Below are 67,674 nucleotides of genomic sequence, written 5' to 3'. Positions count from 1 at the left end.
ATCGCTCACACATTAACTTTTCAAAGCAGCTGCTTATCTTCATCCGCTCTGACGTTCTTTTTGCTTAGAAACATTAAATATGGCAATAAATAAGAAAATATTAATATTCATGGTTATGAAATATGCTAATAAGTAATGTAACCCCCGTGTATAGATTCAGGAGGGTTTTTCATCTTGGATGTGTTATACTCCTTTTCAGAGCCACATACCAGTTGTCTCATATCATTCTCCCTTCATGCTCACATTCTGTCATATTATTGTACATCTCCCTCTATTCATAATCACCAAGTAAAAGAACTATCATCATAAATAGGCCGCAGACCTACTCACTCAATTCCCCATTGCCTGCAACCCCATCTTTCACCCTCTCCTGGCACAGTGCCTCTCCTGGGAGATTTTGTCACGAATCTTCACACTCAGGGCCCACCTCCTCTCATGTTCAATATACACTAAGCATTCTACCACTTAAGTACAAACAAAATACACTGTGTTTATGTAAAATAAGGAAAGGCACAAGGAAGGTAAATTATCTGCAGAAAACCACGTAGTAAATTAATGTAAGAACAACAGTGAAAGTAGGCAGTCTTGGCACTGTGAGGAAGTCTTCTAAGAGTTCCAAGGAAGAAGTGGCACAGTGTGTGTTTGCTAAAGCAGAATGGGAATGTATTTGCACTCAGAGACAAGCACAGCTAGGAAATCAGAAATAACTATGCATAAATGCATTATGTTAGCTACATTTTTGACAAAAACCATGATGAAAAGGAACAAACATGTACTTTGAAAAGGAGAACATTGTATTTAACCATACTGTCCTTTACCTTATGAAATGCTAACCAGAGAGTGTTCATTTCCATGGTGCCATGACTCAAGGTTGGGAATTGGGACAATATTCCGTTTTTATGACCCTGGGACCAGACTTGCTTTCCCACAGGTATGTAAAAATCATTGTGTTGAATGACTTTTCAAGGGAGTTTCTTATTTTCTCCTTCCCCTTGTTTGTAACAGTGGTTTGAAATTACTCTTAATCCTGCACAGGTTCTCTTCGATATGAGGTGCAGGTGACATGCTACAGGCCCTGTAACTCTCTCTTCACATCATGCGCCACTTGCACATCAGTCAGGAATGACTTTCATGTCTAAATTCATGTACAAGAGCTTCAAATGTCTCTCCATCAAGTCTCTCCTCCCCAAAATTGGCCACATACCTAGTGGACAGCCTTTCTCTCTCCTGGCCCAAAGGTGGTCCAGGGCTGTGCCTGGGGCAGGGGCATGCAGGATGAGGTGTGTGCATTATAAGCAGGGGCCTCTCTATTGTACTGAAAGAGCTTGGGATGAGAAGAAGAGGACCTAGGATCAAAGGCCAGCAAGGAATTCTGATCAGGTGTCCTTATGGAGTCACATTCTGTATGGGTTCAAGAACACTGTAGATAAGAAGATCAAAAGTGAGGACCCAAGTCTTCAATATATTTATCACTTTTTTTTTTTGTTTGGTTGGTTTTTTTGAGGTAGGGCCTCACTGTAGCCCAGGCTGACCTGGAATTCACTATAGAGTCTCAGGGTGGCCTCAAACTCACGGCAATCCTCCTACCTCTGCTTCCCAAGTGGTGGGATTAAAGGTGTGTGCCACCACACCCGGCTATTTATCACTTTCTTTATTCATCTATAATGCTTTTTAATATTCAGAAATGGGCCATGGAGTCTTCCTCTGATGTCTATCAGCTCTGCAGATTAGATAGTGACCTGCTATCTCCTTGGGGAATACAGACAGGCATCATAAAGACAAATTCAGGCAATTAAGTCAATGCAGTCAAGTAAAGACAAAAATGTTTTCCAAAATAATTATTGTTTAAGAACATTGAACACATAAGTAGGCAAAATTCAAGTGTATGATTACAGAGTTTTAAGTCCCATTTGCTTTTCCAATTTGGCTGTCAATGTTCTTCCATTTGTTGGTACCATATCAAATCTCTATTCTACATATCCAATCTAGATTCAAAAAGACCAGTGTTTAGTTTCTTTCCACTGTGTCCATTCCAAATGCTGAGCAAATTTAGCCTACCTCCCTGTTTCTCTTTATAGAGCAATGGTATTTTTATTGAAATGAGGATTTTTCATGCCCATTTCAAAGTGCTAATTCTTGCTCAAAATAAATTTGGCATAGTATGATGCAATATTTCTCCCTAAATCAGGAATTGCTGAATTAACACATCCAGTGTGGGAAAGTTAGAGGTTGTACCCAGTAACTTCACTTCATCTGGGAGTGAAGTATGTCAACATTTGAGAGCAATTTCAACTTGCATTTGAGCAGATCTTTTGTAACTTAATGGGTTATAATTTCCTCCTCTCAGATATTTCATGTTCTGTATGCCCCTTATTTGGCCTGTGTCACATAAAGAGAAGGGAATATAATTTTCCATTCACCTGTATAAAAGAGCAAGGTTTTATCTCCTATATTATTCCTAATACCCTGCACCATGAAAGAAATCAATTAGCCACACATGAAGTAATTACTCTCAAGCACAGTGCAGATGAAGCACATAAGCATGAGGTCTAACAGGCCTCAACTCGAACTCACGGTGATCCTCCTACCTCTGCTTCCCAAGTAGTACTGGGATTAAAGGTGAGTGCCACCACCCCTGGCTGGGCATGCTTTTTACTAAGTAATCCAACCAGTATAGTTGGTTTTCAAGACTGTCTGATATTTATCATGGCATTATTTTTCACCTTGTGTGATCTTGTATCACACAAGTGGGAATATATTGCCTTTTCTGCTCTCCTCTCTTGTTATGGATTGACACCCACCCCTTCCCATTCCTAGGTTGATGATCTCAATTTTGGTATCCCTGGATGTACTTATAGTGAGGTAGGATCTTCACAGATCCAACCAAGTCAGAATGAAGCAGTTAGAGTGGTTTATAATCTAATATAAGAGGTGTCTTTATCCAAAGTGGAGATTAGTGGCAGGTACTCATTCCAGAGAGCATCATATGAGGATAAAGCTCTCCAGAGATGGCTATGAAACTACAAGATGTACGAGGGTGTGCATAAGGAAGACACTTCATAATCTTTCTTCTTTCCTTCCTTCCTTCTTTTTCCGTCCTTCATAACATTGGTTCCCCTTTCCCCTCTTTCTCTGTTTCTCTCTCTTTCTTTGTTTCTTTCTTTGTTTCTTTCTTTGTTTCTTTCTTTGTTTGTTTCTTCCTTCCTTCCTTCCTTCCTTCCTTCTTTCCTTCCTTCCTTCCTTCCTTCCTTCCTCCCTCTCTCTCTCTCTCTCTTTCTCTCTTTCTCTCTTTCTCTCTTTCTCTCTTTCTCTCTTTCTCTTTCTCTCTTTCTTTCTTTCTCCCTTTCTTTCTTTCTTTCTTTCTTTCTTTCTTTCTTTCTTTCTTTCTTTCTTTCTTTCTTTCTTTCTTTCTTTCTTTCTTTCTTTCTTTCTGAGCTATTGTCTCATACTATAGCCCTGGCTAGCCTGGAACTTGTAGCAATCTTCCTGTCTCAGCCTCCTGAGTACTAGAATGACAAGTGTGATCCACCACACTTGGCCTCTCAAACTTTAGAAGGAACCAGACCAATGTAAACCTCCATCTTTGACTTCTAAGCACCACAACTATGAGAACGTAAATTTCTGTTGTTTGAACAACTTGGTCTGCTACAATTTGTTATGCTGACCCTGGTAAACTCTGCACTCCATGCAATGCTTACAGCTACCTGGTGCCACCACATCACTTGGGCGGTCTGGTGACAATGGGGCCATTATGAAGAAGTCAGGGAAGAGCATACAGGCTAAGAGCAGGTTCTCAAGTGTAACTTCAACTGGTTCCTGACAGCTGGGCCACTATTGTAACATTTAGACGTAGAGGTTGATACTACTTTTCCTATGTTCTCCCTCTGATTAAAAAAAATCCAGGGATGGGAAATGGCTGAGTGATAAAAACACTTGCTTGAAAAGCTCAATGGCCTTCAATTCCCCAGTACCCACATAAGGCCAGATGCACAAAGTGGTGCATGCATCTAGATTCATTTGCAATGCTGGAAACCTTGGCATGGCCATTATCTCTCTTGTCTTTCTCTCTCCTGCTTTCACTGTTCTCAAATAAATAAAAATAAATAAATTTTCTTTTATTTTTAACACAAATATTACCACAGCTGGGCACGATAGTGCATGCCTCTAGTCCCAGCACTTGGGAGGCAGAAATAGGAGGACCACCATAAGTTCAAGGCCAGCCTGAACCTACACAGTGAATTCCAGGTCAACCAGTGCTAGAGTAATACTCTACCTTGAAGGCAAAAACAAATAAAAACAAACAAAAAAAGGATTGCACTAATTGTAAGGAATCACTTATGAATGGTCAACCCATTTCTTAATAATATTTGTTTTCTATTCACCAGTGATTCATATTCTTTATGGTAAAAGGCTGTCAGCATAAAAAAATAAAGGTCTTCTAGGTAGGTTTTTGTTACCATTTTATTTACTTTAAAAATATTTTCATTATGATACAAATAATTTGGCTTCATTCTACTGTTTTTTGGACAAACTTTGCTTTCCATTTCTCTTGCCCTTTCTGCTCTCCTCCCTCCTGCTTTAACACCCCCCCACACACACAGCCTTTTTCTGCTCTCATATTGGATGATTCCCTTTTTTCCCTGCCCCCTTCTCATCACCTCTTTTTCCTCTCTCATGCTTTCCTGTCTTGAGTCATAACCTATACTTAGCTTCACTCAGCCTTATTTACTTACATGCATCCACAGTTAGGATTCACACATGAGAATATACAACTTTTGTCTTTCTGTCCACATTACCTAATCCACTTCCCTGCAAATTTTATAAATTCATTTTTCTCTTTTCAAAATATTTTTTGTATTTATTTTGAGAGAGAAAGAGGCAGATAGAGAATGGGTGTGCAAGGGCCTCCAGCCACTGCAAACTAACTACAGATGTATGTGCCACCTTGTGCATCTGGCTTTACATGGGATATTTACTTAGGAAATGAACCTAGGTCCTTTGGCTTTACAAGCAGGGGTTCTAACCTCTAAACCATCTCTCCAGCCTCTGTCATTGTGTTTTTGATGGCAATTTGCTTTCTAAGAAGGGGATTGGTGCAGCTGATGTTGAGTCATCTCTTTCTAAAGTTCTTAATTGTGAAAGGATGCCTGGAACTTTCACCACTTATGGGAAAAAATAGGCAGCATGCTGAAGGAAGACTATAAGTTTAGCATCCCTTGATGGCATCATTGACAGCCAAAATAATCCCAGAGAATATGTCTCTAATACTTCTTGGAAGAGATTTCCTGGATTAGGCCACTTTGGTGAGAACATGACTGCTGAGTCTATACCAAAAGAGTTTACTTTACATGGAGTGTTTCATATGTCTTGCCCAAGCCAGGAGTCTGGGACTTGTTTCTCCTGGTACATAGCTAGTGCCCCGTAGGTAAATGTTAATGTTCTCCCTTATCTCACATTGGTAACTTCAAGAAGGATCAGCATCCATGCAAAGCAGGCTTTATTATTTTGTAAAACCCAAGTAAGCATGGATAGTCAGTTTGTGTTCTTAGCCATGATAGGTAGAAGTAGTCTCTAAAATGTCCAAGCTGCTCTGTCCAGGAACAATGAGAGAGAATTATACTGTTTACCCCACTTAAACATGACAAGAGGACTTGGAAATATAAGTGGAAGGCATGGGCATTACTTTCAGGTATGGGCTTTGAGATTGAGCACAGGACTCATGGACATTTCTTTCTCTTCCTGTCCTGGCCAAATACCTACATGTAAGAGCATTTGAGTTACTTTTCTCACTGCTGTGACCAAATACCTGGCAGGAAGCAGCTTAAGGAAGAAAAGGGATTATCTGGCTTGCAGTTCCAAGAAGATACTTTCCACCATGGCAGGGAAGAAATGGCAAAAGGAGGAAGAGAATCACTGGTCACATTATATCCCGACTCATGAAACAAATCACTAGCTGGAAATGGTACCAGGCCATAAGCTTCAAGGCCTCTCCCCACTGACACACCTCCTACAGCAGGGAACCACTTTGTAAAGGTCCTACAGTCTTCCCAGTCAGCACCATCAATTGGTGAAAAAGTTTTCTAGCACATGAGCCTATGTAGGACATTTTATACTCAAACCCCAAGTGCACTCAGTGTAAGTATAAAGAGGAGACTGGTTGAAAGCAGGGAGGGGGGTATGATGGAGAGTGGAGTTTGAAAGGGGAAAGTGAAGTGGTTGGAAGGAATTACCATGATTTGTTGTCTATAATTATGGAAGTTGTCAATAAAAACACACACAAAAAAAATAAAGTTTATACTCATTTTACACCAGATACATTTTTTTTTAAATTTCCTACAGAAAAATCTAGTCCAACTAGTATATAAAACGATCTTCTCCTTTGAAATAGTGAGGTGGTTGACTTGAACAATAAAAACTCCTATGGCCACCATTTTGCTTCAGTGATCTGTGATTTAGCTCTCTTTCTATGTCTTTTATTAACATTCATATAGTTTTGTAATACTATATGGCTCTCACCCAGAGTGGTTATGAATAATTTTATGACTTTATTAGCCCAGGTCCTGCCCTCGAGGCACCTACAAGATCTATGGTGTATTGAGTTTCTCCATAAATATTCAGCACATGCACAAACCACAGGCAACATGCAATGCCATAGCAGCATCAAAGAAAGAAAAATTACCAAACGCATTTGGAAACTGAAGACTTAAAGAAGGATGAAAGGGGAAAACAATTTATTTTTCAACACTTTCAGCCTTTATTTCCATAAACCCTTCCTTTTTATGTGTTACAATGAGTATTATTAATGTTCCTATCTTTAGTTTAGCGTGTCTGACGGCAGCAGTGCTGGGGGAGCGAGGGGTGTGGTAGCCTCCAGCCTTGCACAGCACTGCCTCTCTGTCTCCTGGGCCCGATTCCTCCAGCCTGCACCCCTCATCTGCAGGGCCTCTTTCTTCTCACATCTTCAATTCTCGCTTTAACAAAATAAAACCCAGGAAAAAATAACCATCATCCATTGCTAGAATATATTTTAATGATATTTAATTTATATTCTGCATCTGACATTCATAACCTGATGGGCTGTTCCCACCTCAGTGATCTAAATGGCAGTTAGCTGATAGAGATGAAATCTTCAATGCTGCTGGGGGAAAACTTGCATTTAATCTCTGACAATACTTGCCATTTCTTTACTCAACATACAGTTTTTTCTTTTCTGAAGTTTAGTGTACCTGCAGTTTCAACTATCCATAGTCAATGTAGGTTGATACTTTTAATGGAAAATTTTAGAAATAAACAATTGATATGCTTTAAATTAATCATATTATATTGTTATACTTGTATCAGTTTATTATTATTTACTGTTAGTTTCTAAATGGATCTACTTTAGAAATTAAACATTATAGGTATAGGGAAATACATAGGTAGGGGCTGGAAAAATGGCTAAATGGGTAATGTTCTTATCACATAAGCATGAGGACCTGAGTTCAGATCTTCAGCAACTATGTAAAAGTCAAGCATGCAAGAGCTTTCCTGTAAGCCCAGCTCTAAGGAAGTGGAGACAGGAGGATAAATACCTCTTGCTGGGTTATTCATTCAGCTAATTGATTATCTCCAGGCTTAGTTACCCTGTCTCAAAACATGAGGTGGGAAATATTGAGAAAGACACCCTACAAGGACCTCTAGCTACCACATGCATGCATGTACCCACAGGCATACACACATTTATGCACAACACACACACAAACAAATATGGTTAACGTAGGTTCAATACTACCCATGGCATGATTCATCCACTGGGGATTGTGACATGTATCTATAGTAAATAAAGTAAATAGCAGTTAGTAATTAAGATTTATCACACTTCATGGATGGAGGACCTCAAGCAAGTAACAATACCCGCAGCCTCAATGCTTATGATTCCAGGCATTTGTTAGGGCACAGGCCATGAATTCAGCCATTGGTGGTCACTAACTCTCTTCTGGGAAAAAACACATTTTTTTTTCCTTTTAGAAATCAGTTAAATGCATGTTTCATGGGCCCACAATTAGTATCAATCCAGGGTTCAAATTTGGGAAGTCTTGCTCCAGCACCCACCTACCAAACTTCGATTGTATTCTCTCTCATGCTATTTTAAACATGAGCCTAATGGGAGCCTGCAAACCAGGCATGGGGACTTAGATTAGCATATCAGGGAGAAAGGCAAGAGGAGAGCTCTGCTCCCTGCTCTCCTTGCTATTTTCTTCTCCTACACTGCCCAGATCAGAACAAGTGAGACAGTGTTCACTGACCTTACCTTAGGCCACCAAGTGCTTTCTTGATTCCCACACATTGTGCTCACCTCAAGTTTAGGGTTTTGCTCACTAGCCACTTTCTACACAGTACCACTTCCTCAAGGAAGCCTCTTCTCCTCCTTCCTCAGCCAACCAGTGAAAATCCCAGGAGTACATCAGAATATTACAATTTAGGGATAATGCCTTACAGCTGGGATTGGGATCCCAGGTCACAGCCTTGTGTTCAGAGCCACACTTATAAAATCCTGAAAATGCAGAATCTATGGTGATAGAGAAACCTGCAAGTCACATTTGTCCAGCCATAATGGCCCTTAGATGGAAGACTGCCATCTTCTGTTCTTCTTGTGACCCTAATGATGTCATAACAGGTGACAGCAGTCACTCAAAAGTCTGTGTTATTTACTGACTTCTAAATTATTTGCATGATTTCTCCAACTTTTTAAGTCCTCACAACACAAGTGATTTTATTAAATTAGTTGTTTTATAAAACACTGCAGATGTCATAATTGTTAACATAACAATTTACCAAACTGTAGTTAACTGGTGAGGTTTGCTGAGGATGTTTTATAAAATAAAGGAAACACCAAAACCAGTTACAAGGTTTTCTATTGAAGCCTAGAACAAAAGAGATTTGTTTTTCAAGACACTGGGGTGTGTCAAGCAAATGAAAACAGGTAGCATGTTCCCTCCCCCGTCAGAAGCACCCATCAGGAGAAACAGGATGATTGATACAAACAAGATGGCCAGTGCATGTACGGGAGAGGACCTGCTTCAGCCTCAGAGTGGGATGGTTTTGGTCATTCAATTGTTAAGTACCAAGCTAGTACTTTTCAGCTGCATTGCCTTCACTTGGATAGTAGCAGGCTTCTTCAGAATGTATTTTTAATATTCTCAGGTTCAATTTTAAGACAAAGCAATTGCAATACTGGATGCACACCACATGCCCTTGCTGCAAACTGCAAGCTATGAAGTAGTTCAAGGAGCCATGGTTAAGGGTGGATTACTGAATGGTGCTTGAAAAAGACTACACAATTTTCTTTTGTCATGTTTCCAATTTAGTGACTGTTGCTATGGAATCAGATAGCAGGGATGACAACATTCTTAGGTTTGTTTTGTTTTTACCTATGATTTAGTAACAACTGATGTTCCCAGTTTTAACCCCTTGACAGCAAAATACAAGTTCCCTCATTTTCACATTAGCATTAAAGTATCAGGAGATTAAATAACCAGCACAAAAGGTACTGCACCTTTGATTGTAGCATATGGAAAGCTGAAAGGAAAGGAAGTCTTGCTACATGTTGAAGGGATTGTGGGCAACAGAAAAAAGACACCAGAAGATCAAATGTCACACGAAGTTTTCATAATCTTGTACATATCATACATCATAGTCTCCATAATCTGCCAGATCACCTCTCATGGTGACCTTTAATCCCCTCCAGCAGTAACACTATTCTTCTTGGCTTTGCTTTACTTTTCTTGCTTCAGTTTTTCACTAAAAAGCAGAGCTAATGATTTGGTAAATCTTTTTTTCAAGTCATCAATTTCCAATGAAATACACACATCTTTAAATAAGACTTCCAAAAAAGTGATATATAAAGTGACTTTTTATATTGTGTAATTTATCTTTTAATAACTTCCCAAACTCCACAAAGTCATCTCTGGACAATGGGTTCATAGCATCTAATCATACACTGCATTGTTTACACCAAAAGTTTCTTTTGCTGATTCAAAGTCTGGCTCCTCCTGTAATGTCATTAGCCATCTGCTGATTGCTCTTCTGGAGTTAGCACTTCAGGTTCCTCAGACTCTTCTAACCTCTTTTTAAAATTCGTCTTGCCTTTTCTTCTGTTGTAATTCTTTCTTTCATCATGTCTGCTGTCTTTCTTTTCTGGTTTTACTTCTGTTGCACCTTTTTTGTCTTCATAATTGTCATCCCATTTATCCTTGACTTTCCTCATCCTCCTCCTTGCCTTCCCAGCAGTCCCTGCCCCCCACCTTCGTACTTGCTCTTCCACAGTGAATAGGGTCTGGGTCCCAAGAGTCAGATCCCCTGCTGCCACCGTCACCTCCACCTCAAACCAGGCATGAGAGTTCGCTCAGCAGAGGTGAATCATTGGGCTTGCTCTCCTTCAATATTTCTTCTTAAACTTTAATTTTGGGGTTCATTTATTTCTGGGGGAGTTATTTATGCATTAGTTTGGCTCATTCGCAATTTTTTAAAGAAATCATTTGATGTTTAAAGACCTTAAAGAAATTCTTTCCTCTTTGAACAATGAAATCACATTTCAACAGCATAATTGGACTGGAACATGGATGAGCTCCTGTTTTGTTCTCAACTCAGAAGCCTTGAAAGTTGACTGAAAAAACAGTCACCATTGCAGTCTGAAGTGGCACACTTTTTTTTTCAAAGTGTGTTGCAAACATGCATACAAGACAAGAGCTAAATGTTACTAATTATAAAGCCTGCCAGCCTCCCAAGTGCTGGGATTAGAGGCATGCGCCATCACGCCGTGCTAAAACAGCTGTCTTTTAAAGTCTTGTCTATTCTCATAACTGCCCAATGAATCAACAGCAATAGAAGTTTGTTCCCATGACACTAATGCACCATTATGCCACACTCTCTTGGCAGTGTCTCTTACGTCCACATCTACCTCTCTTCTCTTGTCTATAGTCCATCCTTGCTCCCTTCCTGCAGCACATTCAGCTGAGCATGGCTTTTCCTATTTATGCATGTGAGGAACATCCCAATATCCACACTTGCCTATATCTGACTTTTCTTTAGCACCCCAAAAGCTCTTTCTGTCACCTAACATAAGGTGATGTTGCTAGGCCAAATATGAGAGCAATTTATATGACATGATGAAGAAGAGATCAGGGAGTTCTCAAGGCAGTGACAACCACCCAGGGGTGAGTATGAATGATTTCAGGGTTGATGAGGCTTTCAGTGTTGCAGTTGAGCTATACTGAAAACTCTCTCTCTCTCTCTCTCTCTCTCTCTCTCTCTCTCTCTCTCTCTCTCTCCCTCTCTCTCTCTCTCTCTCTCCCTCTCTCTCTCCCTCTCCCCCTCTCCCTCTCTCTCTCTCTCTCTTCCCTCCTCTCCCTCTCTACTTACCTCTTTCTTTCTCTTTTTATCCTTTCTCTCCTATGTCTCTCTTCTCTTTCTTTTCTATTCTTTCCTCCCCTATCTCCTGTTTCTCCCTATCTTTGCTTTCTGTTCTTGCTCTTCTATCTCTTTCCTTGTTCTACCATCTTTGCTCACGCAAGGAAGCTTCTTGTCTTACTTTTATCTCATAGAAATCCTCCAAAACTTTCTTTCAAACTCATCTTACTTTTTTTTCTCCATTCTTTTCCTTCTCAGCTTCACCATATATATATAAAATCTCTCTCTCTCTCTCAAATAAATAAATAAATAAAGTATTTTTAAAAATCTAAAGATAGGCCTACTATTCAACCTGCTATATCACTACAAGACTTACACCCTAAAAACTACTCTTCAGTAGAGATATGTGTGCAGCCATGTTTGTTGATGCTCTATTTGCAATAGCTAGGCAACAGAATCAGCCCAGATACACATCACTTTGTGAAAGGATAAGGGAAATGTGGTATATATACACAACAGAATTTTGCTTGGTGGTAAGAAAAAAATGAAATAATGAAATTTTCAAGGAAATAGATGGACTTGGATAAATCATACTAAGAGGAGTTATACAAGCTCATAAAGACAAATGCTACATTTTCTCTCTCATCAGTGATTCCTAACCTGGAATACTTTGATTTCTTTATAAGATAAAGAAAATATCAGCAGTTTTATTAAGAATCTAGAATGAGGCTAGAAGAGAGGGGAAGCAGGGAGAGATTAGAGGAGGGGATACTTGACATGCAAGTGAAAGGACAAAATGAAGAGGTTGGAAAGGTCTTGGGGAAGGACTACAGTAAGAGAGGGTGGGTGGGAGAAATACTCAAAGCTAATGAGGGCATGAATCAGTGCTGTAGAAACCTCGCTCTTGGTGAACTAATTAAAATAAATAACTTTGAGCTGGCGGGATAGCTCAAAAGTTAGGATTTGTGCCTGTAAAGCCTAATAACCAGGGTTTGATTTTCCAGTGTCCATGTAGAGCCAGATGCAAAAAGGGTGCACATGCATATGGAGTTTGTTTGCAGTGTCTGGAGGCCTTTGTGCTCCTCTCTCTCTCTCTCTGTCTTTCCTCTACTCTCTCTCAGCTTACAAGTAGATAAAAATATTAAAATACAAGAAATAGGGCTGGAAAGATGGTAGTCATTAAGGCACTTGCCTTCTAAGTCCAAGGACCCAGGTTGAATTCCCCAAAACCCATGTAAGCCAGATGCACAATGTGGCACAAGTGTCCGGAGTTTGTTTGTAGTTGCTAGAGTCCCTGTCACACCCATTCTCTCTCTCCCTCTCTCTCTCTTTCTCTCTTTACCTCTCTACATCAAATTAATTAATTAAATAAATTTTTAAAAATATATTTAAAACATAAAAGAAAGAACTCTTAATAAGAGACAGGTGTGGGAATAGTCTGGGCATAAGTACCCCAATGAGGAGTAGGTAAAGCTTAAACCTAAAACCATGGGCTCTCGCTGATAATTCCCAATGTTAGAATTGAGTTACCTCCCACAGTGAGCTGTTGGTCAGGTAGGCATATGAGGCCCCAAAACAATTTAGGCCATTGCCAAAGCACTTGTTTACCCACCAGGTCTAAATAGTCAGACCCTGTTGCTGAAGACACCAGAGGCTATGGTCACAGGATGTAGAGTGATCATTCTGGAATTAAGAAAGAAGCCAGTTCCCTGTTGCCTAGCTCCCATAGTGCTGGAAAGTGCTATGTGAGCTGCAAAGTAATATTGGTCACCGAAACCATGAACATGCGATGGATCCTGCAAGCTATAATATCAACTACCCAGGCAAAGTGTGCCCTTTGGAGCAATAGTGGCACACAGGCTATGGGAGTAATCAACTGTTCTCTCTGTGAATAAGAGGCTTGCTCAGAAGGAATTCTTATGTGGTATTTAGAACCAAGTCAGAAGCCCATGGCTTGGAAGATCACTCTAAAGAGAAGCTCTCACTGTTCTTTGACTAAAATGAGAAGGTATGCCCATTGGAAAGTCTTCTAAATGTCTATGTGTATTCCTTTTTTATTATACTGCTCTCATTCTTGGTTAAAGTATCACCTTTTTACAGATGGCAGTGAATACTTGGTAGACACAAGATCCATCATTTCAGTAAGAAAAGAAAACCAATTACCTAACACAAGATTATTCATCTCTATCATATCTGTTAGACTACAGAAGACATTACAGAGGAAGAGTTGAATTAAATATGAGTGCTCCTCTAATGGCTAGCCTCAGAATCTCCTCCAGGGAGATGGCAGTATCAAATCTCATCAAAGCAGAAAATCAGAGGTTTCAGATAGCTCAACACTAAAGAAGACTCAGAGCATAACCCAAGACTCAGGGAACACTGTGAAGGAAGAAGTAGAAAGATAAGATAGGTAAGAGCCACTGGGGTTTAAGAAATATCATGAGGCATTGCCCCCACCAGGTACTGATCCCAAAGTGAATATTGCTAACCCCACTGAGTAAGGCTTTCAATGGAATGGGAACAGGAAAGTAGAACCTGATTGGAATATGACCATTACGCAATATGTTCCTCCAGTCAAATTCACAACTAATTTTAAAAACACAAAAAAGTACCAAATAGTCAAGAAAACATATTTTCATTCTGTATGTGCTTGAAATATTCATCTCTTTGCTATTTGGAACATTCCAGAAAACTTAACAGCTGTTCCTCATGGGCCATTGTAGGAGCCGTAATAAATGAGAGCTGAAAGTTCTACTTTTGGGATCGCTTGACAAATTTTATTTTGCATGTTATGGGTATGCATGCACACACATGCTCATGTGCACACACTATATCCACAGCTTTGATATGAACACTAAATATTGAACTGGAATGCAATTCCTGGCACTTTGTTCTAACTTGTAATGTTGAAAGAACACATTATTTAAGAAAATATTGTATTCTTATTTATTTATTTATTTGAAAAAGAGAAAGGGAGAAAGATTGGGTCTGCCAGGACATCCACCTGCTACAAACAAACTCCAAATGCATGTGCAACCTGTGCATCTGGCTTGTGTGTATTCTGAGGAATCAGACCTGGATCTTTTGGCTTTGGAGGCAAGTACCTCAACCACTAAGCCATCTCTCCAGCTCCACACTGCTTTTGTTAATGTGAATATCCTTACCTGTCTAGCCAGAGTAATGAAAACAAGATGTGTGTACTCCTTTCCAGTTGTTAGATCCTTGGATTATATGCAAATGTAGAACATTTAATAATTGACCTTACAAAGGCATTTAAAGATATTCTTTCTGAAAGTATACCTAATCAACCCTGTGGCAAGATCTGAAGTTCCTTGGATGGCTCATATCTATGATGCTTTCAAGCAAATGGGGGTGTGCATGATAGTGTAAGGAATGTGTATAACCCATGTAAGCATACAAAGGAAGTGATTTTCAGACCTCTAAATAATCAGAGTCCATTGCTCTAGACCATGAATTTAGGAGGAAGAAGGTTTTAACTGAAACAGTGCTCAGATTCTTTCACATATCAATTCTTGCAATCCAATCTTATTTTGTCTTCTTAGTTTGGTTTCTCCTATGACAAAGAAAGCCCTTGCAAAATGTGTGCAAATTGTTAAATGTCAGCTGAATGTCATTCTCCAAGTCTGGCACTCAAATAGGGCTCTCTGCAAATTGGTTGTCAGCCACTGGGAGTTGAAGGAAAGATTGTTGAAAAGGTCCTGAGAGGCTTCATTTCCCAAGGTTCCCAAGGTCCCAGTGAGATGGCCGCTTCTCCAAACAACCATTTCCCTCCTGTTCTTCAAGCTGTGGTCTCACCAGTCTCTGTGCCTCTATGTGCCATTCCTTACCCAACCTCTTCCTTGGTCTCTGTCCAAATGTGCCCATCCTCCAAAGACAGCAGCATGACAAGTCCTGGGTGATGTCCTCTTCAGTCCCTCAGTCACTCCTTCCCACGAACTGCCACCTCTGTGTACCTGGACCTTATAACTCTTGGGGTTTAGCCTAGTTTTTGTTGTTCATTCATGAAGTATTTTAGGGGCTGGGGAGATGGCTTAGCAGTTAAAGCCCTTGCCTGTGAAGCCTAAGGGCCCAGGTTTAATTTGCCAGTACTAATCTATGCTAGATGCATAGGTGGCACATGATCTGGAGTTCATTTGCAGTGGTCAGAGACCCTGTTGTGCCCATTCTCTCACTCTCTCTCTTTCTCACTTTCTCTCTTTCTTTCTCTCTATGCCACTTTCTCTCTCAAATAAATAAATAACATATTAAAAAAATAGAGCTGGAGTGATGACTTAGCAATTAAAGTGCTTGCCTGCAAAGTCTAAGGACACAAGTTAAATTCCCCAGTACCCACATAAGCCAGGTGTACAAGGTTGCACATGCATCTGGAGTTCATCTGCAGTGGCTGGAGGCCCTAGTATGCCTATTCTCTGTCTGCCTCTCTGTCCCTCTTCTCTCTCTCCCATAAATAAATAAAATATAAAATATAAACAAAGAAGTATTTCAGGGCTGAGAAGATTGATTAGTGTTTACATCACAAATGCCTGAAGTACCATTAGGGAAAGAGGTGTGACATGGCCAGCAACAGTTATGTTTTGGTATCATAACCTCTCATAAACCTGGACATTTGTCTTACAGCATTGGCTACTTTGGTCTCCTGAGAAATACAGATGTTTTTCTCTCACTCAGATGGCCTAATCAGAATGTTTGTTCTTGTTTTCCTACCTGGTAAATGATGCAGAGGCAGAGGAAGATAAGTACAGAAAGAGCTATGCCATGTTTCATTGCAGATATAAACTGATATCATTTCTTACCAGAAGTAGAACACTTTGCAAGAAGCAGGGTCCAGTATGAGGGAGGGTCTTGGTGTTGGGAGCCAAATTGGGCACACACCCACTCTGCAAACAGACATCATCACATAGGAAAACCCAATAACATCAAATAGGGTGTAATATTTCCATTAAAGTGAGAAAAGACTGTTGCCTCCCTAAGAAAAATGTCTTTACTAAAAAATAGATTTTTCAAAGAGCACAGGCAGCAGCAAGGTAAAATGTGTCTGATTTATGGCAGGTTGAAAAGGTCTTCTTCCCGAATGCGAGTCTGTGGCCACAGTGGATCCACTACGGGATGATAAATGAAGAAATAACTCAACCCAGAGCAGTGAGGCAGTGGGCTCTGAGGTGGTGACATCAGGGCCAAGCAGCCTCAGGGTGGAATCCAGATGTTGTGGGTGAGCAAATGTGTTATGGGATGGACGAGACAGACAGAGAGAAGTGAGCAGGAGGGAGGCACTGTGAAGCCGAGAAATAGAATCTTACTGCAGGCCCAGCATGAGTGTGCAAAGCTTCCCTAAGTCACCTTTCCCTGCTTCCTCCTCTGCATTGTCAAATTAAAAAAAAAAAAAAAAAAAAAAAAAAAACTGTTCTACCTATTTGTTGGGTTGTGACAAAAAATAAAACATAAGATGATAATAGAGGGAACAGTGCTTTGAAAAGCTCTAAGCACCTTACAAATGCAAGGTATGAATTATGCTCTAAATGTATCATTTGAATGAGAGAAATAAAAAAGGAACAGGTTATTAAATTACATATAGGAAAAGCTAAGAGATACAGTGGGAGGGCTGCTTTCAAGAACTATTATAAAAGCTGACGTTCTATCTTCTAGATGCAAGTCAGTCCTCAATCAAAAACAGGAATCTGAAATGAGAAAGAAGTAGATGGTGGTGTGTATGAGGAGGACTGTGTATCTAGAAAGCTGCAGAAATTGCTGACAAAATAAAATGCAGATGCTCAGGATTGGAATTCAGGTCCTCACGTTTGCTTGGTAAGCCTTTTACTGACAGACACTTCCCCAGATCCACAGATGAGTTTGAAAAGATAATTATTATTAAATATTTCAGACCCAGAATAGAGGAACTCTGGGGATGCTAGGTATTGAAGAGCCAGACCTTTGCACAGATCCATGGCGCTGATAATAGGAACAATTATTAGAAAAAATAGGAAACTTCATAAGTAAGCCAAAATGATCATCTGAATGGTTCCTGGTGTATTTAGTATCAATTTGGATTTGTGCATTATACCATTAAGAAGGAGAAGACACTGGAAATTCTGCTCTTGTAGACAAGCAAGAAAGGATAGGGCTGGCAGAAGCAAAAAAGTGAAGGTTGAACACAAAGCACAGACTATGGTGAATTTCTCAGTGGCCTAGAAAAAGATAATGAAAAGGATTCCTCCATTGTATATTCAAGCCAGTCTGGACTTAAAACTCTAAAATTCGAATACCATTTTCTATGCTAGAAATAATGTTCAGAGATGCTTTCCTCTACCTCTTAACTGTGGAGAAATAGAAGCTGTTTTCTTTGCATGCAGGATTTCTTAACCCAGCTGAGAATTGTCAGTTCATACTGAAAACATGAAAAGTGGATGTAATCTATACACTAAAACCCAAGAACCCCTTGCCAGCCTCCAAAGTACTAATTCCAGGTTCACAGTCCTCACTTCCTCCAGGGAAAGACTCTGGAAGATTCTCTTTGTGGAAATTCTCCAACGTAGCAAATCCCAGCTCCACGCAAACTTTCAGAGCTCCAGCATATGAACAAGTATGTGGGCACCTCAGACAGAAGAGTAGAGCCTCACATAAAGAATGAAGATAAAAACACTCAAATAGAAAAAAACATAAGTAGCACTAGAAAAAAATGCAGAAAGTTTTCAAAAGAAGTTTTTGAAATAATTGGTATCCTCCTTCCAATTAGTATCCACAGAGGTTATTTAGAAATTTAAAAAAAGAAACTCCTCTTTAAAAGGAAAACAAATGTTTTCAAGACTAGAGGCAAATGTCAAGGTAGAGGCAATAGTATAGTGAACTTCATGTGCCCAATACTGACCTTATTTAAAATTACCAATTTATGGCCGGGCATGGTGGCACACGCCTTTAATCCCAGCACTTGGAAGGCAGAGGTAGGAGGATTGCTGTGAGTTCAAGGCCACCCTGAGACTACATAGTGAATTCCAAGTCAGCCTGGGCCAAAGTAAGACCATACCTTGAAAAACCAAAAAAAAAAATAAATAAATAAAATAAAATTACCAATTTAAAGAGACTTAAGAGAGTGCTCATTGGTTACAGTTGCTTGCTCATAAAGCATGATAGCTGGGGTTTGATTCCCCAGTACCCACATAAAGCCAGAAGCACCAAGTGGTGCATACATCTCGAGTTCATTTGCAATAGAAGAGGCCCTGGCATGCCCATACTCATCCTCTCTCTCTTTCTCTCTCTCTCTTGAAAATAAATACATAAAAAATATTTTAAAAAAAAATCAACATTTTAAGAGCAGTTACTTTCCCCTAAACTATCGCTCACTCTGGATCTCAGATGGTTTCTAAATAAGTCCTGAACAAATGGCCTGTCATCTATGAGAATTATACACACACTTCTAAAAGATATTATTTTAAAATATAACTATAGTACAATCATCACATCAAAAATAATTACCTTAGGGCTGGAGAGATGGCTTAGAGGTTAAGGCACTTTCCAGCAAACCAAAGGACCTCGGTTCAATTCCCCAGTTCCCATGTAAGCCAGATGCACAAGGTGGCCCATGCATCTGGAGTTGGTTTGCAGTGGCTGGAAGCCCCAGCATGTGCAATCTCTCTCTCTCTCTCACTCAGCCTCTTTTCCTCTCTCAAAGAAATAAATAAAAATATAATATTAAAAAAATAATTACTGTGTATCACTAGACACCATCCTGCATCTTGAGTAATCCCTACAAACTACAAATTAGATCTTGAGGCTCATCCAACTTAGTTTCAATATTTAACATCTTTAATAGCTTTTTTCTAGTTGATGATATGTGCTCCTCCTAGGAGTATGCACTTTGCAATTCAGTATCTTTCCTTAGCATTTTAAGCCTTGATAATAGTTATCACTTACAAAAACTTAGGCATATTATGTCCTTGAAATTTACAAGTATTCTAATTCTATAATTTTCCATCCTTTATTAGCTTGAATACTTTGATAAGGAAAACTTTTCAGAAAATATTTGATTTCCTTAACATATATTTGCATAAGAAGGCCTGATAAATGCATAACTTTTACCATTATTATTGTCACTATAATGAGTTGTTTATCTAGCATTGTCCAAAGATAATCAATGGCATCCCTCCCCAAAGTAATTATAAACTCATGGATTTTCATGTGATTGGTTTGCTAAAATGTATTCCAGTCGTCATTTTCATTGTGTTCAAACCCTGTCAAGTTGGTTGTCATCAGAATCCCTCGGACACACCTGAGATGGTTTGGCTGTGTCTTTGCTCTGATGATGAGGAACGTGGCTGAGGCTTCTCTGTCCCATCTCCATCCTTTACCTGGATCCTGTCAACTCTCCAAAGCCTTCTGGTTCTTTTGTGAGTTGGAAATGGTACTTTAAGCTGTAATTCCTTTCCCTAATGTTTATTGCATTTCAAAAATAGTTAAATTATATTTGTCCAGAATGTTTGTTAGATTGGGAGAGTTGATACAAGTAGCCTAGCCCTCCTTTACACACTCTCCTCTGGATAATGTGTGTTTCCTTCCTCTGTTGGCTCACATACCTAATTCTTTGAAGGATTTGTTTAAAATTCAGCTTCTCTATCAAGGAGTTCCTCTCTACACAGGATGAAAAAAATGGTGTTGGGTATTTAGCTCAGTGATAGAACTCTTGCCAACCAAACACAAGGCCCTGGGTCCAATCTCCAAGAAAGAGGGAGAAAAGAGAATGCAAAGAAATGTAAGTGTGAATGAACGAATACTGTATATGAAACACAAATAGAAGTGTATGAAAAGGAATGCAGCATGATTACTGAAAAATCTTAAAGGTCTTGAGAGATGGCTCAGTGTCAAGGTGCTTTTGTGCAAAGCCTAATGACCCAGGTTGAATTCTCCAGTACCTTGGTAAAGCCAGACACATAGTGGCACATGCATCTGGAGTTCTTTTGCAGCAGCTAGAGGCTGTGGTATCCCTAGCCTCTTTCTCTTTCTCCTTCTCTATTCTCTCTGTCTCTCTTTGCTTGCAAAAAAAAAATATTTTTAAAGAACATTTAAAACAATATCTTAAAATTTGAAGTATCATTGTATTATAGTATTCTGTTTTGGAAAATCTGTACATATTTAACTATTTCATTTGTGTTTTTATTTTGATACCTTTTACTTGTCATTAGTTCTGTTTAAATTTGAATTATTTAATTAAATTAAAAAAATCAAGTAAATATTTTAAAAATCATCATATATTGAAACCATCTCATAATACTAGGGCTCTTTCATGAAACTTGATTTAATATTTTATTTTATTTTGAGAAAAATAGAGAGAGGGAGAGAGAGAGAGAGAAGCAGGTAGAAATAAAGATAGAAACTGGGCATGCCAGTACCTTAGTCACTACAAACATACTCCATATGTATGAGCCACCTTGTCCATCTGCCATATGTAGGTACTGGGGAATAAAACATGGGTCCTTTGGCTTTAGAGGTGAGTGTCTTAGCCACTGTGGTGGTTTGATGCAGGTGTCCCCCATAAACTTAGGTGTTCTGAATGCTAGGTTCCCAGCTGATGGATTTGGGAATTAATGCCTCCTGGAGGGAGTGGATTGTTGGGGGTGGGCTTAAGGCCTTTATAGCCAGTTTCCCCATGCCAGTGTTTGGCACACTCTCCGGTTGCTGTGATCTACCTTATGTTGGCCAGGGGGTGATGTCCACCTTCTGCTCATGCCATTGTTTTCCCCTGCCATCGTGGAGCTTCCCCTTGAGCCTATAAGCCAAAATAAATCTCTTTTTCCCAGAAGCTATTCTTGGCTGGGTGATTTCTAACAGCAATGCAAACTGGACTGCAACAGTAAAGTGGTACTGAGGAGTGGGATTGCTGCTAGACACCTGACTGTGGCTTTGGCCTTTTGGAGCTGGTTTTCAAGAGGAATGTGGAAGGAGTTGAAACCTTGGCCTAAGAGATGCCTTACAGTGCTATAAGTACAGCATGATGGACTGTTCTGGTCTGAGCTGCAAGACCTGAATGCAGTAAGAACTATGGACTGTGAGGTTTGGCTTATGAGGGTAGGAAAAAGCTTTGCCTTGACTGGGCTAGCAGTTTGTGTGAGAAGCTTGCTCTTGTGCCCATGTCCTGAGAAGTTGTGCAGGGTTGCTTTGTGTAGAAATGAACTGGTGTGTGCAGAGGGATATAGCACAGAGAGAAAAATATTTGGGTGAACTGTTGCCCATTCAGCTGTAACTGAGAGATTACAACCTATGAGACTGGGCTAGCTGACCTGCACTGGGGCAACAAGAAGAATGTAGACTCTTTTGAAAGGGCCTGAGTGCTCAAGGAGTACCCTGTTCTTCAAAGTCTGCTTTATTCCCCCATGGTTTAACAAATTGGCACCCTACCTGGTATCATGGAGTATAAGAAATACTGGAAAGAAGGTCATTGAGTTTGCAACACAGTCTTGTGTTTTGGAAATGGCCATAGGCAGTGTGAAGCGGGTTTGCTGGTTGCCTGCATAGAGACCCCATGGGGCCATGAAGATGAACCGTGGCTTGCAGTGGAGACCCAGTGGAGATGCCGGGACCATGAGATGGCTGGCAAGGAGCTGCCGGCCTCGATGAAGTTTTCCAGGACTGTGAGTAGCCTAGCTGGAGGGACGGAATTGGAATGCCAGAGACTTACTGGTTAGAATTATCGGACTTTGAGATTTGTCACTGGCTAGAGTTGCTGGACTTGAAGCTACAGAGATTGATGTTTGCCCTGGTTGTTTTAAATCTTGTGTTGGTTGAATGTTTCTTTGCTATGCCCAATGCCATCTACTACAGTGTGAATATTTATTCTGTGCCATTATGGGTTTTTTGAGATTATTTTTTGGTATTATGGCTCAGTTAAAAGATCTTTGTCTATGGGGATGTTTGAACATCATTGAGATTGATAAAAACTATGGGACTTTTAAAGTCAGACTGAATGCATTGTATTTTACATCATGTATGGGGCCAGGGGCGGAATGTGGTGGTTTGATTCAGGTGTCCCCCATAAACTTAGGTGTTCTGAATGCTAGATTCCCAGCTAATGGAGATTTGGGAATTAATGCCTCCTGGAGGGAGTGGACTGTTGGGGGCGGGCTTATAGGCTTTATAGCCAGTTTCCCCATGCCAGTGTTTGGCACACTCTCCTGTTGCTGTGGTCCACCTTATGTTGGCTAGGGGGTAATATCCACCCTCTGCTCATGCCATCGTTTTCCCTTGCCATCCTGGAGCTTCCCTTCGAGCCTGTAAGCCAAAATAAATCTCTTTTTCCCAGAAGCTGCTCTTGGTTGGGTGATTTCTAACAGCAATGTGAACCGGACTGCAACAACCACTAAGGAATGTCTACATCCCTTATATTTTTAAAGGAATGATTCTCAATCTATGAGAAGTTTTTGATCAAACATGAGAAGGAAACTTTCCCCTGAAGAGAGATGCCAGAATGGATGTAGATGTGAGGAGCTGTGAACTCTTGGGATCCTGGGATGTAGAAGGACTATCGACCCATGGGAGAAAGGAAAGGAGTAAGGAGAGGAATGCATGAAGACCCAGAGGTGAGGGAAGGAGTACGTGAAGTCGGTAATGTGGAATCAGGACGCAAATACTACTGAATCTAATTTAACTGTGAGATTTCTACAATTCTCTGATTATTTGAAAACTATTTACTTATTCATCCACAAAATTCCATGGTGTTGGGAAGATGGGTCAGTGTCTAAAATGTTTGCTGTACAAACATGAAGACCTGACTTTGGATCTTCAGAACCCATTTGAAAGATGGGCATAATGGAGCATGTCTTAAATCCCAGAGCTAGGCAGGTGGAAATAGAGGGGTCTTTAGAACTTGCTGGCTAGCTAGTGCTATACTCTAGGCTTAGTGAGAGTGAGATCCTATCTTTAAAATAGAAGGTCCAGAGTAAGTGAGGAAGATAGAAAGATACTTGACATCAATCTCAGACCTCCAAAGACATGCACACACATGAATGAGTATCCCCCACATATACAAACATGCACACACACACACACACACACACACACACTTTCACAACACATATACACACACCAGAAATTTTACTAGTAAAAATTTCAAAAATTTATATAAGTAATAAACTTGTGAAAGTCTATCTCACTTTGTATGTATGTGATAACTTATTTGGAGAATATATATGAATAATATGTACAAAGAAAATTTGTAACTCTTTAAACCCAAACAAATTGTAAAGCAAAAGAAAATGTTGAAGAAAAAAAACTATTATTTTATATATCGCATCCATGAGTATAGTTACATGGTCAGGATGAGGCAACACTGCACAGTGATCTAAAATCGGGGCATTGTAATCCATGTAGAAGGAGAGCTGAATGGATGGGACAGGTGTGTAGGCAGAGGATTGTGCATGCAAAAGAATTAAATTTATTTTCTCAAGGAGAAGTCAGAAGAGACTTAGAGACTTCTCTCCTTATCAATAGTGTATATATTCTGTGACCCTACGGGTTGCCCAAGGCATAGATAATGCTGAATCCTTCCTGTAAAATGACTTTTATACACACACACAAGTTCAATTCCTTCCCTGTTACCCAAGCACTTATCAAATGCTAGTAATAACCTTTGTAATTTAAAGCACAACAGCAGAATTAGTACCAATTTATTACTCCTTATTCACTTTCTCGTGGATAAAAATTTATTTTTGCAAGAGATCTTAACTACCTCTGCATATGACATTTTTTCTTGTAATATTTAGAACTTTCATTTTTCAGTTTCAGAATGCTTTCTTTTTGCATATCTGAATAGCCACCATCACGCCTCTTATATGTTGAGGATATTATGATTTAAAAGAAGAGCCTGAACACAAGCAATCAGTGAGATAAGTGACTCAACTAGGTGACTGAAGAAAGGGCATGTGTACAGAGGGAAGGCTTGACATTGGTAGCTGGGAGGTGAGAAGTTTTACTCTGAAAAGCAGACAACTTATTTTGTTTCTGTAATTTTATACTTTCTTATAACATAGTTGACCATAGGTGATTGAAACCTTGAAAAGTATGGTTTATACCTGAGACAGGCTATTGCATACTGAAATAGAATTTTACTGTGGAAATAACAGAACTAACAATGGTGTTTCTAAACATGAAGATGAGTGATAAGAGACAATATTGAAAGAGTTCAAACAAATTTATTGTGAGGAAGCAGTAATTGGAGCTGGACTGATACTTTTTAAGCATGTTTTGTTTTTTGGTTTGTTTTTGAACTATTTGCTTTTATAAAGTAGGTAAATATATATCTTGGAGGAGCAATACTTTGAAAAAGAGATGTCTTTAGAACCAGTGAGTATGATGTCAAAATGTAAATAATGAAACTGGGTCCAAAGGAAGGGGCAAGAAGAATGACAGACAGCTTACACAGCTGACTGCGTGTAACCAGAGCATATCCCAGCAGAGCTTAGATGAGTCAGTCACCTTCCAAAACACAGAAGCTAAAAGCTCTTGTTGGTTTAGATTCCCTGTGGCTGTTTTGATTTTCCCAAAAGACAGCTTCCCAGCCAGGAGAAGTGGCTCACAGACTCAGGTGTCCTCAGAACTACTAACACCATGTGAGGAGGGCTTAAGGTGGACAATTCACAGTGCTTTCAGGACCACTGGAAACCAGGTCAATGCAGATCACTGGCAGATATTGGGCCTTGTCTCTAAAGAACAGAGAAATACAGAGCTGACAGGATTTGGCTCAGTGGCAGAGATCTTGTCTACCATGTATAAGGCCCTGTATTCAATCTTGGATACTACAAATAATAAGTAAATAATGAATGAATGAAAGAATAATGTTGTTTGGCTAAATGGATAGAGTATACCCATGCAAATTCCTTGTAAGTATTTATATTCACTTGCCGATCCTCCGGCAGGTAGGGCTATAGGAGAGCTGGTTCCATTGATCTCTCCTTGGGGCTGAGCGGGATGGTGAGTGTCAAGGACCCAGACCCTCTCCTAGTAACCGGAGAGAAATACACTGAGTTGAGAGACTTGTCGAAGCAGGATCTCACTTTATTGTAACAGGCAGGTGCTTAAATAGCATTGAGAACAAATTTGGGGATTTCAGGAAAGGATGAGGTATAAGAGCCAATAGCATATTGTGACTTTTGAAATGATTGGTTCTAAGAGTGCATGGGAACTCTAACTTTTTTTGCAGAAGTAGCAGGCCAGAGGCAATGTGGCACCCTGCTGAGTCATAGCTGGCCAGAGACAAGTTGCCAAACTTTAGCTAGGCTCAGGTAGTTCCAGTAGGCCTCGTGTCCAGGCCTCTCAAGGCCCAACATCTCCCCCTTTTGTTTTTGTAAGAGCATTAGTCACCATGGCTCCTGTCTTAGGTTGTCCCCCTCTGGGAATCTTACCCGTCACTGGGTACCATGTGTTTCGCTTGCTGAGAACCCACTCCATGACCTGTCTTAGGTTGTCTCAGTCAGCCTGAGATCTTACCCATCATCCGTCACATGGAGGGCAGAGGAGGTGGCAGTGGGTCATCAGAGGAACTTAATTCCTGAGTTGCCAGCCTGTGTAATGTATCTCAACCTGATGGAGTTTTATTGCCTCTAGCCGTTGGTGAATGAATTGTGTAATTTTGTTAATTACATAGGCCTGAAAGTGAGGAGAAAGAGAAGGAGGGGCCCAAGTAGAGGGAGTAGATAATGTAAGAAGCCATGTAAGCCCATCCACGGTGGATTGTCCTGGAGGTCCTGCCATCTCCTCTCCAGGTCCTCTTGAAGCCTTTTGATCTTTTCCTGAACAATTCCTGATCTATTGGCATAGAAACAGCATTTTTCCTGTAAAAACAAGCATATGCCTCCCTTTTTGACTGTTAATAGGTCTAGTACCCTCCTGTTTTGTAGGACTACCTCAGCCAGGAAATCTAGCTGTTGTTGGAGATCAAAGATAGTGTTGGACATGGCTTTTATGTCCCTGATCAACTGGAGAGAGAGATTTCTGTGGAGATGGACTGCCATACCCATCCTGGCTGTCCCAGTGGCCATGCCTGCAGTTATTCCTAATCCAACAAGTAAAGGTATCATTTGTACAGCTCTCTTAGGTCTCCCTCCAATATAATCAAAAGAGGTTATAGGGAGGGCTTCATCTCTAGGAATGATATCCACATCTGGAATCAAGGTGGCAGGAGCACAAAGGCCCATCCAATTGGTAGGCAGAAAGTCATAGGCCATCCCACCTCGGCAAACAATAGGAGAAGGTGGGTCCCAAATGCACTTTCCAGAAGGAGACATTGGAAGCAGCTGGACTGGGATGGGGAATGTGACAGAGCAACTTTTTAGGGTCATATGGGCAACTGTAGTTGTATCATTGGTGATTACTGCAATCAGCTGGGGAGGCCCAGATCACAGGCAAAGCCAACAATCTTCCACAAGGGAGGGAATTGTTTGGTTTAGCAGGGTGAAGACCCTTTTAGGAACAGTCCTCAGGGGTGGGACACTCTCTGGAAAAGTGATTATCAGTGTCCTCTTGTTGGGAAATGTATTTCAGGTCTCTCACTAGTAGCCAAATGGGTCTTTTTTTAATCTTGAGGGAAGACACATCCAAAGCCTCTCCCTGCTGTGAGGAGCAGTTCTCCAGGCCCTAGTCAATGGGTCCTGCCATTTTACCAGTTAGAACTGTAGGTAACAGATGAGGACCAATGTTCTTGAAAATGGGATAATTGTTTATCTTCTTTAGAAAAAATTAAAATATTTAGGGTAAATAATTACTTTTTTAATTGGTCATGTGGGCAAAGGATTCCCCCTTTTGTTTTTGTAATTGAGACTTGAGAGTCTGATTATATCTTTCAACGATTGCTTGACCCCAGGGTTACATGGGATGCCTGTGGAGTATGAGATTCTCCAGGTCTGGAGAAAATTCACAAAAGCCTTGCTAACAAAGCAGAGACCATTATCAGTTTTGATATGATCATGTAATTCAAAGGTGGCAAAGCACTGAAGCATATGGCTAATACTATGTTTAGATTTTTCCCCGGCATGTGCCAACAGTCAGCAGGCACAGGAAAAGGTATCAACTGAAAGAAAAACATAATTAAGCTTTCCAAATGGAGAATAGTGTGTGACATAAATTTGCCAAAGATGATTAGGGTGGAGTCCTCGAGGATTGCTTCCTATAGTTTCAGTGGTGGCATAAGACTCAACTTCTCCAAGTATATCCTCACCTAGGAGGTTGGACATTAGGCCAGACACCTCCAGAGTGTGCACCTCCCCACTATTACCAAAAGGATCAGTCCAGGGCTGCCAGTTGGCCGTTGCCCGGGACATTGACTGTCCGCCCACACCAAGTAAAGACAGACCAGGGACTAACTGCCATGAAGGAGGGACTTCCACCTTTCTAATTGGTATTACACTGAGGCATAGAAGCCATTTTATCAGCCAAATTGTTTCCTTGAGAGAGACAGTGTGGTTGGCCCCAAGGTCACTTTTGGTGTTTGTCCCTGAATCAGGGGCATGGTTCAGTGTGTAACGGGGCTGGGGATAGCCCCTGGGGGAGTTTAAAGGCTCACCCTGAAAGCTGAACTTGGATTTGCAATCCTTGGCCCAGTGGAACCCCTTCTTGCACCTGGGGCAAGGGGTACAAGGCATGTTAGCAGCCACAGGAGCTATTGGGGTATTTTTTTGCCTGATTGGGGCATTCCCTTTTAAAGTGATCCTCTTTGCCACACCCAAAATAAGATCTCCCCTTTCCCCCTGAGGTCTGTTGGAGGGCACAGACCAGGGCGGATATATCTTCACGGTGAGCACTTTGTAAGGCTGATGCCATGGCCCTCGCCTGCTGGGAGCTGGATCCCATGTCTTTGGTGACTATAATCCATTTACTGATCTTTTAGCCCAGTGCAGGCCAACTTATGGTCACTAATCATGCCTTCCCAGACCAGCATTTTAATGCACTGGTCTTGCAGTGGACCAGGGGGAAACTTTCTTTGTAGACTTTTTTCAACTCTTTCAATGAAGGTAGCCAAGACTTCACTATCTTTTTGTGTGATTCCTGCTATGGGGGGCTCAGATGGGCCTTCCTCCAGTTTCCTCCATTCAGCCATTCCCAAAGCCCGCACCTGATCCTGGCATGGATCAGGGATGGCAGCTTGCTGGAGGCCCATGGAAAATGCATCAGCAGTGCCCAAGAGCATGCCAAAGGTGATTGGGACTGGGGGCTGAGTGGCCTGATTCTGCTCGGCCTTAGTACGGCACTCATCGTGAGAGAAGGCACACCATTTTATGTACGGGGGCTAGAAAGAACAGCTTTAGCAAGATTTTTCTAATCTTGGGTGATTGATGAGCCAAACCCTGGAGGATGGTATCCGCCCAGGGACAATTAGGTCCATCCTCCGACATAGCCTTTTTAAGGTCCTTTAGATCATGAGCCTCCCAGGGGTACCAAGCAGCAGGGTGATTACCACCGGGATTAATATTGACAGTGAAGAGGTAGGTTGTTTCTTCCCCAGATGTGCCATCCCCATAGTAAGACGGAGGTACAGAGGGACAAAAGGATTTGTCTGAAAAGGATTTGTAGGGGGACTTGGGGGTGTAGGAACCTAAGAGGGCCAAGGAGTGCTTCCAAAGAGGTCTAGGGATGGATACAGGGGCCCAGGCAAACACGAGGGAATTGGCTTGGACAAGAACTTCCCCATAATTTATGAGGGTACACTCACCCACAGACCAATTAGCCCATCAGCGTACTTCTGTAAGAGATATGCCCCATGTTGGGTGCCAATCTGCTGGCTCCTCTGGCAGGTAGGGCTGTAGGAGAGCCACTCCCGCTGGTCTCTCCTTGGGGCTGAGCGGGATGGTGAGTGTCAACTACCCAGACCCCCTCCTAGTCACCAGAGAGAAACACACTGAGTCAGGAGATTTGTTGAAGCAGGATCTCACTTTATTGTAACAGGCAGATGCTTATGTAGTGTTGAGAATGAAGTCAGGGATCTCAGGAAAGGTATGAGGTATAAGGGCCAATAGCATATCACGACTTTTGAAATGATTGGTTCTAAGAAGCGCGCATGGGAACTCTAACATTTTTGCAGAAGTAGCAGGCCAGAGGCAATTTGGCACCCTGCTGAGTCATAGCTGGCCAGAGACAGGTTGCCAAACTTTAGTTAGGCTCAGGAAGTTCCACTAGGCCTTGCATCCAGGCCTCTCAAGGCCCAACATTCACTTCATATAATAGTGCTGCTTTTATTTTGGTTAGAGAGACTCAAAACTCATCAAAGTGCAAGGAAGAAGTGATAGTTAAGTGATCAGCAGTAAATGAAACATCTCTATCACAATTACAAAGTCTCAGCGACTATTGCAGAAAAGATGGAGTAAAATATGTGAGAGCTAAAAAATGAAGGGGGGGGAGTGCTATGGAAAGTTGTCTTCTAGACACAACATGGCTGGTATCTTCATGACCTCACAGCAGCAGTCATTACATGCATGCCATCTACATAATATTGGGTATCTTAACATGTTGCCATGAGTGATGGAGGAGTGATAAAAGACAGGTCCTACAGTTGAAGGTGGATAGGGAAGTGGGCCAAAGGAAGGTTGTGAGAGGACATTATTATCAGGGTACATTGTGTGTATGTACAAAGGCTGTCAATGAAAAAATATAAAAATAAAAGTTTAATTATTTGACATGCTTACACTCAGGTTTTGATGGAAATAAAACTATATATTTCATAATAATTACATAGATAGATTGATGGATAGAGGATAGATGGAAGGATGAATAGACAGATGATAGGTCACTGAAAAATGCTTCAGTTTATCTGAAATTCCAACCCTAGACCTTACAGTTTGTCTTTGTGTCAGCCTCCTCCCTAACTTCACTACATGCCCTATCTCTCTCATGGTAACATGACTATCAATGTTATACAATATCTCATTTCACCAATCATGTGTATTCAAGATGCTCACTGCCTGAGCCAAGCTTTTCCATGTGCATATTTTTTGTACTCTATTTGTCCCTGCAATATAACATGAAAATGTCTCTAAAGAGTGACAAGCACACACGGAAACTCTTAGACTGTCCCTTTGTCACACATGTTTGAATTGTCATATTTTATTACACCAAAATACTCTCAAGCATGTGTTATGTACCTATTTAAAGATTTCTGATTTTCTTGTAATATAGGGTCCATATCTGCTTTTATTTATACATTTCTTTTTTTAATATTTTCATTTTATTGTTTATATGGCTTTGTGGTGTCTAGAACTCTATGGTCATTCTTTTTTTTTAATTTTTTATTTATGTGAGAGCGACAGACACAGAGAGAAAGACAGATAGAGGGAGAGAGAGAGAGAATGGGCGCGCCAGGGCTTCCAGCCTCTGCAAACGAACTCCAGACACGTGTGCCCCCTTGTGCATCTGGCTAACGTGGGACCTGGGGAACCGAGCCTCGAACCGGGGTCCTTAGGCTTCACAGGCAAGCGCTTAACCACTAAGCCATCTCTCCAGCCCTATTTATACATTTCTTACTGTCCTTCAGAATTTCTATGGAACCATCACTATAAAGATTATTCCTTGCTACCAGTCCATCAGTAGGTTCCATATATATTGAGTGGGATGACTTCAGTGAATGGGACAGTGAATATTGTAAAGACTCTTTCAAGCCAGCAAGTTTGCAAAGACAATCTGTCTCAGTTCCCTGAGACACTGATATATTTTGGACTTCTTCTCTAGAGAGCATCTGTTATTAAATGCAAAATGTTCATGCCTACTAAGGGGACAATCAAAGTCTCACATTTTACTTGCCAACAAATTTGGTGGAAGGGCAAATAAATATGTTTATTCCAGGTAACTAAAGTTGGGCAGGTCTTACTGATGGGAGTGGGCTACCAGAAGGGAAGTGTGGAATGTTCCCAGGATGTTCCATACCAGACATAGTAAAAAAGAAAAATCTTACCTCTTTGTTTTTACATGTGCATTGTGTGTGTGTTTGTTGTAATGCATGTGGGCCTATATGTGTGTAGGTTTGTGTTGAGAAGTCACATGCATGTAGAGACCAGATATTAGATGTTTTCCTCAAACACTTTCCATCTTATTCTTTGAGACAGAAACTCTCATTGAACCAAAAGCTCACTAACTTACTAGACATGCAAGCTATCAATCCCCAGTGACCCACCTGCCTGTCTCCCCAGCACTGGGATTACAAGTGTACCAGTAATACCCAGCAGTTTACATTGGTGCTGGAGATCTAAACTCAGGTCCTTATGCTTGTACAGCAAGCTCTTTTCTCACTGAACCATCTTTCTGACATGGTCAAGATGACCATGTAGAAGTTAAGTCACTGATATAAGGTCTGGCAGATGGAGACCAGTATCTTTGTTCAGTTCTTCTATGACTTGCTTAAGTCAGGTCTCACAAGGAAGGTCAGGTCTCACAAGAAATTTTTTGCTGATGCCCTCTCTCTATCTTCCTTTTCACATGGCTGAACTCAGGCTCAGCAACACAGGAGGATAAGGGAATCAGATGCATCCATCCACATATGGTGAATGACTGGCAGGGCTCAGTGGTCCTAGTCAGAGCTGTTGACAATTAATCAGTGTGAACATTTCTATAAACTACCAGTTTTGAACTCTTACCATATGATAGGCATAGTGTATCCAATGAATTGTTTGAACTCAGGCTTCCCAGCCAGATCAGTTATTTTCACCATATTATAGGGTATGTAAAAGAGACTCACCACTACCCAGCTAATAGAGGGCATAGGTGTCCTATCCTATTCTGCTGCTTCATACCTCATTCTACATAATTGAAGCATGATTTCTGAAAGAGTAGCAGAGAACAACATTAGAAAAAGTAAGCTGTCTTCAATGATGCTCAATTCAAGACAAAGTAGTTATTGTATAGCACATTTTATACATACGACTGACACTAGGGAACATGTGTATGCATGTATATCAAAGTTTAACATGTTTTAAACTTTGGAATTCACTATTCACTAATTTAAAATATCAGGGACTGTTTTGGAGCATAATCTAGCCCCCGACTTCAGATTTTCACCTTTATATAAAATTCCGTAATTTCTGCACTGTAGATTTCATATGCATACAACCCTTTAAGTAGCATAGATGGGTTCTCTTCTTGTGTAAATCCCTTAAACTTTAGACTTGATATTGGATTTGATCAGAAAAAGTTAGAGCTAAAACAGAAAGAAAGAATATAAATGCACCAACATAAGAAAACAGAAATCTCACTTGCCTATCCACTTCTTTAGTATTAATCAGTAGGAATATCTTCAGCACTCAAAAATCAAATAGTTTTCTATTCAATCCAAGAAAAACAAATCCTTGCTTCTCTTCTACCCCCTCCTTACTTTTCAGTTTGCCTGCTTTCTATAACTTGATAGATAGGAAGTGATAAATAGCCCAGAGTGGTCAACTCAAATATTTCCAGACAAACTTGGAAAAATTCAAAAGCACTGAGCTTCAGTTGAGCCAGAAGAATATTCAACCTTCTGGGGTGTTGTCCCATCCCCACAGTCAGAATACTTTAACATTCATCCGTCATTACTTACTTCCTCATTCCAAGATGGCTGTCTGCCACGACAGTCCTCAACCAGCTGCCTGCAATCGGCCCTCACACATTGCGTCTTTGGCAGAGAGAAGGCCATTCTTGTTTAAGGCAGTTATTGGTCTCACATTTATGATAATTCATCAAATGTCTTGCTAAAATTCTTTTTTCTATGCAGTATGGAAGGAACTTATCACATCTTTTCTCTATTTGGCAAAAAATTAAAGCTTTGAAAATTCTTGGCCTCTTTCAAGAAGGAAGCTTAAGGCAAATTCACTCCTCATACCTCCTAAAAGGATTGCATCACCCTCAGGGCTGAAGGCATCCTGATGCCAAGCCTGGCATGCTGAATTGTTATTTTCTGTAATCTATTGCATAAAAATATGTGAAATTCTGACAGTTCCATTTGGAATTGGGTCCCAGTTTAACAGGCATTAGAGCATTCATGCTCAGCCAGCCACACCATTGCCATCCCCACCACCCACATCATCTATGTAATTCCTGCTTGCTGACTGCTCGTCTTTGCTAAGAGGACTTAAATACCTAATACTAAAGGAACACAGGAGAAGGCAAAGATCTAGTAATGAGAGTGGTAGAAGTTGTTAATGACATTATGATTTTCCCATACTAGAGAAGGAGTGACTGAGGCTAAGACAAAGCAAATAATTTCTGTAATGGCTACAAAGATCAAAGGTATTGTGTCTGGTATCAAAACTCACTGGCCTCAATGAACATGGCATATTCACTCAGAAATGCATAAGAAAAGAGAATAGACTTTGCTCAGAGGAGATGTCCAGTACAGAAATCAATATTTGGGCATAACTGCTTGACACCCAATTGAAAGGGTCTTAAAGCTATTATTTTCCCTGTTGAAAGAATGCGCGCACACACACACACACACACACACACACCATAGAAAAGCACTTTGTTAGAGATAGAGAGAAGTAGCGTTTAATGGCCACTTTGTTTAACCAATACAACAGAGATCAGCATTAAGAATATGTTTTAGGGATGGAGAGATGGCTTAGCAGTTAAGCGCTTGCCTGTGAAGCCTAAGGACCCCAGTTCAAGGCTCAGTTCCCCAGGACCCAAGTTACCCAGATGCACAAGGGGGCACACACATCTGGAGTTCGCTTGCAGTGGCTGGAAGCCCTAGCATGCCCATTCTCTCTCTCTCTCTCTCTCTCTCTCTCTCTCTCTCTCTCTCTCTCTCTCCCTCTTTCTCTCTCTGTCTGTCACTTTCAAATAAATAAATAAAATAAACAAAAAAATCTTTTAAAAAAAGAATATGTTTTAGAAAACAAAGTTGATTCTGTGTGCCAATTCATGAAGATTTAGGACATATACCAATATATGGCTGCTGAAAACTGTTAGCCAACCTGTTTTCAGAATATGGAAAGATGTTATTTTAATTGGAAGAATACAGTCATGGTACTAAAAATGAACATTATAAAATTTATACACAGTGTTATCCAAAAATAAAAAAAGATATGTAATACAATCCAAAAATGTGAGTCACATATGCAGTTTTAAGTTTTTCAGTAGGCACATTAAAAGTAAAATAAAACCAATAACACTAATTTTGAAAGTGCATTTTTATTAACCTTCACATATCCAAAATATCCTCATTTTAAGATATAAATAAAATAAAAATTTAATGAGGTTATATTAACATGTTAAATAAATGCATAATGTATTTTATACTTAAAATACATCTCACCTTAGATTAGCCACATTCACATTCTCAGAAGCCACATGGAACTAATGAGTACAATGTTTTACAAAAAAAAAAAAAAAAAAAAAAAAGTGAGCTACAATGAGTACATATATGAAACAGTATTTCTCCTATTACTGGTCTTATTGGTTAATAAAAGATAAGACTAACCCAGGACATGAGGATTACTTTGAATGTCTCAAGTATATTGAGCAGGGGCAAATAACATTCACAAGAACAGAGATCACACACAGAAAAAAGTTTGGCATAGAAGAGTTGGTTTAAGAAAGATGTTTTGGGAACAGATTTTTCTGTGATATGCAGTTTCCATATACCTCAGAATAACAGTGAGTAAAATAGCCAGATAGTTCAAGAGCTTTGGGTGATAAATGAGCAGCAACACAATCCCTGGGCCATTCATTTACACTGGACTGTGGAGTCCTGAAGGTCTCTTGGTCTCTGATAAGTAGCACTGTAGAACTATTGGCCATTTCAGTACTTTTGGCTGTTAAGTTCTTTTGTCCTTTTTTTTTTTTTTTTTGGTTTTTCGAGGTAGGGTCTCACTCTGGTCCAGGCTGACCTGGAACCTGGAATTAACTCTGTAGTCTCAGGGTGGCCTTGAACTCACGGCAATCTTCTTGCCTCTGCCTCCCGAGTGCTGGGATTAAAGGTGTGTGCCACCATGCCCAGCAATGGTTGTTAAGTATTTTGTTTCACAAATATTTATTTCTGGGACACAAGATCAAAACTGCATAGACAATGTGCTCGAGAGATATCTTAGCAGTTAAGGCACATACCTGTGAAGCCTAAGGACCCAGGTTCGATTCTCCAGATCCCACATAAGCCACATACACATAGGGGCCCATGTGTCTTGAGTTTGTTTGCAGTGGCTAGAGGACTTAGTGCATCCATTCTCCTCTTGCTGTCTCTTTCTTGTTCTTTCTCTCTCTTTCTCTGTTTCTCTTTGTGTGTCTTTAATAACAAATGAATAAAAATAAATGAACCTTTTGAAAAGCTGCACAGACAAAATCATAGTAAGAACTTGAGAATTTTTTTTATTTTATTTTTTCCACTTTTAATATTTTCATGTATCTATGTGATTTGCTTTGGTCTTATTCCAAATCCCATCATCTTCCCCAATAATCCTCATCTTACTTTAATACCTTTAAAAAAAAAAAACAAATTTAGTTAACTTAAGGTTTCAAGCATCATCGTGAGTGAAAGGCTATTTACCATGGAATGGGGTAATCACCAGTGGCTACATCACTGATGAATCTCACTTCCCTCTCTCAACAATCATTTGGTGCCATTAGATACTCTAGGAGGCATGGGGACTCATATACCTTTCCCTCATAGATGCAGGAAACCACAGCTGCTATGAATTTATGACTGTAATAGCTATGCAATATCCAGAAGATAATTTTCCAAAGATTAAAATTAGAATCATACATTTACTGGCAAAATGATTAATTATTTTTATAACTTTCTGTGAGAAAGTGAAATAGGAAAACTCTACATATAAGAGAAATGTTAATCCTTTCCTTTAAATAATAGAACAAAAATAAATAGGAATGCATCTGTCAATATCAGATTTCTCCAAGCACAAAGTCTATCCAAAAATGTCATTTTGGAATGCCATAAATAGTCACTATGCTTTTACCAAAATAAGATAGTTCTGAAATTTAATATATTACCAGCCAAAATAAAAAGAAGCAGTAAAATAACACAAATCTATTTTTACAAGTTCATAGCAAAAATTAAAAAAAATTCTAACAATCATGTTCAAAATGAAACAAGACAAAAGTTGATAAATGTAATGACCAAGCAAAACAACCAGAATTTAAATCAACTGAAAACTGAATTATAATATAGTGTTACAAAATAAAATAAAAGGAGTGGTCACTAGTAACACCAAGGAAGTTGGAAAAATCATCAAGACATATTTCCAAATCCTTGATTCAAGAAATTGCATAATCTGGTAGAAATGGATGAATTACTAGTCACATACCACCTACCAAAAATAATTCCAGAACAGATTAAATTTCTTAAAAACCTATTACATACAATGAGATTGAAAATGTAATTTTAAAACTCTCAGCAGTAGAAAGTCCATGACCTTATGGGTTTTCAACTGAATTATACCAATCACTGAAGAACTTAAAGCACTTTTTCTCAAATTAGAAAGAGGGAATGCTTGTATACTCCTTCTATAAAGCAAACATTACTCTAATAAAATCCCAGATAAAGACACAAGAAAGGAAAATGTGAAGTATTAACCCCTGATAAACTTGGATGCCAAAATCCTCAATAAAATCCTTGCAATCAGAATTCAACAGGACATGAAAATCAGTATCCATCTTGATCAAGCAGATTTCATTCCAGGAATGCAGGGATAGTTCAACATACAGAAACTAATAAACATAATCCAGCACATAAATAAACTTAGTCACAAAAGCACATCATAATTTTAATAGATACAGAAAATTCCTTCAACATAATACAGAGACTAGGGTTGGAAGCATGTAATTACAGCTATTTATGAGTTACTATGGAGACTGGGACTAGACAGAGGTGCTCACTGTCACCACCGCTTTTCAAAACAGTACTAGAAGTTCTATCCCCAAAAACAAGACAGGATAAATAAAGAAAAGGGACACAAATTAGAAAGAAGAAAGTTAAAGTAGCCCTATTGGCAAATGGCATACATACATGTACATTAATGACCAAAATTTCCACCCAGAAACTTCTGCAGAGGACAGATGCTTTCAGTTGTATGGCAGGATACAAAATAAACACACAAAAATGAGTAGCGTTTCTCTTCACCAGTGATAAACATACAGAGAAAGAGACCAGCAAGGTTATCCTGTTTTCAATACCCACACACACAAAAAAAAATCAAACATCTTAGAATATCATTAATGAAAGAAGCAAAATGCATGCAATGGAAACATAAAAACAATGAAGAAAAAAATTGCGGAGTGTGCAAGAAGATGGAAAGACCCCCCATGTTCATGGATTGATAGCATTAATATAAAAATGTCATTCTAACAAAACAATACACAGACTCAACACAATACCAATATAAATTCCAGCATCATTCTTCATAGAAATAGAAAAAAAAAATAGTCTCTCAAAATGTTGAGACAACAGAAGGCTTCAGATACACAAAACTGTCCTCAGCTGAAGAAACACTACTGGGGGTTTCACCATACTTAAGTTGAAGTTATACTACAAAGCCATAGTAATAATAGCAGAATAGTACTTGCATAAAAATAGATATGTAGATCAATGGAACAGAATAGAAGACCCAGGCCTTAGTTCAAGTTACTGTAGCCACCTGATCTTTGACAAAGGAGTGAATAAAGCACACTGGAGAAAAGATTCCATTTTCAGCAAATTGTGCTGATTAATGGATAGATTAGACACACATAGGTAGAGAGATGAATCTAAATCCACTTCTCTCATTCTGCATTAAAAATAAATTCCAGGGCTGGAGAGATGGCTTAGGGGTTAAGCGCTTGCCTGTGAAGCCTAAGGACCCTGGTTCAAGGCTCAATTCCCCAGAACCCACGTTAGCCAGATGCACAAGGGGGCACACACATCTGGAGTTTGTTTTCAGTGCCTGGAAGCCCTGGTGCGCCCATTCTATCTCTCTATCTGCCTCTTTCTCTCTCTCTCTGTCTCTCTCAAATAAATAAACAAATTTTTTTTTAATCCAAATGGATTAAGGGCCTTTATATGAGACTTAAATCTCTTAAATAACTGGAAGGAAAACCAGGGAGTATACAAGATTTAGGAGTGGGAAAAGACTTCTTAAAATAAGACTTAGCTCAGGAAACTAAACAAACACTCAATCCCCGGGATCTCATGAAACTAAAAGCTTTTATACAGCTTAGTGGCTAAGATGCTTGCATGTGGAACCAAAGGATCCAGAATTGATTCCCTAATACATACATAAGTCAGATGTATGATGTGGCATATGTGTCTGGAGTTTGTTTCCAGTGGCTAGAGGCACTGGCATGTCTGCTCTCTCTCTCTCTCTCTCTCTCTCTCTCTCTCTCTCTCTCTCTCTCTCTTTCTTTCTGCCTCTCTCTACCTCTCTCAAATGAAAGGATTAAAAAAAAAAAGTATTTGTACAGACTGGCATACTATAAATAGAGCCAACAGATAACTCAAAGAATGAGAGAAAAATCTTTTAGCTACACCTCCGACAGAGGCCCAATATCTAGAATCTACAAAGAACACAAAACACTAAATAGTAAAAATAAAAATAAATCAAACAATCTGGGGCTAGAGAGATGGCTTAGTGGTTAAGGTGCTTGCCTGTGAAGCCCAAGGACCCAGGCTTGATTCTCCAGTACCCACATAAGTGAGATGCACAAGGTGGCACATGCATCTGGAATTCATTTGCAGTGGCTGAAGGCCCTGGCAACCAATTTTCTATCTGTCTCTCTATCTCGCTCTCTCTCCCTTAAATTAATTAATTAAATATTCTCTTAAAAATTCAAACAATTCACTCAAAAAGTGGGCCAAAGAACTGAACAGAGAATTCTTACAGAAAGAAATACAAATGCCACTACTCACTTAAAGAAATATTAAATATCCCAAATCATCAGAGAAATTTAAATTAAAACAACTTTGAGATTCCACCTTACTCCAGTCAGGATGGTAATCATCAAAAAATTAAATGACAAAAATGTTGAGGATTTGTGGAAAGTGGAATCCTTATTCACTGTGGTGGGAATACAAACTTGTACACCCATTGTAGAAAGCAGTATGGAGACTCCTGAAAAAGAAGAAAATATACCTACCATGTGACGCAGCTATTCCACTCAGGCATTTACTCCAAAGAGTCCATTCTTTTCTTGAGAGATACTTGCTTAAACATATTAATTGCTGATCTATTCACAATAGCTAGGACTTGGAATCAACCCAGATGTTCATCACCAGATGAACAGGTAATGAAGATGTGGTTCATATATACAATATAATTCTGTTCAGTAATAAGAAAAAGTAAAATGTGAAGGAAAGTGGATGAACTTAGAAAATATCCTAGGTGAGGTCTCACAGTCTAAGAAAGTCAACACTGCATGTTTTCTCTCATATGTGGCTCCTAAAATGGGCCAGCTGAAGAGAAAAGCATAAAGCAGTAAGCATTAGGAACATGAGTGTATAATTAGAATGAGACCAGGATGAAATGGAAACAGGGTGGGGAAAGGGTAGGGGGTAACAGACAAACTTATAGAGGGAAAGAATATTGGTGGGCTGGAGGGTGAGGGGCTGGGAGAAGAGAGCCTTGAGATGAGAGCTACATAAGTGTAAAGACTAAAGTATTTAGTACATTAGGAACCTCTTTTTGTAATACCCGTGTATTAGATATAACCCCAGTGAAGGGAGTTGGAAAGACCTGACTGATATTCTCAGTAAAAGGTAGAGAGAGCTTGATCCTAAAATCATAGGTTCTGGCTTGTAAATCTCAGGACGGTAACTGGGCTACTACCCTCACAGTGAACAGTTGACCAAGGAGATTTGTGAGGTTCCCACAATAATGTAGGCCTTTGCCGAGCACCTGGTTATTGAACAGAGCTAAAAGGTAAGACCTGATTGCTCAGGATGCCACAGGATGCCATCTCAGGACACTGAAAGACCATGTGGGAACCACGAGGAACCTAATCCAGTCTTCTTGATAAGCCCTCATGGCGCTGGAAAGTGCTGTGGGAGCTACTATGTGGTAATGGTCATCAACAGCACAAATAAGCAGGGGGCTGACCCTACAAACAGCACAACCCACCAGACAGACAAGATGCACACATTTTAGAACGGTAGCACACAACCCATGTGGGTAACCAACTGCCCTCCCATTGGACATAAAGCTAGCTTAATGGAAGAGAGTTCACAACCAGTGCTGGGAAGCAAGCCAGATCCCAATAGACCGGAAAGTCACAACCCCCATTCTTCTTTGAACATGTTGAGTGAGTATACTCATCAAAATGTCTCTCAAAATTATAATCATACTCCCTCCCTCTTAATCAAAGCTGCTCTCATCCTTGGTTGTAGATTCTGCTTTTTTTTTACAGATAGCAGAGAATCCAGGAGCCACCAATTCAAGAAAAAAATGAAGAGCCAACTGCTCATCAAAAGATGTGCTACCTCAACCACATTTACTGAGGTCCAGGAGAAATACAGAGGAATGAGCAAGGTTGCTCCCAATGCTAGAGTGAAAACCACCTCCAGGGAAATAGCAACAAACAAGGAGGTAAACTGAAACATATTGTAACAGAAATACAGAGGCTACAGAGAATATAATACCAAAAACAAGCTGCTAACACATCCAAGGCTCACAGATTGTTTTGAAGGGAAGATTGTAAGAGCAACAGGGTTGGTAGAAATATTCTGAGATACTGACCCCCCCAAAACTAACAGAGGTCTTAATTACTCCACACTAAACACCAAGGATCCTACTGAGGCCAGCATGCAGGGAAGTAGGGGCCTGGGATGAGAGACTACAAAACTATAACCTATGTAAAAAAATAGTTACACACACACACGACATATATATGTATGTAGATATCTCAAAAAACTCAACTGAAGGGGTGAATTATTCTTCAAACCACCATCTCTATTCTGATACGGACATAGTTCCCTCTGACTCTAAGAACTTCAAAAACCAAAAGAAAACTGTTATTTTCAGCAAATACAAACTCCAAACTGTACTGTTTGACCATTCACACGCACTACCCTGCTAGATGTTATTACAAAACTTCCTCACAGGAAACAATCCTCTTTCAATTAGGTGCAAACAGATTTCAGAGGGAGCACTTAGCTAGCACCAGGGACCCAGCAGGCTTTCTCAAACCTTGTAACTTGTTGATTCCTCGGGTGAACTTGGATCCTCTTCTTGAAGGTGAAATCTCCTCAGAGTCCCCTAAGCTTTTTAGTCCCTTGAAAGTTCTTACAGTGTCTATAAAAATTTCTGCTCTTAACCTTTCCTGTGTTATAAAAAGCACAGTTACGTTCACCATAACTATTTGATGTCTTATATAAAATCCTTTATAAAATAAAAAAAAAATCTCCCCAGATAGTCTCAAAAGAAAAGTTGCCCTGCTTTGTCTTAAAATGGCATGCTCATTTAATATCGACAGTAAGGTAGAGTCGGTTCTCTGAATTCTGGTCTGTCCATGCTGGCATTGAGGGGCACTGTTAAAATCTTCCAGTTGCTAAAATATCCCTTCTGCTCCATGGGGAGACAGTGTCAAGTGTAAAAGCCAGAAAGAGAAATTTTGGCTGGCATCCAAAAACAGTTGTAGAAAAGAAGATTCTCTCTCCGACAGCATCCTGACATGCTTTCTTCAGTTTTGCCATGAGGTTGAAATCTTTCCTCGGGAGACATGAGTGCATGTATAAAGACAGCACACGTGTGGTGGGCTCAGGAATTTCAAACATGCCACAGTCTCACACGAAAGAAGAGGAGGGAGAGGGAGGGGAAGAGGCTGCTGAAGTTCAAGAAAGGGCTGTCAAAAGTGAGGCATTTCAACAGAACATTTGAAACATTTCTACTGTTGAACTCATCTGGTGAATTTAAAAGAATTGGAATCCAATCTTTGTAAGATTTTATGTGAGGCTGTTCAATTTCTGAAGAGCTTTCTGAAAGCTTTACTTTAATAGATGCATAATGATCTATGTAATCTACATGATAAAAATATTTTTTCAGTTTATACAATGAATAACCCACAACACTTGCATAGGCAAAGAACAGCCAAGAAATGTAATGTAATTTGGAAAGCAAAAGCACACCTATAAAGAAATGATAAAGAAGGGTGAAAGGGATGTATGTGCAAACTTTTCATACTCCTCCAGCATTTGCAGAGTCTTTCTCACACTCATTCATACAAATATGACAAAGGTGGTGGAAGTGTGCTCAAACATCTGAGCAGGTAGAAACAACAGGGCCTGGCAAGGTAAAATAGAGCATCAAAGGAGCATATGCATATTTTCCTATGCTCAAAGGTTAACTGCTTACATACAAAACAATAAAAACTTGGCAGTTACCTAATTTCCTCAATGGCTTTTACATTAAGAGTAAAAACATATATTCAACCTTGATTAACATGGAGTTAATGAACCTATCATTACAATTTATATTTTGATCTGTTTAAGAAAGGTCTATAACGCTCATCTACCGATTCCTGTGGATAATTATTAAAAAGAAAGAAAAGGAATAAAGTGGGTGCAACTGCTAAAGAAGTTGAAGGTTAATTTCTAAATAAGACAAAATAGCCATGAGAAGCCACAGTGAAAATATAAAATATAATGTTCTCGAGTTGTCCATACAGAAAATTTCCAGACTCACCTTGCTCTATCACTAGCTAGTTGATTATCTTCTTTATGGTTTAAATTACACCAAACATTAAATTTCTCCTTGGTAAAACTGGAAATAATGTGAATGCCTACTTCGTGGTGTTATATGATTTCAAAAGGCACAGTGGGTGCGCCCTGCACTGGCTATAAAGTGCAGCACACATGTTGCTCATGAGGAATAGAAGCAAAACGGATTCATTTCACTCTCAGGACTGCAGAGCAGGGTTATTTCATAGTGTCTTAGATTTTAATCAGTTTCTAATGCACTAATTTCATGGTCATAAAATATTAGAGCTGAAAGAGATCTTGGAAATTATCTCATTCAAACTTCCTCATTTTTAAGGCCCACAGGGTTTGTGGCATGTAACATCAAATATTGGCATGCATAGAATACAGATGTAAATTGCAGATCATACATCTGGAATACGGGCTGCTATGAGTTTGCTAAATGTCTTTGATAAGATTCTCTGACTTTTTTCCAAGATTATATTAACAAATCTAGCTTTAAAGAAAATTTCTCTAAATTGAATTTTCCATTAGTTCATATAATGCAATTTAGAAAAAAATAATCACACGGAAATAGAAGCCAAGGACATCATTCAAAAGTATAAACCCAATCATCTCATTTCCCTGCGTAGAACTTTCTATTGAGTCTGTTCTTGATTTGAAAATGCCTCCTCATGTCAGGAAAGAGATATGCATGTTTACTTTTCTCATTGTTGTGATCAAATACCCAACATGAAACTACTTATGGGAGGCAGTGCTCATTCTGTGACAGAGTTCATCGTGACACAAGAGGCCATGGTGACAGGTGGGAGGTGGCTCATCACTTTTTGTCTTCAGTTAGGAAGCACAAAGTGAACAGGTACTAGTCTAGGCTACATTTGTGGCCCACTTCCTCCAGCGAGGCCCCACCTTCTATAGGCTTTTCCATACTCCCAAACAGTTCCATCAGTATTTGAGCAACTAAATTCTTAAACTCATCTGTCTGTGGGGGAATTTCACATGCAAACCCCAATAAGATGCATGCTGCAATTCCTATTGGTTTAGACAAGCTCGTGTTGTAGTAACACACCCTTCATAACCAAGGCTTGGACCCACCTGCCTTTCCTCTTTTACATTCTTAAATTCAAGCATTGGTTTCTCTTGGTATCACTAGTTGCATCTTTTGTTCTTAGTGTCTCAGCATAAGTGAATCCTCCTCAGAGGGTCCATTGGTCACTTCCCATCCTCTCATTCATTTCTCTTGTCTGCATGTGGCACCCATCCCATATAGAATGGTGATATATATATATATATATATATATATATATATATATATATATATATGATGTGCCAGCCTGTAGCCCTAGACCCTAAGTTTCATTAGAATACTAATCATTTTCTTTCCAACACAAGCTTCAACCCCCACTATGAATCAAGCCAGCAATAACATAGCACAAAACAGGAAAAACTAATTGCCTGATAAATTAGAGAATGGGCAAAATAATAGGTGAATTAACAGACTTCTATAATATTATTTTAGAAATGCTAAAATATGATCAAAACTGCCTTCAAAATCCCATAGTTTTGGCCTGGATTTAACACTTTGGCATCCAGAAGTGCACTGGAAGAATTATGTGATGGAACATTGGCACTTCACTGTAAAGTGCAGGAATGATAATCACAGGACTTATGGTCACAGAATTCCACATAAAATCAGTCAACCCCTAGAAGTCTGATTAATGATATGAATTAATAAGTCAGTCAGTATGTTTTAAATGTCTTTAGCATTTCAACTATAGTATATGAAGAAGTAAGGGGGAACAAAGATCTATAAGACACAGTATGTAACATTAACTCTGTGCAATTTTCTTGGTATCAAGAGATAAAAATGTACACCAAATTGTGTGAATGTTGGATATATATTCAAAATTTGAGTACTAACAAATAGAGGCACTTTTTATCAGGTTTCTGTCACTGGAAACATCCATATCTCAGCCTGAATGCTGCTCTTCCTTAAGATGTCCTCTGTTGGGTAAAGAAGCTTTTGACAAACTTCAGGGGATAGACCTAGTATAAAGTAGGTCTTTACCAGAATGTAACATTAACAGCCACTGGTCGAACAGAGTTCTAATTTCCACCTGAAAGACATGCTGTGAGTGCAGCCTTGGTGTGTGCATATACCCATGAGCATGCACCACCACATCTACAGCGATATCAGTAGTAAAGCCCATTGTTGTAGGCACATTGCTGAGATTAAAACTAAACCAGACACAGTTTAGAGAAGGAAGGGATTCATTTCAGTCTTCCAGGTCAGGGGAAATGGTCAGCAAATGGGAGAAGAAGCTATTTCCTTATATCCAAGCAGAAAGAAAAACTGCAGCAAGCAAAACATCAGCCACAGCAATGACACAGAAAAGCAGCAAGCATGAACCTGCAGTAAGCAGGATGCCAGGTAGAGCTCAAACTGCTCTGCACACCTTTGGACTAGAAATCAGAGATGTCCCCCAAACACATCTTGGGGCTGGACCCCAGTGACACCTCCTCCAGCCAGCTGGCTGAGTCTGTGGGGGACAAACATTCCAAGTACCACACCCATTATAATACTCACATAGCTTTCTGAGATTTTTCTAGAGGCTTCTCCAAGTGTTTCCAAATTCAATCATCAAACCAGTTCCAAAGGTCTTAAATCAAAAGACATAATCACAATTATCATCACAAAATTACCTTACTTCTTATTACCAATTTTATGTGTTGTTCATATTTTTGTAGGTATAACAAAATACTTGAAAAAGGTAAATTTAAAGGATGAAAGGTTTCACTCATATTTTCAGAGGTTTCAGTCAATGATCATCATGATCCAGTCACCTCAGAACACAGTTGTGTTGGGGATTGAACCTTCAGTGTTTGAGGTTTTTGGAAGAAACTTTTTTATCCAAATCTAAGCAAGTACTAATCATAAAGAGCATACCTGATTCTATGCAATGTGTGAATTCCAACCAAAATATGTGACGATTCAAGACAGTAGAGAGGGCTACCACTAACTGGTCTAGAAAGGTAAGTGTCAGGAACAATGAATTGTTCTTGACATAGCGTCTCATTATGTAGGCCAGGTTACCCTCAAACTCACAGAAATCCACCTGCCTCAGCCTCCTAAATGCTGGAATTACAGTTTTGTGCCACCACATCTGGTAGGGAATATAATTGAGTCACCTGCATTCATGACTTCAGAATCAGGGCTATTTGAATCTCTTGATCTTATAGGTTACTATAAAGTTCACGTTACTATAAGGTAACATGAAAGTAATAGAAATGCACAAAATCCCATTCCCTTTATGTCTATCATGTATGAGAACAATATGGAGTGATCCAAAATGAAAAATAAAGCCAAGTAGGTACAAAACCTGTTTGTACAAAAACAGGAATATACAAAATATGTGCTTATATGAGTTCTGCATTGCCTTGGTAACTGTCCTATATTCTGGTCCACTAGCAAAGATAGTGTATCAGACAGCTTCAGGTTCACTGAGATGAACTTTGAGACCAGACACAGTTATGGAGGAAGGGATTTATTGAAGCTTACAGATCCAGGGGAAATTCCATAATGGCAGAAAAAGCTGGCCTGCCTTCACAGGTCCAAGCAGAGGGAGAGTATATGCCTAAAGGTCAAAAGCCACAGCACACTTCAGGAACTCCAGGTAGGCACACTTTGCATATCTTTAGATTGAAATCCGAAAACCCACCACCACACCTAAAGATCCACCCAGTGACATTGCCTCCAGCCAGGTAGCCAGTAGATGCAAACTACAAACAAACAACTGAGTATATTGGGGGCCATCTATTCTATTCAAACCACCACAGATAGCAATATAAGATGTTCTAATGTAGACCAATAAGAATGTGGTCAGCATGGTTTGTAACTGAAATATGAGGATTTTGTGTCTTTATATGTGTAAATCTGTGTAATGTTGGCAAGAAATCATAAAAAATGCAATGAAGTTCATATTGTAATACCTCTTTTCCAATTATACCTTAGCATCTTTATTCTAGTTGAGGCTTGTTGTACTGTGGTCAAAGCCATTGGTCCCAGGGTCACTATATACAAGAAAGGTTAAGTGTCCACATATCTAGGGAGTGAAGCCCAGGTTGTTAAGAATACTCCTGCTGACCCTCTCATATTCCAATCCTTACCCAGGCAAGGCACATATTCTTCTGATCTTTGGCTCAAATCCTTTTCCTAGTCCTGGTCATGGTACATTGATGATGCTCATCAAATACTTATCAGATGATAGCATAAAGGAGTAGATCCATTTATCAACTGGTGTGTAGATATGTAATGTCTATCAGATAACTTTTTCCACAAACAAATTCTCCTGCTTCTAGAAATTAGGGAAGAGGCAATTGAATGTAGATACTGATATGGCTGAGAGTTGGTTCAACTAGAGATCACTACTATTGGCTTTATAATCTAAACAAGGTCACTAACATCCATACCCACCCTCAAAACTTCTCATTTTAAAAAGTAGGATCATACATGAAAAATTAAGGTCAGTAAATTAGATTATATATATATGGAGATACACACACACACACACACACACACACACACACACACACACATATATATATATATATGGAGAGAGAGAGAGAGAGAGAGAGAGAGCATTAGTTGAAAAAATTTAAATACATTTATTTATTTATTTATTTGTTAGAGAGTAAGAGACAGACACACACATACACAGTGAGAGAGAAAGAACAATAGGAAGTCTAGGGCCTCTTTCCACTGTAAACAAATTCCAGATGCATACCTCACTTTGTGCATCTAGCTCGACATGGGTACTGGGGAACTGAGCCCAGGATGACAGGCTTTGCCAGTAAGCACCTTTAACCACCAATCCATCCCCTAAGCCTTATATTTTTTATGTGTGTGTGTGTGTGTGCATGCCAGTGCATGTCTGTGTGTGTGTGAGAGTATGTGTGTGTGTGTGTGTGTGTGTGTGTGTATGCACTTGCGCATGTGCACAACAGAGTCTTTTGCTACTGCCAAAGAACACCTGTCCAGCTTTATGTCAGTGGCTAGGGAATTACACCCTGGCCGAGAGGTTTTGCAGACCTGTGTGGATGACTAGGGAATTAAGCCCAGGCTGACTGACTTTGCAAGCAAGCACCTTTAACTGATGACCTATGTCTCCAGCCACTGCTATTCCTTTTTTATTCCCTGATTATTTGAAAGAATTCTTCCACATCATGATTTTAAAGTAGATTAATGTTTGGTCTTGGTTTTGTTTCCCATGCCTGAGATTATATCAGAATGTCCGTTGGCTTTGTCTATACATGACATTAGTTGTGTTGCTAATTTGATTTTTTTTTTTTTTCTAATGCTAGCCTCTCCTGAAGGGAGGGATCCAGACAAGGCACTATAGTAGGGAGCATTCTGTGCCCAGCTTCAAAGAGAAGTCTCAAGCTTCTTGTTGTCATGCCTCATGAATGAATTTAAAATATTGTCTTTAAGTTATTGCATGTACTCTCTCATGACATGTGTTTTAGAAAACTATTCCCAGGCATCTCTGTTTACTGCAAAACCATGAAGGTGGGGAAACTATTTATTTTGTTGTGAAGCTAAAGTTCTCTAACCTCTCATCTTTCTCTGATTCCTGCTATCCTGTGACTCAAATTCTCTCCTTATCACTTTAACTCTGTGCCAGGTTGTGGAAAAACTCATCACTTCCCAGAGAAGAACATCCATATCTCACAGAAACAGAAACGGGGTGAGGAGAGAAGTGAGCATTACATTCAGACAAGCTTCTGTAGCTGGCTCTGTGCAAATGGGGAAATGATCGCATTTCTCTAGCCTGCCTTCTCTCCACAGTACATTCTGCTCATTAACTCATTAATCTTTGCACCTCCCCTGCAGCGAGGTAACTATTATTAGCTTGGGGCTATACATGGAGAAATAGAACTAAAGTACTGTAATGTTCAGCAGCTTGTCCAAGTCCACAGTGGGAGGTGCTGTTGTCAGTGGGATCTGAGCCCAGAAGTCTGGTCTCCCAAGTGTCTGCTGGAACTCTGAGACACTTCCTACCTGGCCATTAGCATAATGGTTAAGGTAAGCTGTCATTTCATTTCTCAGAGTTGTGATCACCTAAGCTACTGAGCTCTCCTGAGCACACATACAGTTGAGTCACTCTAACATTTACACTGCCAAGTGCCTGCATAATTCCTCTCTCGTCTGTGCCTGCTGTCAGCAGCTGCCCTGCCTGACAGAATGCACCCAGTTGGTCACAAAAAATAAAATTTGAGAAAAAAAATTGACCGTTCCTTTTCAGCCCAGTTGTACAAAAGGAGCCTGGTGTTGTCAATCATATTTTTTATTCCAAAAGAAAATGCATATTATATTATTTTTATACACTGACCTCTCCACATTCAACCCCCTAAGTGTAAATGACATTTTTCTTTGTCACTATGATGCTGCTGATGTAAGTTTTCTGACAGTCAAGATGTTTATAGTGTTCAACTTGGAAGCCCTGATTTGATTTCAAGAGACCCATTGGAAAAGCATAACTGGAGGAGAATAATGTTAGCTATGTTCCCACCACATCTCTCTAGCTGTGCCAGACTCACTGATTGTCACAAAACTACAAAGAATTTCTGGTATTTTAGGTATACAGCTAAGAAGAAATAAGCAAAAGGAGTTGAACTAACTCCAGGTCATTCAGCTGTCACCAGAGATAGCACTTAAAACTATCTCTTTCTGTTTCTAAATGATGTTGAATAAAAATGTGACCATGATGTTTCTCTTATTTCAATTGAGCTTGACTAATAGAACCCTCATTGTGTGTGTGTGTGTGCGTGTGTGTATGTGTGTGTAGGTGTATGTGTGTGCATGTACCCATGTGCATGCAGAGGCCATAGAAGATTGCCTGGTGTCCTCCTCCACTGTTCTTCTACCTTATTTCCTTGAAATGGAGTCTCTCAGTCACACTGGCTGGCCAGCAAACCCCAGGGATTCTCCTGTCTCTGCTCCCCACAGAATTGGGATCACTGGTGTATGTGGGCATGCGCAGCCGTTTATGTGGATGCTGAGGAAGAAACTCGGGCCCTCATGCTTATGCAGCAAGTACTCTTAACTACCGAACCATTTTTCCAGCCCAGAATCCTCTGTCTCTCACACACACACAAAAAAAGCCAAAGATCTTCAATTAGAAATGTTTTTCTGGAGCTGGGCATGGTGGCACACACCTTTAATCCCAGCACTCCGGAGGCAGAGCTAGGAGGATTGCTGTGAGTCCGAGACCACCCTGAGACTACATAGTGAATTCCAGGACAGCCTGGACCAGAGTGAGGCTCTACATTGAAAAATCAAAAAGAAAAAAAAAAAAATCAAATAAATGGTTTTCTGAGCATGAGCAGATGATATCCTTGGATTTCAGGGATGGCTGCACAATTGATGATCTATCAGGCTGTAGTAACTGTTATTCTCTCTATTTTTTTTTTTTTTTTGAGGTATGTGTTTATATGTGAGAGTGTGGGCAAACCTGGATCAGAGTGCTTATGTGGAGGTCAGAGGACAACTCTAAGTATTGGTCTTCAATTGCCACTTTATTTATACTAAAACTAAGCTCAGGGTGCAGGAGGCTCTTGCTGGAACACAAGGCCAGCCAAAGGCTGAGCTCAAGGCCGGGTCTATGTTCTCCTGTTCTCCTAGCATGGACACTTCCAGTCCACTTCTCTTCATTTCCCCACTTCTTTCCCTGGTGAGCCCACCAGTACTTTCTTAGAAATTGTTTTTCATTTTATATTTAAATTCTGATAGAAAACTAAATTGCCACCTTTTAGAGCTTTTACTTACGTACATTCTGAAACATTTTCATATCTATCTGCTCTATTTAATACTGAAATGTAAAACAAATGCAATGTTCTCACCACTCCAGTTAACAAATATCTTTTCCAGCATCTTGAAATCTCTCCTGTCACCCGTTCCTTTCCTGATATAGTAAATATTATTTCAATATATGGAATGAGCCACCTCCCTTTCTCCTTAAAAAACTTAAAGTAGAACAGTAATGGTAAAATACTAAAACAGTCATGCAATTCCATTCACAAACTTAAATAATAAACTACTGTTTATAAGGACAGATGGGTGACAAAACAGTAAAGAAAAACAAGTCAATAAGTGATTTTTTTTGGGGGGGGGGTTCAAGGTGGGGTCTTGCTCTTGTCCAGGCTGATCTGGAATTCACTCTGTAGTCTCAGGGTGGCCTTGAACTCACAGTGATCCTCCTATCTCCCAAGTGCTGGGATTAAAGACATGTACCACCATGCCTGGCCTCTATAAGTGATTTTTAAAATGTGTGTCTGAATGTTATCTGTGCCTAAAATTTCCCAACAACCTGCTACTTTTCATGGACTAAGCAACCCCATTTCATAGCCCTCCAGAAACATGACCCCACCTCCATGACCTACTCTCCTGGGCTATCATCACTGGCCTCCATCATCCAGCAACAACAACTTCAGCTGTTCCAAGAACACAACGGGCTTACTAGTATCCTCGGGCCTTTGCAGAGGCATCTCTCATTACTTTTACATTCCTGACACCTTGTCACTCAGATTTCAGAGGATTTATATTTCTTTCCCAGAGGGTTCCTCTGTTCCCTCTTCAGTATAGATCAGTATCAATCCACAGGGTTAAACTTACATTCCAGCATTTATAGTTACTTAACATGCTGCAATTGATTTTCCTATTTGCTTGATTATGTCTGCTTGACCCCAGTGTAATACAATGCCCTTATGGATACGGTCAACCATGTGCTGTTTGATAAGGTCTCTGTCACTACCAAAATTTTTTCTGGTACATAAAAATGCTGAATGAATGACAGTTGAGTGAGCTGGTCAGAGTAGAATATTGTTCTCTTCTTAATCAGGGGATTAAACATCAAAAATAAAAAGGTATTTTGGAATGGAGTTCTGAGTTTATGGTTGGGAGGTGGCCAGTAAGTGGGTTGGGGGACAGAGGAAGAGAAAAAGATGCAGTAGAAGAAAATTTGCTTCAGAATGAAACAATTATTAGGGTTAAATTCCCTGTTTCAAAAAAGAATTTTACCTACTCTTTATGGCTTTCCACCTCACTACACCTCCCTGATCATGGAAAGAAGCTTCTGATAAAACCACTCTTAGCTTATTCTAACTTTCCTCACATACAAGCAACTAGAAAAAGAGGGAGAGCTAAACATAAGAAGAAAACCCAGTGACTTGGGACTATTGGAGACTTGTGCTAATTCCTGCCATAGCCATTATCCACCTGTGTTATCAGTAGACCACGCAGGTCCCATACAGGGTCAGGTGGCCTTGTGAAGCAGAAAGAATATGTCATAGTGATACAGTGTTATAAGAGATATGTACAAGGCTTGGCTGCCATGCCAGCTTTTCTAAATAACATTCTGATTGCATTCGACGCCTCAGCAACCCCACTATTCTTGCTGCCCAGGCGCTCTGCAGACAATATATGCACAGGATGATGAAAAGCCCAGGGACCCACTGGGCAACAGCCAAATCACATATCAGGCAGCCTCGGCAGAAGGGAGTACAAAACAATGTCATTGAATATTTAGATGTGGAGAGACCCGGAGCGTAACACACACTCAGCTAAAAATGTTCTTTTGTTAACCAGGAATCTTCTGATTACAAACAGGATCATAGCATGCCTTTCAAATGGTAGAGAGTCTCGGAATATTGCATATTACCCTGTGAGATTTAAATCATCAATGTCAGATTGCAGGCGGGCCTGGACTCATGTTCACAGTACACTCCCCCACATTTACATTTTACATTTGGTTGTTATTGCAAATTACTTTCACATTATGTTGCCTGATGATCAAAACAAATATCCAAAGAGATTAGGTTACTAGTCACCAGGTTTTGTGCATTTATTGGAACCAATAGCTTATTATAGATGATGCAGGATCACTGCAACTAGAGAACTGGGATACAGGTGGGAAAGAAATCATTTCTTTCAGGAAAGCTATAATGCAATGAGTGTCAAGTATGTATCTAAAAGAAAGCTGTTCTCAGCTATAACAAGTGTTTGTGATATACCAATTATGGTCAAGAGACAGCACTAAATTTGCTTAAGACTGATCATTTCACAGTTGTTCACAGCACATATAGGGAGGTAGAACATTTCAATAAAATAATAATTATAAGTATATTATTATATATAAGTATTAAGCAATCCACTATACAAGGATGTAAGAATTTGGAGGAAAGGAAGTAAAAGTAGTTTGTAGACAATTTGGAATTGGTACTAAAAGGGCAAGAGTTTTTAAGATGGAAATGCAAATAAGTCTGCTTGTGAGAAAGTGTTTTCTCAGCTAGGGGCTTGTTTTTTCACTTAGAGAATCATGCAGATTCTCAGGAATCACAATCTAACCAATTACACCCCAAATGCATTATAATCTCTGTGCTGCAGTCTGCTACCTCTGCATAGATAAATGGCCTAGCTATCCTTTTACTAAATCAAAACCATTTGCTAGATAGAGATGGGATGCTTTTCTTAAGAACATCAGTGGTAGAGTGATTTTCTAACTTGCCCAATGTCCTGGTTTGATCTCCAATGAGAAAAAAGGAGGAGGAACAAGGAAGAAGAGAGTAAGGGAAAGTAGAGGATGTGGGGAGGGAATGAGAGAAGAGCCTACATGAGATGACTCACATGTGGGCAGTCAACATGGTTTACTAAGAGCATAGACTGCAGGTATCATATAGACCTGTAGATCATGCAGATGATAGTGTTGGATTTTGAGCATCTGCCAGAGCTAGTCAAAAGATGTCCAAGAACAACACACATCTGACAAAAGAAACAGAAGAAATGGAGGAAGAAAGATTGTGTGTGGTACCAGCCACCTAGTGGTGACAAGGGCCACCCAGCGTGAAGAAGCCAGCAGTGGTCTCCTCCTTCTTCCTTGGTGTAATGGTGAGAACTTATGATGGTGTTATGCAGCCCTTAGTGAGCACTCCCAGGATCCAAAAGAAAGCATCAATGCAAAGAGGACTGCAAGTCCTCCCTCAGTTCTCCCCACAGGGGTGTGTCATAGCAATTGCATTTTTTGACTAAATTTGCATAGACTGGACCCTGGAGCTGGGAGCGGAGCCAGAGGCTCTTGTGAAGGCCTTGACCAAGCAGATCAACACTCACTGGGCTATCATGCACCATCCCCCATGTCTTTGATCACATTCACATGGGTCCAATGTTCTGTTTCTTAGAGCTCTCCAAGGTCAGAGCAGGGGTTCATATCTAAGACTAGTGACCAAGAGTTGAGTTTGATGTTGTCTCTATTGTAAGGACATTTCTTCAGCCACATTCATTTCACCTTCTTTCCAGTACCTTTAGTGGATCTTGGGTATATCAAGAGGCTTGGTCAGCATTATTGTAAGTAATTAAGTTTGGCTTCATTGAATCACTTTTATTTAAAGAAAGTATCATTGAATCACTTTTATTTGAAGAAAGTACAAGTTGTAGTTAGCTATACTTGAAAACCTCTACATGACTGTCTAAAGCAATACTTTGCAGAAAAGGAACACTATATGCAGCCACAGGTAACTTTCAGGTACAATTATTCCCTGAGTCATTCTTTGAAGAGACATCTTCAGATAAACTCATTACTTATTTTATTGATAAGATATCTATAATTTAAAAAGGAATTCCTGGGCTGCAGAGACGACTTAGCCATTAAGGCACTTTTCCTGCGAAGCCAAAGGACCCAGGTATGATTCCCCAGTACCTACATAAAGCCCACACCAGGTGACTCATGTATCTGGAGTTCATTTGCAGTGGCTAGAGGCTATTGTGTGCCCATTCTCTAAATAAATAAATATTTTGAAAGGGAACTCATGAAAATTAACATGGTGCATTTACAATGCAGGCTTCCACATTAAGGCTAAGAGGCAAGATTTTAAAAGTAGGAAAAACCTGAATAGCCAGTTCATCTGAGTGTCCCAGTGACACCATGCATTTACATCAAGAATACATGGGATTAGGACCTTTTGAGTCTGAAAGACCTGAGTAGTTGCTCAGCAACTGCATACCTGCTTGATTTCCATCTCATTGAATTGTTGCCTGCTAGTGAGGATTAAATGTGGCTACCTGGCATAACCCTTAGCCCACTAAAGAAAGTATAGCAACTAATTTAAGCAGTGAGAAACATCTCCAGAGTTCAGGTGCATCTATGGAATATGTAGAATAAGTATGGCCTTTGGAGTCAGAGAAACCAGGGTACTAAAGCAGATTGTCACCAGTGTTGTATTCCTTAGTTTAATCTACAAATTCCTCAAAACTTATATGTGAGAGAATTTGAAACAAGACATAGAGCAGTGTGTGTAAAATGCTATTTCCTATCCTTTTTCTTCAAAAGATGTAGCCTGGGACCTTCTGCCATCTCTCAGATGTGAAGTAGTTACTTAATAAAAAAATTCTAGTAAAGTCCATGCTGCCCATTCAATTCTGTGTAGGCCTCCCATTGAAGGACCCTGAAGACAGCGTGGAAGACACCTAAAGACAGGACAACATAGCTACCAAAATGTCACCACTCAAGAAAGAAATAGGGGTATATAGATGTCTCAGCACTTAAGGCACTTTCCTGAAAAGCCTAAGGACCCAGATTTAATTCCACAATCCTCACATAAAGCCAGATGCAGATGGTAGCACATAAGTCTGGAGTTCATTTGCAGTGGCTAGAAGTTTTGGCATTCCCATTCTCACTCTCTCTCTCCCCCCACTCCCTCTTCTAATAAACAAATAAATAAAATATTAAAAAAAAAACAGAAACAAAAGGAGCCAGAAAACACAACTTCTCATGTTTATTTGTTGTAGATTTGTAAGTATGCCTGAGAGCATATGTGTGTTTCAATGTATTCAAAAGTAGGTTTCTCCTCTTGCAGGATGAATTGGAAGTGATCTGGAAGGAAGAAGGTCAGAAGGAAGCAATGTGTGCATCACTAGAGTGCATCTGGGGCTCCAGATTCAGCACAGCAGTCACTAGGCTATTACCCAAGACCCTGGGTGTTAGCAAAGGCCTTCCAAGAGCCACACAGATGATATCAACTGACTGAAAGATGTGAGTGTTAGTTACAGACAAAATGTGGAATTGTGTGCCATTTTTACCTGCCTGCAAATAAACAGCTTCCAAGTTGCCATCTTAGGAAATAATGTTCCCATTTTCTCAGACTAGCTTTCATCTTTTCCTGTGTGGTATTTTTCTATAAATGGTTTATTCACACAGGTATAAAAACAGAAACAAACCCTGATACTGGTCAAATTGTACCAACCACCATGGTGTTTAGTAGGTCCTGATTTGTCCTGCCGCGCTTCAGCAGCGGTATTCCATAGACTTTCTCCTCACCAGAAGTACCCTATGTGTAGGATAGACAGCCTGCTATATAGATACTTTTTTTTTTTATCAGAAATGTCCAACCTGTATTTATGAGAGTAGTAATCTATGATATAAATTTGAAGGTCAATTCTCCCAACATACAAAAGAGAAGAAATTCTAAAAATCCATTGTGCCTATATTGTTGAAAAATACTGAATCGAGCTGAAGTCCTTCCCAACTATTGAGGCAGGATATGGTGGTTGAGTCTGTCAAGTGTAAAATTCTTCCTAAAGGGCAAAATTCAACATTATGGATCACAGTCGACCAAAGTGGGAAAAATAAAGGCAGAAGATTGCCCTCTGAGCTGATAAAAACCCATCTGCCTCCCATGACAAGGCAATGCCATTCTTCACAGCCTCCCATCCTGGAGACATTTAGAGGGTCATAATTTCCAGTTCCTTTTTTTATTCTTCGTCTTTCTTTTCCTTGGTGGAGGGAGACAGGTCTGAGAAGAGCTGGTTGCTGAAGACTGAGAAGATGGCCTAAACTAATTCATCTTGTGACCTTTCAGTGCCTTCATGGCGAGGTGATTTAATAGCACTTAATCTGTCAAGATTCTGAAGCTTTATAATAACTGTATATTAAGCCAGCTTTTATGAGGCATTAGCTAAAGTCCTCTAGTTTACAAAGAAAGAAGGGAGAGAAAGCTTGCCCAGCTCCCCTGGGACTCCCAAACCTACCCAAAGCTGCAGATAGCCTGTCTCATTGGGTGGTTATGTCCCTGCACTTTGTGTAGGACCAGACCCTAGTACTACTTGTGCTGTTGCTGACTCTGCAAATGCATTTGCTGTTGAGAAGTCCACACCACTCAGCCATGTAGTTCTTTTGAGTCAAGAGAACTTTGCTACAAAGTGAAAGTGATTACAATTTTTCTTAGTGTGTATGTGAGATTTCTAGCACCAACAACCATGAAGCAGGGTCTTATTCCCCCTATTTAATACCCTCTCCCCATTGGCCATTTCTCAGAAATTGGTTTCAGCTTACCTCTCTCCTAGCCTTTAATGACTCTCAACCCTTGTATACCTCAGATCCCTCCTGCGTTTCAAAGTCCCAATGTTACCTTGTCTGTGAAACAGCATGGTTAGTATTCTCTTGTTCCAACTTAACTATACTTTCTCTAATAATTACTCTCAAATAAGTAATCAGTGGCACGTTTGAATTGGGATTAATGGAGAAAGGTTTAAAAGAACTACCTTCAAAAGTGGTGATGGACAATAAGAACAGAGGGCTAGCACTTTTCCTAGGTGTGAAATGGAGACAGAACTATACAAAGAAGGCATCCTGTGAAGGAGTCACAACTTCTGCTAGTGAAAGGCAAAACAAATTATACATATATACACACACATATATATCCCCAGAGGCAACTGGATGGGTATCCAAGACCCATGTTCTGATCTCTCAATCAGATTCCTCAGCGGAACCAAACCACAAACAATGGTGTAGTGGTTTGAATGAGATGTCACCCATCACTTCATGTGTTCTGAATGCTTGGTCCCCAGCTTATGGCAGTTTGGGAAGTAGTGCCTTGCTGGTGGAGGTGTGTTGTTGGGGAAAGGCTTTGGGGTGTTATAACTAGCTCCTTCTTGCAAGACCTTGGCTCACTCTCATTCTGCTGTTTTCCACCTGCTTTGGTAGATGTGATTTCCAACATCTGTTCATGACATGCTTTCTCCTGCCATCATGAAGCTTCCCCTCAAGACTATAAGCCAAAGTAAAAACTTTTCTCCCATCAGCTGCTTTTGGTCAGGTGCTTTTTGTCCCAGAAATAAAAAGGTAATTACAACAAATGGGCATGTAAACCCACTGGTGACACTCATGTAGGTCACTCTCTGGGGCAGGGAAGAGGTAGAAAGTAGCTCTGTAAGTTCAATATCATAGAGATAACTTGATACAAATCACTGAGAAATAGACCTAAAAGCCTATAGCTAACCCCAGGCCCAGATCGATTCCCTTCTGTGGTAACCATACTTCATCTTCTTCCTTCCTGACCCAATAGAAATAACCTCCCTAAATATTATCCCTGTAACACCATCTTTCCCTTACTATCGAAAATACCTGAAATAAATCAACTTATAAAGAGAAAAAGAGCCTGGAGCAATGACTTAGCAGTTGAGGAGCTTGCCTGCAAAGCCTAAGAATTCAAGTTCGAATTTCCAGGTCCCACATAGGCAGACACAAAGTGACACAAGCACATAATGCTGCACATGCACACAAGGGAACACACATGTCTGGAGTTCATTTTCAGTAGCTAAAGACCCTGGCGTGCCCATTCTCTCTCCAAATAAAAACAAAAAGAGGAAAATATTGTAGTCATAATTTTGGAGGCTTCAGTCCCTTTGCTATGAAATTGTGATGGCACAGGGCTACATGGTAGGAACTGGTAATCATGGATACATGTTGACTTCATGTCCAAGGCTAGAGGAAGAAGAGGGGCTATGCTCTCAATATTCCTTTCAAGGTCACCACTAATAATCCCAAAAGCAGGAGTCATGCTGTCCTTTTTCTTCTCTTCATCTCTCATGTGAAAATCCATGGTAATCTTGTAATTCTCCCTTCCCTAGAGTGTGCATAGCTATTTCCTGTATAAGATGCTTTCCTCATTGCTTGGACAATAGTTGACAGAATAACTGATAACAGCAACACAAAGAGGAAGAGTTGATTTGGGTTTATAGATCAAGGTTACAACTCAACATAGCAGAGAGGGCACAGCATAGGTGCATGAAGCAGCTGGTTACATTGTGTCAAAAATCAAGAGGTGGAGAGTAATGAATACTGATGCTTTTTATGTGGTGTGACTACTGATAAAGTGGGCCTTCCTACCTCAATGGACGTAGTCAAAATCATCTCTCACAAGCATGCTCATTGTATAATGTATCAATATAATCCCTTATAACATGCACATAGGTGATTCCCGATCCTGACAAGTAAATCAATATAACCATCACATTTCCATACTAACAGCCTGCATCTCCCATGGCACTATTAGGGACTCCTATAGGATCTTCCTGCTTATCTGTTTATTGCCTCCAACCACACTTCAAGTTGCTGATAGAGTGAGCATATGAAAAGCTAATCCAGTGAGGCATTCCTTTATCTTCATCCTTCATAATGTTCTTCTTCGACTTCCCACTGCATTTTTAGTCAAATCCAAACCCCTTCCTCCACTTTACCAGCAGACCCTCCCACCTAGTTCCTTCCTGAGCTGTATTTTAGGTGCTGCTGGTTTTTGTCCTTCCTGAAGGATGGGAGTGGTACATCTTTTTGCATGGTATTTCCTGATAGACTCATGGAAAATAATTTCCTTCCCAATGATCTGAAAATCATGTGGCTTTCCTTCTTCACCACCATGCCACTTTAGATCACTTACATATCAATCATACCACTTTTGAATCTGTTTGTAATCTCCACTATAATGGAGATTCCTGAAGACTTCCTACCCTCATAGCCTGAAGAAAAGTTAATGTTAACAATTACTTTATAATCTAATATGAGGACTGGAGAGATTGCTTAGCGGTTAGAGTGTTTATCTGCAAAGCCTTATAACTGAGGTTCAATCCTCCACTACCCACATAAAGCCAGATGCACAAAGTGATGCATGTGTCTAGAGTTTGTTTACAGTGGCTATAAGCCCTGGCCTACCCATTCTCTTTGTCTCTCTTCTCTATCTTTCTGTACTTGCAAATAAATAAATGAATAAACTTTTAAAATATCTAATAATAGAAACCAGAACTCAGATATGAGAACAGGGTGGAGTGGAACTTGGAGTAGAGAATTATGCACTAGAAAAAAATTATTTCTCCTGAATTTAATGGATGAATGAATAAATGAAGTCATAAATAAAATAAAACTTCTGCCCACTAATGATTCTTTAATTCAATTAATTCTACATCTATTCCTTTACTTAGTATATTAGTTGTTCACATCTAAGATTTATTTTTTCCACATACTGTGAGATATTTTGAAAGCTAGAGAATATATTTCATGTAGCTTTCATCTGTCATGGCTTCCAGCCATCTTATTTGCAACCTGAGTTGCTGAGTAAATATTCCTTGGAGGATAAATGGGAAAATGGAATAGAAGGAGTGAAGGAATAATGTGTCTCTCTTCCACATGATAACAAACTTAACATCCAAAATAAACACCCAGGCCAGCATGAGCTTGTGCATATTCTTCTCTGAGCTAAATACTCTCACCCAAGGAGATCCTCATTTCTTTGTAGTTTTAACCTTTCCTCAAAATTCAGAGAAACAAAGAGGCACAACTTAAGTCTTCAGAGAAAGCTGGTTAAAGAGTGAGAAACAGAAGTAAGCAGTAGCTATGATTTAAGACAGTCACTTCAGACTCCATAAATTTCTCCAGTCAACATTAGAAATGCTTAATATTTTATATAGCACTACTTGCCTAGGTGTGACATCTAGAAAACCTCATAAATGAATAAGCTTTTTCTTTGGGTTCCTCCCCACCCCGTGTTAACGATGGCTTTTGTCCACACTGCCTGTATTCTTCCCCTCCTACTTTGCTTATGCATCTACATTGTAAATATTTACAGCTCTCTTTTATTATACAAAAGAATCATCTAGTTACCATTATACTCTTGTCTATTTAAAATAATATTTGGAGATTATTTCCCAGAGAGATTTCTTCTATTGCATGAGCAAAGAAAATCTGATGAGCCCCTTCATTAATTCTTTGGTCAGTATTTGCTAAGGTAGTGTACTGGAGAGAAACAAAGATGAGCAGAACACCTGGGCTATGTGTGCTTGCTGTCACACATTAGGACCACACTGCCCACACTGCAGAGCAGAAGCAGGCTAATGTGGCAAGCATTCCTTGTGAGAGCTTCACACATTGGACTTGGAAAGTGAGCGTGAATGGGGACACTGAGAACTGTGACCTGTAATTCAGAAGTCTGAAGAAGAGAGTAGGTAAATAAAGTATGCTATTCCAGCTTCCAACTGAAGTTTGCTACTTCAGAAAGATCCTTTTATGGTTCCTGGGAGTGGAGATTTTGTCATTACTATGTCATTACTAGGACAGAACTCCTAAGACAACTAACTTATAAAGATAAACAAAATAAATGTGGGGTTTAGGGTTATGGAGGCTTTTGAGCACAACAAGGTGGTCACATTACTTCTGATGAGGACACAGGATGGAAATGGTAGAGTTTGGGGGGGAAAGCTACTTAGCTCATGAGTCAGGAAGGGAGACAGGGACAGAAAGAAAGAGAGAGGAAGAAGAGGAGGAAGAGGGAAAGGAGACAGAAGGTGAGAGGAGAGAGGACAGAAGTAGAAAGAGGGGAAACAGAGGGGTGAGAGACAGGAGAAAGAGAGTGAGGTTCTTCTGTCTCCTCCAAGGCCCACCCCATTCTCCTCAGAGGACCAAGCCACCTCTAACACTGGACATTTAGAGGAAAGTTAACAGGGAACTGACCCCACTGGAATAAAAAAAAAAAAAAAAAAAAAAAAAAAAAAAAAAAAAACAAGAAAGAAAGATGGGAGTGGTGGAGCAGCTGATCTGGTGTCAGCCAAAGATAAGATATAACAAGAGTGGCCATGGGGACATGGGCCAGTGTCAAACTGGAGAATGAACAACTCCTTTGCTGCTGTCCTTCTGTAATAGGAATGCTCTGGCAAGGTATATGCACCAACCATGCATGACTCCTCTTGGCAGAGGCCCACAGCCCATTGCACATGCAGAGTAATCCATGGAGAAGAATCCTGGAGTCTCCTCCTCTGACTACTGTCACAAGCAGGTCTTTGCTGGTCCAAACCAAAAGGAGACAGCCCCAAAGCTGACAAGAGCTGAACGTTGAGAGCATGCTCAGTCATGTGGTGTCCTTCCCTCAAAGGAGCAGTCCATGGTTTTTCTACTAGAGGGTAAGGAGGGAAGAGCAGGGTGGTGTTCAAGACTCGACACAAGGTTAATCTTCACCTCGTACAGTGTCCAAATGTTTGGGGACCTGCTACCCAATAGAAAGAGAGTAGAGAAAAGGAAGAATTGGAAGAAGAATTTAGAAAAACAAAGACTGTTTTTTATTTGAAATCCTGCTGAGATGAGCTCCAAAACCACTCATTTAATTAGTTCATAGCTATTTAGTAGCAGCAATGATATACGAGCTCTGACTTGAATTCTTCCTTTTGAGTTACTGGACATTGTCAACTCTTACTCTCTTTAGGCCTGAGTGGTTGTCCCCACACTCAAACTGCTTATGATTTCAAAGAAAGACTACACCCTCATGTCCTATGCAGAAACTGCCTTTACTTGCCTCTCTGATATTGAGGGAAATATCTGGGGCCCATGTTTCATGAATAAAACAGAGTCAACTGAGTCAGTGAGTAGGCAGCATCTTGAAGGAGAACTGACATTCACCTGGAGCTTGGAATCAGTCACCAGGTTGCTAACCTTGGGTATCTCCAGCCCAGGTGAGTCTGGGCAGAGACTAGCTGTCCATCAACCTGACTTTCATTCTTTCAGCATGCTTCAGAAGTGCTTCCTTGCAGATGGGGAGCAATCACATTACCATAAACCTCCAATTAGAGAGCCTCCCATTTGGCTGATCTATTCTTTTTACAAGGGTTACTGATGGAGGACAAGACCATCTCCTGATCTGCATATCACTCACATAAAAGACTCCAGGAGTCATAGGAAACCGATTTGGGGAAAGAAATCTGTCCAGCAAGACAGTGCTGGAAGGATTAGAAATGAGTAAACCGGCTGCTGTTCAATTGTACTAAGAAAAGACTGACTTTCAGAAATCCTGATTTGGATCTGAGATAATTCGAGACATCTGAGATGTGTTTAGTTCAGGTGTTAAGAAAATGCCTGCACATTTGGTGGAAAGAGCCTATCCCTGAGAAAAGTGTTCTTACTTCCCTGTGTACCACATATCAAATAAGGAAAAACAATGTATTTTTAAATTTTTATCTTATTTTTTTAATTTGACAGGGAAACAGAGAGAGAGGAAAACAGAGAAAGAGAATAGGCACACCAGGGCCTGCAAATGAACTCCAAATGCATGTGCCTATCTTGTGAATTTGGCTTATATGGGTACTTTGGACTAGAACTGGGGTCCTTCGGCTTCAAAGGCAAACACCTTAACCATTAAACCATCTCTCCAGCCCCCCAAAACAATATTGTTTATATAGCTTCCACTAAAATAAAAGACAAGATAAAATTAAATTTCTAGAAATGTGCATTCAAAAAACCTGGATTCTGAGCTGCAGAGATGGCTTAGTGGTTAAGTGCTTGCCTGTGAAGCCTAAGGACCCCGGTTCAAGGCTCAATTCCCCAGGACCTACATTAGCCAGATTCACCAGGGGGCAGTTTGTTTGCAGTGTCTGGAAGCCCTGGCATGCCCGTTCTCTCTCTCTCTCTCTCTCTCTCTCTCTCTCTCTCTCTCTCTCTCTCCATATATATATATATCTGCCTCTTTCTCTCTCTGTCACTCTCAAATAAAATAAAAATGAACAAAAGAAATAAAAAATCCTGGATATCCTGGATTCTAATAAAGATGAATTTTAGTTTATAGATATTTAAATCCCTACACATGCCTTTCTGTACACATTTTCTCCTTTTGTGGTATTTGTGTGTGTATGTATGTATGTGCTTGTCTTCATAGGCATGTTCATATGGGTACATGTGTGTATCAGGTGTGCACACATATGTGTGCCTGTGCCTGTGCCTGTGAAGGCCAGAGGCAGACATCGTGTGTCTCTGTCAATCACCCTCCACCTTATATACTGAAACAGGGTTTCTTAGCTGAACTTAGAACTTACCAATGCAGATGGTCTTGCAAGTGATCATGTCCCAGGGACACGTGTCTCTCTGCCTCCCCAGGGCTGGGGTTATAGGCATGAGCAGCCACACTCTGCATGCGGATGAGGGCTAGGGATCTATACTCAGATCCTCAGATTCTGGCAACAAGTGTTTTTTTCCCACCAGGCCATTTCCCAGCCTGTTTATGCACATGTGTTCTGGGCCATGAGAGCAATCTACAAAGTCTGCAGGCAAAGGTAGTGAGTGAGCACTCAGCTTCCACCTCAGTTACAGCCAGTTCTGTAAGGGTTAACACACACTCTTCATTTTCTCCTAGTGCAGACATATCTGAAGAAATGGTTAATCTAGAATAGTCTAAAACTATCAATCCCCGGTTCTTATTGAATGTGTGCATTGATGACATAAATTTTCAGTGATCCCAGGGTCGCTTTGATCCTTTAAGTAGCTTATCAAGCAGCATGCATCCTATGCAGACAAAGGGGACAGGCACCAGTTGTGAGGATGGGGTTGTGGGGGGGCCTTTGAATGTACTTGGGTCTCAGATTACCTCAAATACCTAAACTAGATTTTTCTACACTCAGTCTGGAAGGAATTGACTGAGTGCTAAGGGGCTATATGACACAGGGTAGAGACAATGAAGGCTCAGAATCTTATAAACTGGACCCATCTTTCCACCCTTTCCTATGGCTGTCTACAGGTTGTGAGTATAAAATCTAATGTTCTGTGTGGAAACTCAAGGAAATCAGATTGTCTTTGAATGAAGCCTAAATGCCCCTCAAAGATCCTCAACCTAAGGTCACAAACCTAATTATTGTCACCACAAGGGACTAACTGGAGGAAGCACCTGGCTCTAGGCTATTTCAGAGTGCTTTACCAAAAAAAGAAATGTATTTTCCCTCATTTACCTGTAGGTAACTAATTAGTGTGATATTCTAATTTTTCAAAAACTGAGGTGCCTGTATTTTCTGGGTTTGGATGAGAAGAGTGGATTTTACAAAATTTTCATGTTCCCGTATGGTTCAAGGATGAGCTACCAGTTATCCAAGGGGCTATATGACATAGGGTAGTGAGTGGAATTCAACATTGCTACACAGATGGCTGGACGGCTCTCTGTTGCTTATGTGTAGACTGGAAGTAAACAAGCCATTTTGATCCCCTGGGCCTACAACATCAACAATTTCTGTTAATTTTTAGCATATTTTGTGTGGCATTTAGGGTATGTGTGTGTATTCAGAAGTCATGGCCCAAATATCATTATCTTTCTGGAGCCCATGGAATCACATTGCTGATGGTATGTTTCTGAGTCAATTCCTTGCTTTAACTCCAGAAAGGGTCTAACAGATGAAAAGCCACACTTTTCACTAGATAGCCCCCAGCAAGGTTTGGAAGCATGAGATTTTAATAAGAAGAGCCTTTCCCATCTCAATGCTCGGGGTGCTGACATAGTTACTCATGTTGTAAGTTCAGAATAATGGCCCCTGGCTGCACTGGACAGTGAGTTTGCCTCTTCTGTTGTTTGAAGGGGAACAGGGACTGTATCCCAGTATCACAAAGGCAGGATCCTACAGCCAGGGCAGGGAAGGTGTCCCACACTTTGGCAAGGTGGTAGTTGGTGTTTCTAACTTTTCTGAACTGAACCAAACTAATCCATTCTCATTTTCATGCATTGATTTAATCAAAATACATAAAGAATAACATTTGAAAAATAGTAATGTCCTCTGCCACTATTGGCACATAACAAGATAATGTAAACAAATGAATTTAAAATGAAAAGGTCTTTCTCTATGTGGCACACACATGCTGTTAAAGAGGAATGTGGTGATAAAGAGCGTCACATTACAAAGTCATAAAATGATTGGAAAGGGAGCCTGAAATCATGGAATTAATGGGATGTATTTTAATTGCATTGAGAAATGAACATACCAACATGTGTACAGCACTAAAAATAATAAATAATTTATCCTAAGTGAATAGGAAACTCTCTCATTGGCCAGGAAAGCTCCAACTTACCATTTTTGATGATGACCCCAATCCTTTAGTAACCCTCATCCCAGTCTTGTACAGACATCTGATTTTGTATTGCCTCATGTTTTTTCTCCTAAGCAATGTCTCCTCGAGACTAGTTGGCTTCATTTTGTTTTAAAGTTCACACAAGTACAAGTACACTTTTACCTCACATACCTAGCATCTTTAACAGGGTTCAGCCCATGCAACCAAACTTAGTTACTCAGTCTTCAGTCCCCGTGGATGACAAACTGATAGGCATGGCCCTGTCATATGCACCAAAAAAAAAAAAAAAAAAAAAAAAAAAAAAGGTGCTCACCGAAAAGTACAATGTTGCCATAAATTACATTGTGTCCAGAAAGTCTGGTAGCTAGAAGACACTCTGATCAGATAGACAGGAGTAAATGGAGTTACAGAGATCTCAGAATTTGCACTTTCTGGGACACTAGGATATTGTTTGGAGAGCCTGACTCCACAGACCACCTAAACATGGCAACAGGATAGAGAGATACTTGACTACAGGTCAGAGGCTGTCGCTAAGAGTCATTCAGATGGCAGAAGGGTGGAGTGCTGAGGATGAGGAAGTCAATGTGAGAACAGGCACAAATGCCTTTTACTGCACTCAGGGTACTAATGTGCACATCTTGCCTTGGAATTAAGTGTGCGGGAGGACTCAGTAGATGTTCTGGCAGTGTGTATCTGCTATCTGCTCAGGGAGGGGCTCAGGGAGGCCATCAGGGCAGACGACGGGTTGCGGGGTTTGAGACCCAGAAGTTGCCTCTTGATTCCCTGACAATGGACCCAGTAGAATTTTCAGCCCCATGACCTCAATCACTGCTTGCTGCTGGAAGTTGTGGGATGTCAGGATAAACATTATGAAGTAAATATTGTGCACAATGGGGAGGGAATTAGCTGTGCAGTTCTCATCAATGCTAATGAGACACTGGGGGTTAATTTCCCATGCCTCGTGCTGAATATTTGCCCCAATTACTTATGTCAAGCTCGTGCCACTCTTTTGGTGAGGGGGTAATGGTCCACATCATTTCTTTCAGTTTCAGATAAAGGCAAGGCTGGAGTCCTCAAATCATTTGCTTCTTCGGATGAACTGTTTCCAAGAGGCTAGCAAGTTGCCAAAACTTTTGAAAAGCACAACCCCTTAGAAATCATTGTTTTCATTATCAAGCTACCTGCTGTGGCCTTCTCTTATAGGAGACGGGTTTATTTTGGTTTATTTATTTTACTCCAAAGAATAATTTCATCTCTGTTCTCATTAGACCTACAGTTTGGTTTAGCATCCATATTACTTCCATGAAGCTGCTCCCATAAAAAGAAATTAGAGGAGACAGAGGAGCATTTCTTAGAGGAGTATGGTCACATGTATCCGTCCAAAACAAGCTTTTCTTCTTCTATACAAGATAGAGTTTTCTTTTGTTCCAAATTGCTGTGTATAGATCTCATTTATGGAAATGCTCACATCTGCCTTAT

The 67,674-nt window shown here is 40.1% G+C and overlaps 1 pseudogene; it reads right to left on the bottom strand.

Moving 5' to 3' along the window:
* Window positions 1–9,633: 9,633 nt before the first annotated feature.
* Window positions 9,634–45,222, bottom strand: LOC101608442 (annotated as a pseudogene).
* Window positions 45,223–67,674: the final 22,452 nt, after the last annotated feature.

The sequence above is a fragment of the Jaculus jaculus genome, chromosome 15 (genome assembly GCF_020740685.1).
Source record: "Jaculus jaculus isolate mJacJac1 chromosome 15, mJacJac1.mat.Y.cur, whole genome shotgun sequence".
NCBI classification, from domain to species: Eukaryota; Metazoa; Chordata; class Mammalia; order Rodentia; family Dipodidae; genus Jaculus; species Jaculus jaculus.
The sequence above is the reverse complement of the archived record's forward strand: the minus strand, read 5'-3'. Positions and strand labels throughout refer to the sequence as shown.